Source organism: Erigeron canadensis, chromosome 1 (assembly GCF_010389155.1).
Source record: "Erigeron canadensis isolate Cc75 chromosome 1, C_canadensis_v1, whole genome shotgun sequence".
NCBI classification, from domain to species: Eukaryota; Viridiplantae; Streptophyta; class Magnoliopsida; order Asterales; family Asteraceae; genus Erigeron; species Erigeron canadensis.
The window spans coordinates 48,130,019-48,200,049 of NC_057761.1; the positions used below are offsets into that span (position 1 = coordinate 48,130,019).

The 70,031-nt window shown below is 33.4% G+C and overlaps 10 protein-coding genes and 1 long non-coding RNA gene across 15 annotated transcripts; 5 read left to right on the forward strand and 6 right to left on the reverse strand.

Annotated features, from left to right (window-relative positions):
• The first annotated feature begins 926 nt into the window (after positions 1–926).
• On the forward strand, positions 927–1,778 carry LOC122593876. Its single transcript, XM_043766333.1, has one exon. The coding sequence runs from the start codon at positions 927–929 to the stop codon at positions 1,776–1,778; it is 852 nt and encodes a 283-aa protein (XP_043622268.1).
• A 4,555-nt stretch (positions 1,779–6,333) lies between these two features.
• On the forward strand, positions 6,334–9,195 carry LOC122585612 (serine/threonine-protein kinase Aurora-2). Its single transcript, XM_043757735.1, has 9 exons — positions 6,334–6,487; positions 7,445–7,558; positions 7,666–7,812; positions 7,890–7,985; positions 8,078–8,173; positions 8,279–8,375; positions 8,464–8,581; positions 8,672–8,744; positions 8,901–9,195. The coding sequence occupies exons 1-9, from the start codon at positions 6,437–6,439 to the stop codon at positions 9,000–9,002; spliced, it is 894 nt and encodes a 297-aa protein (XP_043613670.1). The 5' UTR covers positions 6,334–6,436; the 3' UTR covers positions 9,003–9,195.
• Positions 9,196–10,679: 1,484 nt separating this feature from the next.
• On the forward strand, positions 10,680–17,815 carry LOC122604042 (pentatricopeptide repeat-containing protein At5g12100, mitochondrial). Of its 5 annotated transcripts, none has more exons than XM_043776954.1 (5): positions 10,680–13,779; positions 14,541–14,654; positions 14,758–14,872; positions 15,453–15,573; positions 15,656–17,815. In XM_043776954.1, the coding sequence occupies exon 1, from the start codon at positions 10,738–10,740 to the stop codon at positions 13,006–13,008; it is 2,271 nt and encodes a 756-aa protein (XP_043632889.1). In that variant the 5' UTR covers positions 10,680–10,737; the 3' UTR covers positions 13,009–13,779; positions 14,541–14,654; positions 14,758–14,872; positions 15,453–15,573; positions 15,656–17,815. The 5 variants fall into 5 exon arrangements, with proteins under 5 accessions (XP_043632889.1, XP_043632897.1, XP_043632881.1 ...); XM_043776962.1 differs by having other exon boundaries at positions 14,552–14,654; XM_043776946.1 differs by having other exon boundaries at positions 10,680–13,014; positions 14,541–14,660.
• LOC122593887 (ATP-dependent 6-phosphofructokinase 6-like) lies at positions 16,600–22,315 on the reverse strand. The gene is made up of 13 exons (XM_043766343.1): positions 22,191–22,315; positions 21,890–21,936; positions 21,751–21,790; positions 21,603–21,665; positions 21,382–21,519; positions 21,093–21,251; positions 20,539–20,592; positions 20,380–20,448; positions 19,880–20,009; positions 19,151–19,416; positions 18,988–19,036; positions 17,500–17,654; positions 16,600–16,779 (listed from the first exon to the last, which is right to left on the reverse strand). The coding sequence occupies exons 1-13, from the start codon at positions 22,290–22,292 to the stop codon at positions 16,600–16,602; spliced, it is 1,452 nt and encodes a 483-aa protein (XP_043622278.1). The 5' UTR covers positions 22,293–22,315.
• A 3,047-nt stretch (positions 22,316–25,362) lies between these two features.
• LOC122606540 (small GTPase LIP1-like) lies at positions 25,363–30,522 on the forward strand. Its single transcript, XM_043779391.1, has 7 exons — positions 25,363–25,804; positions 27,309–27,400; positions 27,490–27,631; positions 28,591–28,895; positions 29,694–29,747; positions 29,825–29,952; positions 30,135–30,522. The coding sequence occupies exons 1-7, from the start codon at positions 25,711–25,713 to the stop codon at positions 30,325–30,327; spliced, it is 1,008 nt and encodes a 335-aa protein (XP_043635326.1). The 5' UTR covers positions 25,363–25,710; the 3' UTR covers positions 30,328–30,522.
• A 1,993-nt stretch (positions 30,523–32,515) lies between these two features.
• LOC122578991 (early nodulin-93-like) lies at positions 32,516–35,266 on the forward strand. Its single transcript, XM_043751070.1, has 5 exons — positions 32,516–32,564; positions 32,698–32,872; positions 33,197–33,258; positions 33,937–34,012; positions 34,921–35,266. The coding sequence occupies exons 2-5, from the start codon at positions 32,731–32,733 to the stop codon at positions 35,010–35,012; spliced, it is 372 nt and encodes a 123-aa protein (XP_043607005.1). The 5' UTR covers positions 32,516–32,564; positions 32,698–32,730; the 3' UTR covers positions 35,013–35,266.
• A 655-nt stretch (positions 35,267–35,921) lies between these two features.
• Positions 35,922–43,021, reverse strand: LOC122607367 (endoribonuclease YBEY, chloroplastic). Its single transcript, XM_043780332.1, has 12 exons — positions 42,504–43,021; positions 41,139–41,390; positions 40,812–40,907; positions 39,644–39,821; positions 38,682–38,750; positions 38,494–38,594; positions 37,886–37,978; positions 37,745–37,816; positions 37,466–37,585; positions 37,333–37,380; positions 37,052–37,240; positions 35,922–36,431 (listed from the first exon to the last, which is right to left on the reverse strand). Exons 1-12 carry the CDS (start codon positions 42,915–42,917, stop codon positions 36,264–36,266), a joined length of 1,800 nt encoding a protein of 599 aa, XP_043636267.1. The 5' UTR covers positions 42,918–43,021; the 3' UTR covers positions 35,922–36,263.
• Positions 43,022–44,905: 1,884 nt separating this feature from the next.
• On the reverse strand, positions 44,906–48,744 carry LOC122608220 (ribosome production factor 2 homolog). Its single transcript, XM_043781309.1, has 7 exons — positions 48,629–48,744; positions 46,940–47,013; positions 46,633–46,836; positions 46,004–46,249; positions 45,673–45,915; positions 45,476–45,541; positions 44,906–45,300 (listed from the first exon to the last, which is right to left on the reverse strand). The coding sequence occupies exons 2-7, from the start codon at positions 47,006–47,008 to the stop codon at positions 45,157–45,159; spliced, it is 972 nt and encodes a 323-aa protein (XP_043637244.1). The 5' UTR covers positions 47,009–47,013; positions 48,629–48,744; the 3' UTR covers positions 44,906–45,156.
• Positions 48,745–50,581: 1,837 nt separating this feature from the next.
• LOC122587481 lies at positions 50,582–52,535 on the reverse strand. Its single transcript, XR_006322151.1, has 3 exons — positions 52,136–52,535; positions 50,817–50,908; positions 50,582–50,716 (listed from the first exon to the last, which is right to left on the reverse strand). It is a non-coding gene; the product is annotated as an uncharacterized LOC122587481 (long non-coding RNA).
• An 886-nt stretch (positions 52,536–53,421) lies between these two features.
• Positions 53,422–57,450, reverse strand: LOC122590739 (receptor-like protein kinase 5). The gene is made up of 2 exons (XM_043762918.1): positions 54,628–57,450; positions 53,422–53,961 (listed from the first exon to the last, which is right to left on the reverse strand). The coding sequence occupies exons 1-2, from the start codon at positions 57,293–57,295 to the stop codon at positions 53,510–53,512; spliced, it is 3,120 nt and encodes a 1,039-aa protein (XP_043618853.1). The 5' UTR covers positions 57,296–57,450; the 3' UTR covers positions 53,422–53,509.
• Positions 57,451–64,184: 6,734 nt separating this feature from the next.
• LOC122585292 (auxin-responsive protein IAA18-like) lies at positions 64,185–66,930 on the reverse strand. Its single transcript, XM_043757413.1, has 4 exons — positions 66,573–66,930; positions 64,938–65,224; positions 64,556–64,685; positions 64,185–64,436 (listed from the first exon to the last, which is right to left on the reverse strand). The coding sequence occupies exons 1-4, from the start codon at positions 66,737–66,739 to the stop codon at positions 64,358–64,360; spliced, it is 663 nt and encodes a 220-aa protein (XP_043613348.1). The 5' UTR covers positions 66,740–66,930; the 3' UTR covers positions 64,185–64,357.
• Between the last annotated feature and the right edge of the window lie 3,101 nt (positions 66,931–70,031).

The following is a 70,031-nucleotide window of genomic DNA, read 5'->3' on the forward strand; positions in this document are numbered from 1 at the left end:
ATATTAATTCCGTTGCATTGAACAGGTAATATGCTTTTGTATGATTATGGTTTGAAGTATGAAGTTCTAACTTTGACTTTGACTCTGACTCATGTGGTGCGGGTGATAGGCTTATAGCCTTATGACAAATTGTAATTATGTATAGAATCATCTTTTAAAAAACAAAATTAAAGTTCCTATAGTATTACTTATGGACAAATTAGATATGAATAAAAGAGAAATTGATAGGCTTATAGCCTTGCAGTAAGGATTTTGGGAACCAACAAAAGTTTAATTTCTCATCCAACATACCGGCCCCACAAAATCCACCCAAATCACCCCCCCTAACCCCCCCCCCCCCCCCCCCCCCCCCCCTACAATCCCCATGAACCAGTTTAACACCCCACCATCAAAAAACAACAAAAGCAAAAATTACATCCCTCGTTTCTCAAGAAAAAGGCAGCCACAGGTGTCTCCTACTCTTGAATGCTCCCCATGTTCACACCTTGATCTCAACTCTACCAATTCCCGAAAACTCCAACCGACCAAATCATTCCTATACTGCCCCACCAATCTCAATCTCAAATCCCAACCTCTCCTTTCGAAATATTCCCGACCCCATTCCGTTTCAATCCCTAAATTTCTTGATGATCCCTCAAGTGAAAACCATACAGAGAATCACAATTCGTCACTTAAACCTCATCAACCAGAATCAAAACCACCTGTTGCTTCCCCAAACCAATCCCAAAACCTTCCATCACCTAAAACCAATGATCAAGTAGCCTCATCTTCCCAACCTCCCCCTCAAAACCCATCCTCAACCGACCAAAACCACCCCCACCCCTCCATCATTAAAGAAGTACAGAATACTAACGCATCGGAGAGGCCGTCCATGACCTTGTTGTCCAAGACTTTGTTGTTCAAAACCGTGAAGACCCACTTGCCCAATGAATTTCTTATCGCTTAATATCCGTAGCATCTCAGACAAAGCAAAAGCCAGATGGGTGAATAAACTAAAACAAGACCACCATCTAAACTTTCTTTGTCTCCTAGAAACGCACAAACAAGAAGCATCTAGTCTAAACCCACACTCTTTTTGGGGAAATTACAATTTTTCCCATGATTTCATACCCTCTTCTGGTTCGGAAGAAAGGTCTGGAGGTATTCTCAGCATTTGGGACCCTTCTTTTTTCACCCTTACCAACACCTTAAAATCCAACCACTTCCTGTTAACTTCTGGTCTAATAAATGGAATCTCAGAACAATGCAACATCCTGAATCTTTATGCACCACAAGAACTTCAAGCTAAGCAGAACCTTTGGGATGAGATCACAACTCTCATAGCCAACACCCAAGGCCTATGGATTATCCTAGGGGATTTTAACTCGGTTCGATGCCCTGATGAACGAATGCATTCCATGTTTAATGATTCGTGTGCACTCTCTTTTAACTCGTTCATCCACCAAAACGGGCTGATGGAATATACCATGAATGGCAACCTTTTCACTTACGTGGCAGATAATGGCAAGAAAAAGAGCAAAATCGACCGAGTATTGGTGTCATCAAGCTTTATGAATAATTGGCCACGAGCTTCTCTAACAGCCCTCCCTAGATCCCTCTCTGATCATAGGCCACTGATCCTGAACACTTCTCATCTCGATTTTGGCCCCTCACCATTCAGGATCTTCACCTCGTGGTTTAACAGACCTGGTTTCAATGATGTGGTCTGTGACAGTCTCAACTCAGGATTCTACAATGGTCGTCCTGACAAATCCTCACAGCAAAGTTCAGAAAGCTGAAACAAGATTTGAAGCAATGGATCCGTAACACCACAGCCCATGAGAACCAGGAAGCCACAAATCTTAGTGAACAACTTGAAGCCCTAGACTCTATCATTGATTATAGAGACTTTGATGACAATGAGATGACTTTATGGGCCGAGACAAAAGCCAAATTACAAGCCCTTGAACACACGAAGACCCTGGATCTCCAACAAAAATCACGAGCTAAGTGGATAAAAGATGGTGATGAAAACACAGCCTTCTTTCACGGATTCATAAACTGTCGAATATCGAGAAACAGATTAAACGGGCTCCAAATAAATGGCAACTGGCATATTGACCCACCATCCATAAGAGAGGCAGCCCACGATTTTTTTGAAAAAAAGTTCCAAGCGCCGATGAAACAAAGGCCCCAATTAATCTGCCATGGTTTAAAAACCCTTTCTCAATCAGATGCAAACTCCCTTATCGCTCCATTCACCCTCCAAGAAGTTACCCAGGCTGTGTGGGACTGTGATGGAGACAAAGCTCCTGGACCAGATGGAATCAATTTCTCATTCATAAAGAAATTCTAGAACGAACTAAAATTCGATTTCCTGAATGTACTGCTCGATTTCTATCATTCTGGTACTATCAGCCATGGCTCCAGCTCATCTCATATTGTTTTTATCCCTAAGAAAGCATCGGCAGTAACCTTAAATGATTATCGTCCAATCACTCTGATAGGATGCATATAAGGTGATCTCAAAAACCCTTGCAAACCGTCTCAAGAAGACAATTTCACAGGTTATTTCCCCAACTCCAACTGCTTTTCTCTCCGACAGAATTATCTTGGACGGCCCACTGATCCTTAATGAGATCATCACTTGGCTAAAAAGGAACAAACGTGAAGCTTTTTGCTTTAAAATCGATTTTGAAAAGGCTTTCGATACGGTGAACTGGGAATTTTTGCTTTCAATTATGAAACAAATGAATTTTCCTGAAAGATGGGTCTTATGGATTAAAGGCCTACTTCGATCCACCAGATCCGCCATCTTAGTGAATGGATGTCCGACCGATGAATTTAACTGTGAACGGGAGATGCCGCAGGGCGATCCCTTCTCTCCCTTCCTGTTTATAATAGCCATGGAAGCATTCACTAACATCATACACCGAGCTTTAAATCTCGGACTCATCATGGGAATCAAATTACCAAATGCTGGCCCAACCATATCTCACCTATTATATGCTGATGATGCCACCCTAATTGGGCTTTGGTCTACCACGTACCTCCAGAATATCAAAAGAATCATGAGATGTTTCTACTTGGCCTCTAGGCTCAAAATCAATCTACAAAAATCATGTTTTCTTGGAATCAATTTATCCCCAGACAAAGTAACCGCCTCTGCCAGCATCCTCAACTGCCAAATTGGTAGCTTCCCAGTAACCTACCTCAACCTACCGGTCGGAAGCAATATGAACCTCATCAAGAATTGGCTGCCTGTCATACAAACCTTTGAAAACCGCCTTTCCCAATGGAAAGCCTCTTCACTCTCTTTTGGTGGTAGGGTAACCTTGATCCGATCTGTGCTCGATAGCGTTCCAACCTACTTCTTCTCATTGTTTAAGGCTCCGGTAAGTGTCATCTCTAAACTTGATTCTATTCGTAAATCCTTCTTTTGGGGGGGCTCGGGCGGAAATAAAAAAATTTCTTGGGTTTCATGGGACTTGATTACTGATTCAGTCGAAACGGGGGGGCTTGGGTGGGTAATTTATATATAAAGAATCTTTCGCTTCTTTCAAAATGGTGGTGGAGACTACGTAGTGAACCTCACAGCCTATGGGGGCGTGTTATTACCTCGATCCATTACTCAAAACGGAACTGTTTGAATTGGCGGGAGTTTGGAAGGTCATAGCCAACCTCAACTCCCACCTTGGTTCCTTTGATGTTGCTTTGGAAAGCTTGTTTGCAGGACAACTAGGTAATGGTGCCTCAATTAGATTCTGGATAGATATTTGGAATGGTAACACTCCCTTCTGCAAAGATTACCCCGACCTATTTCGACTTGAGAAGTATAAAGACTCCACCATCAGTGAACGCTTTACAGCTCAGGGAAGATTCTCCTCTTGGGATTGGTGTTGGACAAGAACACCATCGACTCCAAACGAACTCCGGCAACTAGAAAACCTGCTTTCTCGGATTACAAGAACAAATCTCTCCTCCTCAAACGACAAATGGACCTGGAAACCGGACATCTCGGGTTGCTTCACCACGAAATCTATGAGAAACCTCTTGCAAAATAGTAAATTTGGCCCAAAGCGTTGGGTCTTTCCATGGAACCGTTTGGCGCCGTTTAAAGCAAACCTTCTTGGATGGAGATTAGAACGGAATAGACTTCCAACTACCGATCTTCTCCTGAAAAGAAATGTCACAGTCACAACTACTTGCCGTCTCTGTAACCAAACTGATGAATCCGCTGCGCACCTCTTCCTACACTGCAACTTTGTAAAGACTTTGTGGAATCATATCAACTCATGGTGCAAACTTCCACTGCTCAGCCCTTCAAGTATTAAGGATCTGTTCGAAATACATAAGAACCTTAAACTAGGTTCCACCAAGAGCAGCCTCCTCAACCTCGTGATCCTAACTTACTGCTGGATCATATGGAAATCGCGCAACGAATGTATCTTCTCCAACAGAACCCCCTCAATACGTTTTGCTGTGAATGAACTCAAATCAGTTAGCTTTATGTGGCTCTCAAACAGAACAAATAAACTCCGTATCGATTGGATGAACTGGTGTAGCTTTAACATTAATACTTAATCTTCTAACCATGTAATAGTTCCTATGTTTTTTCATTCCCTGTAATATTCTAGCTACTCGCTAGTTGTTGAATAAAATATCTTTTTCGAATGTTCAAAAAAAAAGATTGCTTTTACATAATAAAAAATGATTTTATTTTCATCAGAATAAAATAAAAATAACCGTTTGCTTATTTGTTTAAAAAAAAAAATTAATTATTAAGATGATTTTTAGAAAAATGAGTTAGAAGGATTAATCGTTTTCTTCAATCTAATTTATATCACACTCGGCGTTAAATAGGTTGAAGTAAATTATATCTCAACCTCGAGATAGAATATTGAGACCTATGCTTCATGATAGACGGTATTGAAGATTAATTTCGCTGAAAAAGTTAATAATGAAAATTAAAGCTGATTTACGAATACAGTGTAATTTCTTTTTTCTTGTAAGGTATGGGTCAAAACTCCAGACATTTGTTGGAATTGAGAGTAAACACTTAGTGCCCCATTACGCAACCCCCCTCTATGAGAAATACATGAGATGAGAAACCTAAGAATTGTGTCAGCCGAGACTCGAACTCATAACCATTGGAAAACTCACCCTCAGGGCTCACGAATAGTGGAATTTTAGAAACCCCGTGGCAATTGAGTTATTTGCTAGTTGTTAAATAGAGTAAAATTCTAGCAGAGTAGAAAAAATTATAAAACCTTAAATACTTTACTTATAGAGCGAATTTCATATTTATTCTCATTAAACCATGTAAATATCAAATATACCCATCTCACATTAAAAATATCAAATTTACCCAACATTAATATTAAAATATCAAATATCCTCAAACCATTAATTTAATAACATTTATACATAAAAAAAAAATCAATTATAATTATTTTTTAATCATATAATGACTACAATATCTTACTTGAAACAACGATAATGCATCTACAACATTCTTTTACATATATCAAAGAATTTTAAAATGTGTAACTATTGAAATGCCAAATACGAGTATTTAACAAAAAGACTTCTCCATGTGATTAATAAAACACTTTTTGTTCTTGTTAGCCTGATCATGAAATCTACACGGCTGCATCCAAACTTTTATAAACTAAATATGCATTATAAAATACTAAATTAACTATCTTGTACGTTCTTAACAGATTATGTTTTTGACAAAACACAGTAGGTCACACTGACTATGTAATGGGTAATTTCAAACCTTATGAATCATCTAAAGTCTAAACATTGAGAAAAATAAACAAAATAAAAGAAATAATTAACAAAACAATAATGGAGAGCGTTATCATAATAATTTTGATTCATGAAAGCATGTTATGTGAATGAAATAAAGCAGAATTTTAACAATTTTAAAAGGATATTATTGTCATTCTATGATTAAAAAATAATTATTATTGATTTTTTTATGTATAAATATTATTAAATTAGTGATTTGGGTATATTTGATATTTGTATGGTTTAATAAGGGTAAATATGAAATTCACTCTTACTTATATATAGCATATTATTTTAAAAACTATATATTTGTTTATCTTGATATAAAAAATATTTTCATTGAACAATACTTTAATTATCAATTGTTTTTTCAATTTGATAAACATTTGCTTATTTAATATAAGGATTAATCATTTCTCATTAATTAAAAAAAAAAAAAAAAGTCATTTCTTAATGAAGTCAGATTGCAAAAGTCGTCGATATGATAAATAGCAAATCCGACCGTTGCTCCTTTTCCTAAATTTAAATTCATAAAAAAAAAATCAAATCATCCACCCATCATCATTCCCGTTGCCCCCCTCCCCCTCTTTCTCTCTCTCTCTCCCTCTCTCTAAAAATCAGATATATTTTTTTTCAATTTCTCTTTCTCTCACTAGAATTAATGACAATTTCAATGGAGACACAACAGCAGCCACAACAACAACAACGAATGGTATCATCAACGCTTTCATTTCTCTAATATTTAATTAAAGTTATAATTACATTTATACAAACTTTATTAGTTTAATATTTTTCTATCTGTATTTATGTTAGGGTTTCTTTTCCGTTAATATCTATTTTGATTATATATATATATATATGTAATATTAGGGGTTTATGCCAATGATAGAACTTGTGATCTGGAAAGGCACTAATGTCTTTTTGTTATTTTCAAAAATTTTATTAGTTCATGTTAGGGTTAGTTCTATGCCTGATTGTTCGTTTAAGATGCGAGGATGTCGTGAACATTATAGATACGGTGCCGTTGGTTGAGAAACCATCTGATCTGGCCGCTAAGATTTAGCTATTACGTTTTGCATCGGGGAAGTTTTTCAAGTCGGAATTGCACAAAAAAAGTTTTTTGGAAAGGAGCAACAGTGAAAGATAGGAATCACTTGTACTATTATTAAGAGTATGTACTTTTTTAGGTGTAGGAATCACTTAACATAGTATATAGTTGTCGATATATTGTACATCTCGAATCGTTAATATAACAAGGATTGCACATTGAGATATGAAAAACATGGCTGACTGACATAAGGTTCCAACTCGAATATAAGTGTTTCAAAGTGGATATATTAGTGATAGGTTTTACTCATCTCAGAATACGCAATGAATAGTAGAGTTTGATTTTGTGTAAGGTTGATAGCTATAACGAGCTAATGGAAGTCAGAATGATAGTTGTTGCACTTTTTCTGGTGCCTTATGAGTCATCTTGTGCGAAATTGGTAGCTTATATGTGTTTGGACTTTGCATCGTTTCAGCTTTGAAAGTAATTTGTTTGCAGCATTTCTGTTTTTGGAAATTGTGAAATGGTTGGAATGTTGCTTTTATAGATACAATGAATCAACTATGATATTTGTTGTAAATGATTGTAACAGGATGAATTCCGTTGTTCTGCTTCTTGTAGGTTTCTACAGATGCTGCAGCAGAGAAAAAGAGGTGGACGCTTAGTGACTTTGACATTGGGAAGCCACTAGGACGGGGGAAATTCGGTCATGTATATATTGCAAGAGAAAAGAGGGTGAGAAATTTAAATCCCCTTACTTGCCTATCTTTATAAGCTAAACTATCATCTTGAGACTTTATTAGGATTCAGGGGTTTCTTATCATCGTTTTGTGCTTCTGCAGAGCAATCATGTTGTGGCATTGAAGGTGCTTTTTAAAAGCCAACTCAAACAGTCTCAAGTGGAGCATCAGCTTCGTCGTGAAGTTGAAATCCAAAGCCATCTTCGACACCCTAACATACTAAGACTTTATGGCTACTTTTATGATCAGGTACATTATAGCCATCACTTTATTTCATTTAAATGGGATTTTAGACAATTCTGAAAAACTGATATTTATTTTAACAGAAAAGGGTCTACTTGATTCTCGAGTATGCTGCAAAGGGTGAACTTTACAAGGAGCTGCAGAAAAGCAAATACTTCAGTGAACGTCGATCTGCTACTGTATGTCTTCTTTGCTAACAAACGAAAATCAATGCACTAGTAAATGATTGAGGTCATGTTATTTATTATCACACATTTTTCCACTCAAACAGTATGTAGCATCATTAGCGAGGGCTCTTATATATTGTCATGGGAAACATGTTATTCATAGAGACATCAAACCAGAGAACCTCTTGGTTGGTGCACAGGTAAATAGGAAAACCTTCCATAACTTTGTTTTCACGTGGTTTTAATCTGATTAGAGAGAAAGGCATATTGTGCTAATTTTATAACATATGTGTCATCTGTTTCAGGGTGAACTGAAGATTGCAGACTTTGGCTGGTCAGTGCACACGTTCAATCGCAGGCGAACCATGTGCGGTACCTTGGATTATCTTCCCCCAGAAATGGGTAAGACTACTTGACACATATCAGTTATTTGATGATGGTGTTTTCTTTAGTTACAAAATTCATATGTATAATGCTAATAATCATGCAGTGGAGAGTGTGGAGCATGATGCAAGTGTTGATATATGGAGTCTCGGAATCTTGTGTTACGAATTTCTCTATGGTGTCCCTCCATTTGAAGCTAAGGAGCACTCTGATACTTATAAAAGGTGATGATGCTATTTACAAGATTACTCTTCGAATGTTCTTTTTAATGCATGTTCGTATATCTGAGAGTAGTCATTAACTCATTTTTACAGAATTGTGCAAGTTGATTTAAAGTTCCCTTCAAAGCCTGTAGTCTCTGCATCTGCAAAGGACCTCATTAGTCAGGTTTCATTTCTTGATGTTGCTTATTTTGTACAAGTCCTGGCACCTCCGTTTTTATAAACTCGCAATTAACAAAATAATAAGGGAAAACATGCTTCCAACTCCATATATGTATGTAGCCTAGACTTGTTAGCTTATTATCATATATTTACAATGCAGATGCTTGTCAAGGATACAACAAAACGGCTTCCGCTACACAAGCTACTTGAACACCCGTGGATTGTCCAGAATGCAGACCCTTCTGGTGTATACCGAGGTTGATGAGTTTAGTATGATTTCTTTACTGAGTTGTAAAAATAACGATTTGTAAGCCATATAAAAGGCGGATATGTCTTTTCTGTTCATGTATAGTTGTACTCTGTTGTGTTCTTTGATTCATGTGACCCGAATAACTTGTTGCAACTCCAGATGATGATCTTGTTATGATCAAAATGACTACATACCTTATTAAGAATGTGTCAATGTGATAATCCAACTTAACTATATTGCAAGATATCCAGTTTTAATTTGTTATTTTACTTTTTTGTATGCAACTAAATCTTGTATTTAAATTATCTATTTGTATAATGTATATCTATATAGAAATGATTTGTTTAATTGTTAGAAGGTGTTACATCTTTATCTTTAAGATCATGGGGCTTAAGCAGTAACATGTTACATCACATATACATCAAGTAAAATTATGATATATCTCTCTTGTTTGTTCACCACGCATCACTCTTGCCGATAACCACGATAATCGATAGAGGGCATGTAAATATTATTAGAAAATGTCAAAATATAGGGACTAAGAATGAGCTGTAACCTTCGGTGGTAAATCCATGTGGTTATATGATTTGCTTTTGTCAAAAATCGAACCTATAATTATTTAAGTTAATGATTATTAGCTATAGATGTAACTTCTTTTTTTTTGAAGATCAGCTTTCATATAAAACCAACTCCACAAGAAGTGGTCAAACAAATACAACTTTACAGAAAAACAATTAGAAAGAAAAGGACAACCAGTTATCCCAAACTAAACATCCATACTTCGATCTGTTCTTAATACACAAGAACGAAGAAGACTTTATTTCAGCCATCAGCAATTCCATGTTCAACCGATCATTATCAAAAATAGTACGGTTTCTAGCTTTCCATATACACCACATAGCAATCATAATGATGCCATTAACAACCTTCTTTTTCTGTCTATCAAGTGGTAAACTTTGGTGTAGTAATAGCAAGTCCATAACAAATTAACAAAAAATCGGTGAGATGTTACACCAGCTACTAATCTTTGACCATATCCGGTGGATTCGGGGGCAAGCTGTGAACAAGTGTTCCGAGGACTCCTCGAATTCGTCACATAAAACACAACCCGTATTGTCTACCAGAATGTTTCTTTTTCTCAATCCATCTCGAGTCGTTATACGATCCAAAAGTGCTTTCCAAGCAAAAACATTAACTTTTTTAGGAACCCAATTGTTCCATTTCATGACAAAAAGAAGTGGCCCTAAAGCTTTAGATGTAACTAACTATGACAAAATATTTATGTTATGTAAAGGTATCGTAAAATGTCTATGTAATGTAATGAGTTTTCAAATCCTGGTTTGTACTCGTGTATATGTGTCAACCATATAATTTGCCACGTGTTAGTTTTTGATTGGTTACATCCACTAATCTAGATTTGAAAATTCATTACATTTTACACAATCTTTATACAGTTAGTTACATAGGTAATAATCGTTTTCCTTTAATTTATTGTGTCTTTTTCATTGCATTATATTTGAGGATTTGAGGTGTCTCGTCTCTCTTCCTTAATATGAATGAACTGAATATTCAATCTGCATAATATATTCAGCCCAATATACAGTCTTCGACAAATTTTAAATCTACTGAGGCCTATCAAAAATTTGAACGACATAAAAAATCAAAAGTTTAAAACCCTACGCAAATTAAACCTCCTTAGCCATAAACAAAATCAGTTTGAATACAAAGCTTGGGTTTTCTTTCAGAAATGACGAACACAAAGCTTCTTCTTTTTCCAAAATTTATAACCAAAGTTTCTTCAATATCCAATAAATTCTTCTCTTCAAATTCCAATGATCCAAATTTACAACTCACAAAACTCAAGTTACTACTTCAACAAGGCCAAATTCAACCTGCTCAAAATCTAATCAAAACCCTAATCAATTCCAACAACCCCATTGACTGGAAACCATTCATTGGTCAAAAAGATTCAATCTTTAATAATCTTGAATCATTTAATTTACTTCTTGAATGTTTAGTTTCTTGTCGCAGATACAATAATGTATTATCTTTATTTGATTATGTTAATCATTTGGGAATTAGGGTTGATAAGTTTACATTTGGAAAAGCTGTACAATCAGCAGTTCAGATTGGGGAAATGAAAAGGGCTTTGGAATTGATGGATTTTATGAAAAGGGATGGTGGAGTGGGGGTTAGTAAGTTTGTTTATAATGTTTTGATTGATTGGTTTTGTAAAGAAAGGCGTTTGGTTGATGCACGCAAACTGTTTGATGAAATGTCTGAGAGAGGTGTTGTTGCTAGTCATGTTACATTTAATACTTTGATTGATGGGTATTGTAAAGTTGGGGATTTGGATGAGGCGTTTCGGGTGAGGGAGTTGATGAAGGAGAGGAAGGTGGATGCGAATGTTGTTACGTTTAATGTTTTGCTTAAAGGGTTGTGTACAGGGAAGAGGATGGATGAGGCTAAGATGGTTTGGGACGATATGAAAGTGAATGGGTTTGTACCAGATGGGTATAGTTATAGTTCTATGTTTAACGGGTTTAGTAGGTCCGGGGATTTGGATGCTATGATGGCTTTGTTTGAAGAGATGGATAAGGATGGCGTGCGTATAAATGAGTACACTTGTGGGATTTTGTTGAATGGGTTGTGTAGTGGAGGGAAAAGTGATAAAGCTGAGGAGATTTTGGCGAAGCTGTTGGAGAAAGGAATGGTGCCTAATGAGGTGATATGGAATACGATTGTTGATGGTCATTGTAAGGAGGGTCACATAGAAAAGGCGCTTTCAGTGATTGAGAGAATGAAATCACATGGGTTGAATCCGAGTTGCAGCACTTTGAATCCGGTGATTAAGCGGTATTGTCAGTCTGGGAATCTTGTTGAGGCAGAAAAGTATATAAAAAGAATGTCGGATATGAGAGTTTCACCAAATGTGGTGACGTATAACATACTACTTGACGGTCTTGGGCGGAAACTTCAGTTTGATAAATGTTTCCAGATTCTTGAGGAAATGGAAAGTAATGGCTTAAAGCCAGGTATCATAAGTTATGGTTCTCTGATTAACCAATTGTGCAAGGACAGAAGGCTTGTTGAAGCTCAAGTGGTTTTCACAGATATGATAGGTAGAGGTATTATGCCAAATGCAAATGTGTATAATATGCTCATTAATGGGTACTGCAATGGAGGGAAAATGGAAGATGCTGTCAAGATTCTTGATGGAATGCTAACTAATGAAATAGCTCCAACATTGGTTACGTACAATACACTGATAAACGGCCTCTGCAAAAAAGGAAGGGTTGAGGAAGCAGAAGAACTTGCCTCAAAAATCACGATTGGAGGTCTTAAACAAGATGCAATAACATATAATTGCTTAATCTCTGGCTATTCATTAAAGCAAGACAGTCGCAAGTGTTTAGAGTTATATGAGAAAATGAAAGAATTAGGAATCAAGCCCACCATCAATACATTTCATCCACTAATTTCTGGATGTTTGAATGAGGGTATAACAATGATAGAGAAACTCATCAATGACATGTCACAGATGAAGTTAAGTTTTGACCGTGTAATATATAATGAACTGATTCGTTTTTATGCAGAACATGGTTTTGTAGAGAAAACATATGCATTCTATCATGAGATGGTTGATAATGGAATTCTTCCTGATAGAATGGCATACAATAGCTTGATCATTGGATATTTAAAACAGGGAAAGGTTTCTGAATCAAAGGATCTTGTTGATAAAATGAAGGCAACAGGATTGGTTCCTAAAGCGGATACTTACGAAACTATGATAAAGGGTCTTTGTGATATCAAGATATATAGTGAAGCGTATATTTGGTACAGGGAAATGGTTGGGAAGGGTTTTTTGCCTAGTGTGAATGCTGCTAGTGAGCTTCTCACGGGTCTTAGAAAGGAAGGAAGGCTACCAGAGGTCCAAATTATGTACTCTGAAATGAGTGCCAAAGGATTAGATTATTTGGGTGCAAATGAGGATCTTTGTGTTGCTTCAAAGTTGTAGATAGAGGTAAGGTGTAATTAGTTTTCTTCAAGAATAACTTTCTTGTGAAGTTGTTTCTACATATACTTGATATCTTTACCCATTTAGGTGTAATTATAGCAATTTTTTGTGTCCGTGAGGAGCTTTGTATGTATTGTTGTCCCATATTATTGGTTCATTTGTTACGGTCAAGCAAGAAGGCTGATGTTAAACATTGAATTTGGAAGTTTGACTATGTAAGTTTGATCATCTGGTGATGTAGGATTGTAGGTGTTGTGGGTTTTAATGTTTTATACAGCACCAACACTACAGTAGTTTCAACATTTGTCTCCAGAAACTGTTTTTGTATCCGAAAAGATATAAATATGGTAGATAAGTTTAAATGTTATGTGATCATTAACTTATCAAAAGATAGTAGGACATGTTTTGAACAGTTGTAGGAATAAATTGGTGAAAGGCCCTTCTATTGGATAGTTATGTTCTATGCTATTACTAAATTGTGGGTTGCAATCTTAGCTTGGATGTCTGTGGATGTGGCCAAGCATAAAATATGGACATTAAGGTCTATATCTATGATCATTAATATTTTCAGAGGCTTGCACTTGGAGATATCGCATGCACTGCTAGACAGACATTCCTCATGTACTACATATATAAGATTTTAACTCAAATCGAGTTGTTTGAATGTGGATGTTGTCAATTCTCATAGATTACCCATTAGGTTTTGAGCTGCTGTATTACTGGTCTAAGTACATGCAATAATTCATAGAGTTTGTGCCTTTGCGGTTCAAGGTAAGGTTTCTCCTGGCCTTACAATAACAATGGGCAAGTGTTTTAACCGTCTTCAGTTAGAAAGATTTTTCCCTGAATGATGATCATTGAACTACAGGCACTTAAAGTTGTTTGCAGCATTCCTTCTTTTTTCTGCTTTTAGCTATTTAGGTTTGTTAATCTAATGAGGAGTAATGTATGTGGATGAACATATTGAAAGCAAATCTTTAGTTCTGCTATTTGACTTGAATAGTAATATCCTGATATAATGAAAGCAAGGCACCAATTGCTTTTTCATCTTTGCATTGTAGACATATTAACATAGAGAAACCAGGTCTTTAAATAGACATTGCCCTTACTATCAATTTACAAAGTGAGTCAATAAGACCACTTTATTTTGTCTTTTTATTGTATTAAAATTTGGTTTCTAGCCCCTATCTTCAATATTTTTATTTACATTTTTGAATTTAGTAAAAATCTTATTTTGCTTCTAATTTTTTTTAATTTATTTCAAGATTAGGCTTTGTATATTTTCTTACTTTTATTTTCTTATCATTAATTTGCCTGATTTTACTTTTTCTTCTTCTTCTTCTTATTTTTTTACTTTTGACTTTAACTCTTAACTTTTGTCTAACCCATTACAAATTATAATTAGTATACTTCTATTCTTATATATTTATATATAACTAATATTTTTTTAACAGAATATATAACTAAATCTTTTACATGGGCAAACAATGATCTTTATCATGCATAATACATATATTGATTTTTTTGATTAGTTTGTCTATAGGCTTCCACAGAGGCCGCATCAGAGGAAAAAGAGGTGGGCGTTTAGAGTCGTTGACATTTGGAAGTGAATATTTTGATGATATCAATATAGCAAAAGAAAAGAGGTCTGGGTAATGAATTTTTTACGTGCCATTTGTTTGCATATTTTGCATTTATTTATGCCACAATAAGCTAAACTAGTTTTACTATGACAAATCATCTTTTTAGTTGAATCATGTGGAGTTGAAGGTGCTATCCAAGAGCCAGCCTGAACAGTCTTTAGTGGAGCATGGCTTCACCATGAAGTTGGAATGTTGAATTACGAAGACACTTCCAAGATCAGGTACGTGATACTTATACCTTGATGTCATTTGGAAGGGGATATTGAGTGTTCCTATACCTAGATGATAACTTTAGCAGAATAGGGTTTACTTGGCCCTGTAGTTGCTGCAAAGAGACTGTACAAGACTACAATGAGCTAGGGAAATACCAAAACTTCATTGAATGAGGTTCTGCATTGTAATTTTTTTGTATTTTAACCCCACTAACCTAAGAAAAAGAATACTTTTGGCTCTGGGTGGGTTGGGTAATGAGTCAGAACAGACCAGGTTGGTTAGACCTAACCCCTTTTCTCATCCATTTTTGAGATATATTCAAACGTAATTAATGTATTAAGTATGATTGTGACAACATTATTATTACATTGTAAATCTAAATCTCTAAAAGAGTGATCCAGGAGGTTGTTTGCATTTATGATACATTCTGGTTGACTCTCAATCCGTTCACCTGTTCTCTTTTTGGCTAGATCTTTTATTTGACCCGTTTCTGATCAAAATAAGTCGAATCGATCCATACATTAGTGCTACCAATAAATTTGATAATGGTCTATATTTGAGTTTCAAAACTTTATATACGTTATGCAGTGGAGAGTGTGAAGCATGATGCAAGTGAGTATAATATTTGGACTCTTGGCATTTTGTGCTATGAATTTCTCACTGGTCTTTCTCTCTTAAAAGCTAAAGAGCACTCCGATGATTACAGAAGGTGATGCTATTTACAAGATTACCCTCAGCATATATCTTGTTTTTAATAATATCTGATGCACATTGTTGACACTGTTGTGCAGAATCCTGCAAGTAGATTTAAAGCCCTCTCCGAAACGTGTAGTTTGTGTGCCTGGAAAAGACCTCATTAGTCAGGTTTCACCATTTTCTTTCGTTTTCTTCTGATAATTTTAGAAATTTGTATTGTGATCACATATTTACATATACTTAAGCTACAAGCAGCAAAAATGGAAAGGGGAACAAATGCTTTAAGTTACACATATTGTATGCAGCTATTTAGTTTAATCATATGTGTCTATGATGCTTGTTGGTGATACTTTGAAGGGTATACCACTACACAAGCTACTTGAATGCCCATTAATTATCGACAACACCAACCCTTCAAGGGTATACAAAGGTTAATAACCCGACTCAAGTTTAATTCCATAGCACAAGGAAATCTTATTGAGCTATACAAATAATAATTTCATCTATAAAGTACATATAGAAGGCAAGCACTTGTCATTCCTATGCCTGTATTAGTGTTGTTCCATCATGTTTGATTAATTGGGTCCTTTTTGAATACCTTGCTTTAGACCGGCTAGAATGTGAATAATATAAATAGTTTCACTATATTTTTAAGTTTAGCTGTTTCTACTAACTAGATTCATATGTAGTTACTATAATTAGACATAAGAAACCGAATGAGTTTTTATATTGATTCCCTCGGCTCTAACAACATGCACAAGAACACAAATGCATATATAATTAGTATAATCAAATATACACTTCTAGGATAGAAGAAAGAAAAAGGGAAAAACACAATAGTACAATATGCAATAAGTCGTGAATGCCTAGAGTTTTTATTCAATAGAGCCACTTAGCCATCAACTGTTAAACCAGTCACTAGCTGCAGCCTAAGCATCTGAACAGACTGGTGCATTCAAAACTGCTTCCTACATTGACCGAACCGTTCAGATGGTCAATCAGATTCACAAGGCACTCGAGCATGTCAAAATCTTGTTTCTCAGTTTTTACCTGAACTCCTACTGCTTTGTCTTTCCAACAACTGTGACCCTGGTTCTTCCGCTCTCTGAAATTCAATCAATTCTGTTGGTCTTAAAAAGCTTGGCTGATTTGTGGACGCAAGTACCCTTGCCCACATTCTATCGGTGATCACAACTTTATTAGGATGATCCACTATACGCTGCATGTTAAGAAACACCATGAAATGTGTCGCTAAGAAATCAACAGCAGATAATAAACTGAAAGATATTGAGCAAATGGAGGGTTTTGTGCCAATAAAAGATGTTAAAGTGTTAGGTCTAACTCTCAAAGCTTGCTTTTTAATTGAATGTTTACTTTCCAAACTACCATCCTTGGGTATTTGTTAATAAGCAATCATATGTATGCTAACTTCAACGAAACCGAAAGATAAGGAGGAGCGTTTTGGATGGCAAGTACCTAGTAAGCAAGTACATGTTTATTTTAGTGGGAAATCGTAGTACATGCGTTAAAAGTTAATTGTGGAAAAGATATATTTGCCCCATATGTGATGAACACAACTTAAATCAACCCAATTCAAAGTAAATAGGTCAAGATTGCATCCTCTTTTGATAAGGAAATACGTTTTTGTAAAGAATGCAAAAATACAAGAAAAAACTTCAATATGTAAGAATGTAAACTTCAATCTTACCAGAGTAAGACCCTTTTACCCAAAAGAATGATAAACTTTTGTACGGTTGAACCGAAAGTATTTATATACAACGGATATCTGTTCTTTGTGTTTACATCTTCACAGTTTAGCCAAATTGCATCTTTTTACAAGATTCAGAGTTTCATTCTGATGCATCTTCACAGTTTAGCCAAATTGCATCTTTGTGTTTACATCTTCACAGTTTAGAGTGGTGGTATAGGGTTAACTTACATTGAATGGAATATATGTTTGTCGACCATGCACAAGCCCGGTAATGAAACCGGTGAACCCTGCCATGGCTCCATGAACACAGCTTTGAGCAAGTAGAGTACAGTAGATGTTGTCAGATGCATTACTTGGAACGGCACGGATCATGTAGGTAGGATCTGCATCGTTTGACCAATTGTGTTGGTTATAATGAATTCTATGTCAATTTTCATAGAAGAAAAATGTAGAGTACACGTGGCTATTTCGACTGCTGTACTTGTTAAATTTGGGTTATGGGTTATCTTTGACGGGTCAAATAATAAAAATGTTTGTGGATCAACCTATTCTGCCCTGTTTTGGTACTATACATAAATTGTTGGGACTAGTGACCTAGCCTGCTCGATCCACCTATTTGTCCATCTCTAGGAGAATGTTTAAAGAAAAATTTGGATTTGGACAGACAATGAAACAAAAGGTGATCCTAAGGAAGTTAACCAATGTATTTACTCAACATAACAAACTCCCAAAAAATATTGCACTATTGGACTCTTAGGGCTGTTTGGTTGATAAAATTCTAAGGAATTGGAATTTGAATTTCATATTTTACCATGTTTGGTTGGGGAAAGAAAGGGAATTGGAATCTAAAATTTTCCTTCAAATTTCATGAATTATTGAATTTGCAATTCCATCCACGTCTCCTAGGAATATTATGGAATTTAACTTTTGAAAAAAAAACCTCCTTTACAAAAACTCTTCTTAATTCTTATTATCTTTTTCATATGCATCTTTTCTTCTCTTCATTTCTTCTCCATATCATCTTCTCCACATTGCATAAGCTATATAAACAGTAATCTATCTTTTCCTTTATCTACAAAATCATTTTCATATAAGTTTTTTTCGTATCTGACTTAAAGGTTATTTAAACAAATTTCTCATTATTTTCTTATCATCACACCGTCAGATCCAAGGATCAAATATTCAGATTATTCGAGTGTGTATCTTCAGACACATGGTTTCATTTAATTAGTATTTTTCTATTCTTATGGTTTGATAAATTGGTAAATGTGACTGGAAAAACTCCCACATCTCAATAAAGAGCAGCAATATTCGTGTACTTTCTTTTTTTATTCATATTTTTTATCATTATTATTTTATTGTATCCATATTTTTAGTGCTGTAAATATTTGTTTTTGTGATATTATATCATTATCAATTACTAAATTATTAATATATATATATATACATATATATATATATATATATATATTTTGATATAAATTAAATTTGTTAATAATAACTGATAGATTATTATTAATATTTGATTTTAGTTGTTGGGGGTATCAATGTCTTTTTATTTAAATGAACATTCCAATTCCGTTGATAAATTTACGTACCAAACAATTCCAATTCTTTTAAATTCCATTTCCTTCTATGAATTTCAATTTCATCAAAAACATTCTGTGAACCAAACGCCCCCTTAATAATCTAATATACGAGTAATAGTGAAGTTACCAATGTATTTAAGTGTAATTGACATGTTGCTCTTTCTTGCGAAGTGATCCTGCAATACAAGACATTACTTTCATTAAAGTTCACGAGAATAAATTGTGAACGTTTAAAGCTAATAAAAACCAGTGATAACTTTGTTGTTTTCAAGATTAAGCAACATTAATACCTTAATATTTTCGGAAAGCCACATTCCAACATCTTTAAGTCGTTTGTTTCCTGAAGCATCGTTTGCGGTTGAACAATTATTGCTTTCTGCAACAAGCTCTTGACCGGCTCCTTCAGCGACAACAATAACCATGTGTCCATGTTCCTTGACCCGTTTCTCTACGTATTCGAAAAGCCCACCTTCACCTTCTAGAAAGAAAGGTGATTCTGGTATCAAACATAAATCTACATCACGACTTGCAAGAGTTGCATACATTGCAATGAATCCTGAGACAACAATTTAAGACAGAAGATTCAGATAGGCAACCAGTGTGTTGCAGCTGGAGGTGGACAAAGGGCAGTTTGCATGAAATGAGTTATGAAACACTTTTGGTCCAAAATTTGTATGTCCAATACAGTTAGTCTGCCTAAGAAAATCCAGGTTACATTTTAGTTCTAACAGTTCAAAAGGTCAAAATCAAAAGGAAATATCTTAAAATGAGATAGGATCAAACACAGGCTGAGATACTTCCAAAATGAAATTTAATGTCTAGATCCGAATAAATAACTTCATTAAGAAGTTAGCTTATTGTTATTGAAATTATAAATCTCTTATAATCATATATGATACGCTAATTATTTATTAGAAAAACTAAAAACTGTAGACAAAAGATGTTTCCGGTACCCCTTGACTTGACCCACCCATTTTGCCACCTCTAAAATTACCAAATCAATTGGAGGTTAAGTTTACCGCTGTAGCGCCCCATTAGTTTGACTACCCCTATTCCATTTTCTGCACTCTCTGCTTCGACGTGTGCAGCATTAATAGCACGTTGGGCTTCTTCAACAGCAGTATCAAAACCAAATGACCTGTCAATGACCTGAAACAAGAAAGAAATGAGTTGAGGTAATGCATATAAAAATGCAACTGCATTCCAAAGTTCCAAACCAATAAACTAGAACAAACCCAAAATTGATTAATCAGATAAGGTGAACCCGAAACCGATAATACCTGGTAGAATTGAGTCTAGTAAAAACTTTCATTAAACTTTTTATCAATTGAACAATCCTTTATCTTGGGATTTTAGATTGTGCTATTAGCGGTGGAATATGGATGCTGCATAAGCATGGGTCTCACACTAGCTCAAATTGATTTGAGCTTGCTCTACTATTATTGATGCTGATATTATATTGCACTTAAAAAGGTACAACAACATTTGGTAAAAACGAATTATTCAGTACAAAACATACCGCAATATCATTGTCAATTGTCTTCGGAATCCCAGCAACAATAGCTTTTAATCCTCTTTTCTTAATTTCCTGCATATGTAGAATGAAACTCAATTAAGTATGCTTAGGCTTTAGATATACAGTATATTTAATACTTTAGTAACTTTTACTGCAACATACTTCAAAAATTATGGCTGCACCTTTTTGAGTTCCATCACCTCCAATAATATAAACCTGAAACAATCAAACGGAATCAATAAGTCATCATATACCATGAACTCTTAGTTACAAAGTATTATTCAGGTTCTACAAAGGAATGTAATTATCTAAAAAGGCATACACACTGAAGCATAGGTACAATCGACAGTTTGGACTCATGCTAAGAATGCGTCATTTTGTGTATCTAGTGGATCACATGGGTAAAAAGAAATAGCTTCAGGTGAAGAGGTCAGATGGGTTGAACAGGCCGAAAGTGTATTTTAGTAAGGTGATCTGTACACCACCTTATAGTTGTACACCACCAAACATGCTTCACATTATACACGTTTGGTGTTGTATGGTTAAAGAAAGGTGGTGTATCGATCATAAACTTTTTTATAAAGAAATAGACCCACTTTGGCTTTATTCAAAAAAATGGTTTATTAAACCAGTACCCAACCCGTCCATTTTGCTAACTAGTATAGACTGCAATGTAGCATCATTCTGCAATATGTCAAACTTTAGACTTCAGACACCTGATTAATACCACGGTCTTGAATGCTATCAACAATCTTTGACTTGTCATGCCCCCCTCTAGACGAACCAAGAATCGTACCCCCTCGTTTATGAATATCATTCACAACTTTGGGTGTCAATGTTCTGGTATTTTTTGAGTAGAAACCTCTGTATCCTCCCTACATAACCAAATATGACAAAGAATCATTTCATGGAAGTTAAACAATGAATTCATTCAAACTTAGATTCCTACAAAGTACTTCTAAAAAATTGAGGAATCTGAATTTAGATTTTGAAGCTGATACTTACATCAATTCCAAGAACCTTGGTGACACCATACATATGATAAAGGGCACATACTAATTCCCTAATCACAGTATTTAATCCAGGACATAAACCCCCACACGTTACGATACAAGCATGCACATCATCAGGTGAAAAATAAACCTGCAACATTAAAGGCTCTCTGAACAAAGATATCTTGCTCATAATAGAAAGATTGTAAGCAAGTTACAAGCATAGACTTATACGTTTTGGCGGGGGCCAGCCCGTCGAAAATGTACCCCTCTTGGATCGTTCTTCTGGAAAACAACCTACAAGAAGACGTAAACAAATTGGTCATGTTGGATTTACTTTCAACTGTGTTGATTAGCCTGACTTGATTAGCTGTTAACTTACCTTTTCTGGCACGGTATCATCAAGATCGACAAAATATTGCCTGAAATTCGTTTGGACATATTGTTGTTAAATATTTAATCATGTCAAGAACAAGAACGATACATCGCAGCTTGAACCATAAAGATGCAAATATACTCACTTTACGACGGAATATGCAGGATTGAATCGCATTGGATTGGGATATGTCTGTAAAAAGTAAATAAAATATTACTACTATAGTCTCAAATTTTTACTTTTACTTGTTAATTTTCAACCAATGAAACATAGTAAGATTTCATTAAATTCATGTTAAGCATAGTATATAATACCGAAAATCATGTGGATTCATATCAGTCGAAACTTGAAACAATGTATATGTATATTTGTTTACATTTCAAACACCAAAATGTATTTTTTTTTTAAAAACGGAAAAAAAAGGAAAAAATAATGAAAGCATTTACATTGAGATTAGGTATATAATCAGACAAATGAGGAACATCTTCAAGAACATAACCATATTCTCCTGTTTCAATCTTCATTTGACCATTCTTATGTTCTTCCATTATTTTTTCTGTTTTGATTAACAAAAATATTTGCAGTTTTTACAAGAATAAAAAGATTTGGTTTATTTCTATTTATTTAATGTTCTTTAATGGAAATCACATTTTAATCAATGGATATTTTTAGCTATAATTATGTAGGTCAGTTTCTATATTTGAAGAAAATATGAGGACCCGGGTTTATAGGAGAATGTTGTAACTTTTGAGACATATATTTCCTTAAGAAAGCCACAAAAGATTGAATGAAATTTGCCTTTAAAAAAATATATATATATATATACTTTGTGCTTGCCATTAAAAACAAGGCATTGTGTTGGTTTGCAGTTCTTTTTCTAGTAGTATTAATTTGGTCACGATTTTATACAATTTATATATAATGTCATTATAAAGATATGTGTTAACGATCTCAAATAATAGTAAGTTTATTTCTTTACGTTTTTGAGGTGACAATTGACATTTTTATTCTACCAAAAATGCAATGACGGTTGGCTTTCTTGTTCTCATTGTAATAACATTAATTTTCAAGCTAGTTAGCCACCGATTCGATAGTCGATTAGACAATTAACTACACAATTTGCTCACATGGACAAGTACAACAACGTGGGACGAGACAGTGCCGTGGTTTTTGAATAAAAAGTTACGGAGTATTTCATAAATACAACTTTCTTTTATTTTGTTTTTCAATTCTTCCGCCAATGTTTCATAAAATACACTAAAAAACTTTTTATACTAAAAAATATTGTAATTAAAAACTCTAACATTACATATCTTGTCAACAAACTAGTTTTTTTTAAATAGTAAATGTCATTCACTATATCCTCTACCCCACAATAACGGATAGGGCAATAATTACAAAGATCTAAGTTACATTAAAATACTAGCTAATCACTCCGAGTTCAACCCGAGTTAACTTACAAATTAACTGAATTATATCCGGGTAGTTTTAAAATATATTATCATGTTAAAATGTATAATAATAACGTTAAATAAATTAAAAGGTTATGATAAGTTATTATGTAGATAACGAAACTAAAGGGAAACAGAACATGTGCAGCTGTGGACACATGTTGAAACACATACGGATGATAAAAACAAAAAAGTAAAACCTATCCAAAAAGAACTATAGTTTTCTGCCTATTATAACGAAAAATTAAGGTGATTAAAAACTTACATAATAGTGTGAACATTTAATAAAAATTTATATTAATGAGATATATTTATAAAAAGAAGGATATTATAAAATTAATATGATTATGTTATAATTAATTAAAAAGATGCATGAGAGTACATAAATTTTAAAACTCTTATGTTATCACAATTCTTTTTTATTTATATAATATAATAATTTTAAAAAGATTATCAACCAAATATGACATCATAAATAGAATAAAAACATTTTAAAAAAATTTGTAGACATCACACATTATAATTGTTTCTAAAAATAGTTTAAAAAACAATCCTTTTTTATTATATATAAAGATAGGGATAAGTATTCTGAAATGTAATAAATTTTGGACGAATGTCTATAGTAGGAAATAACTAAAGTCATGTATATTGTAGGTAAACAACTCGAAATTATGTTTATTGTATGTAAGAAAGCATACGTGACAACCATTTATAACTGCCACTTGTCAGATTTTGATTGGTCGGATAAATTTTCTTACATACAATAAACATAATTTTGAGTTGTTTACATACAATACACACGTCTTTAGTTATTTCCTACTATAGACATTCGCCCAAAGTTTGTTACATTTCCAACTAATGGATAAGGCTTCCTTAAAGTTACCCAAATCCTCCCCCCCTCCTCCCCCAACTAATAGAGCTCGTTTTCATTTTATTAGTGTATTACAGAAAACCTAATGATTTGACCTCATGAAACACCTTATCGACTTGGTTCTTTTTTTTGGTTAAATGTCACCAAACTATCTACTTTACTCTCCAATAAGCTTTCATTACACCGACTGATTAGCTTCAAGATTAATTCAAGATTAATATTATTAGAATAAATGTTTAAGAAAATAAAGATTTAAATTGTATATTCTAACAACAATATAATATCAATAACCTAAAAAACGTAATTTATTCATTTATGATAGTATCTTTTTAGTTTTTTATTGTGAGTTATCCATAATCGTTCCATAAAAATGATTTTTAATCATATGTAACATAACATTATAGATGTCCAAGCAACAACCATATACTGATATACAATGTTACTATAAAAGAAATGAAGGTTATAAACTCACCTCACATACGTGTTTAAAATATAAGGTTACAAAAATACAAAATGCAATCTTTTTAAATTCCACCTTGTATTATTTGCCAAGATATGAAAGCTAATTCATTATCCAACCTAATACAACGATATTTAATTTTGTATAAACAAAATACGGAAGGTATATGGTGAAGTCTAAAATGAAAGGTCTTGGGTTTAAATCCTAGTGTAAGCACAATGACGAAGCTTGAAAATTTTCAGTGGGGGTCGGAATCTAAATTTTTTCTCTTAACACTATTTTTTTTAAATGGGGGTCGAAACCGAGTATATCAAAAATTTTCTATATGAAAACCATATACCTCCTACATCGCAAAAAAAATTTCGGGGGGTCGGGCGCCCCTCCCCGCCCCTATATAGTTGCGCCCCTGTGTAAGCAAAATGCTCTATAGAATGAGAACAAAGAATTTTCATTGAAATTAAAGTTAGGTATATGAAAAGTCACGTTGCTGAGCTCAATCTTCAGTTCAGAAAAAAGAAAAAAAAAAAAAAATATGAGATGTATGCAATAATATTTTACACAAATTATAAACTTTGGAGGCTCATTGTCCTAATATTTAGATGAGCTTGGATCAAAACTCAGAATGGAATGGACAACTCGACTTATTAATATTCGAAACTTGATTTTACATAATAATGAGACCCGACCCGACCAGTCCTAGGCTTAGAGTTAGAAAGACCCTAAGTTCGAGTCCGAGTCATCATCTGATTTTACCATTAATCCATCGTGGTCGGTTTCCGGGTTATAGACCTTGTTAAGAAAAACATAAACGAGCATTTAAAAATTATACAAGTAAGATTTCAGAATGTTGCGCCTTAAACTTGGTTCTCATAAAAGTTCACTTTTTGCTGACCTTGTAGTAATCAAAATCTAAATCTAAATCTAAGTAAGTAATAATTTTTCACATCATCAAAGATCTGAAATCCCCCATTTTTCATTACAGTATTGAATTCCAAAACCCTACAATTTATCAATCAAATCGACACTCCCTGGCCTACAATTTTAATCTCTATATATACAGATCGGCCGTAAGTTTGTCCGTACACACACACACACACACACACATATATATATAATTTTTGCTAGTAATAAATGTGCAAGTTAGTTCGTCGGTCAGTTAGTGAATTATAAAAACAAAGATTACAATGTTTTGGAGGGAACGTGAAAAAGAGATTGTAAAAGATCATATCGGAGGTCCTCCGGTCGGGCAGGTTCGAGTTCTTGTTGTTGGTGATTCAGGTATTATTTACAACTTTTTTTTTTTTTTTTTTTTTCAATTCGGATTTTGATGTGATTCATGGTGATTTGTGTTGCCTTTACTTTATTTCATTATTATTATTATTATTATTATTATTATTATTATTATTATTATTATGTCTGTTTATTTGTTTACTTTGGAAGAGTATACTAAGCGATATCGAGCCTATTCTATCCGTAGATGTTATATATATATATATATATACATACATATGAACTGCAGTAGGTGTTCTTTTGAGAGTATATATGTTAACAACATAGTGACAATCTGTTAGGTTTTAGATATGTTTCCTAAATTTGATTTTTGAAGCCCCAACTTATGTAAGGAAGTGGTAACGTAAATCAAGCTCACCTAACGGCTTGCTTAGACGGTGGACCCATCGATCGGTTGATCCCCCTTCACCTATGGATTTTTCTAGCGGGGAAAGAAGCTGTGTTACTTTCTAAATGCCTTTATTTCTGGAATCAGTTACACGCTGGAGGCTTGTTGTTAAGTTGGAATTGTACTATGTAGATTAACGAGGATTTAGTTTTAGGAGATGATGTGTTTGCAACTTGAATTGATGATTTGATTTGTCCTCAATAATAGAATTTTATATGACGATTTTATCCCTTTTTGTACTAAAAAGACAAACGCAATTGTAAGAGGTGTGAAATTGGAAATTTTTGCTTTGTATGGATCAACTTGTGTTCTGTATATATCATCTCCCACATACTGCAGTAGCCTAGTATCTTTTGTAGGTGTTTGAGGGATGGTCTTTTTTGTAGGCATTATGATCAATTCTTTGTGATGCTAGTATAATATACCTGGATTACCCCCGTTTACCATTTCTTGTGTTTGATTCGTGATAATGTTGATTTATTTCATTTGTGATAAGTTTTTGGTGCTTCAAGGATATCTTGATGTTTCATTGTAGATGACACGAGTATTAGTTAGAATCAATATGAAGTAACATTCTTTTTGAATGGCAAACTCACGCTTACCTACTCTACAACTTTGCCCTAAGTGATACTTGAACCATCAACCGATTTCTTAAGAAGCACAATAAATACATCTGGATGTCGCCACTCCAAACCAATGCCCATATGTGTTACATTACCAGTTCTTCCTTCTTCATTATATTTGATACTCTTGCTCATCCAAATGACATGTACAGTAGATTCTAATGCTTTACCAGTCCACCAAGGTATTGACAGTTAAATATGAACGTCAAATTAATCAGAAACATTAAATAATAGTGCATGCAATAAGATTAGAAAAATCCAAACCAGAAATGCCAAATACCAATGGAAATCAGAACTTTACTGTAAATTTTGTGTCATTATGAATACGACTCAATTTGTTCTTCTAAGTGATTGTGAGAGATGACATGATGACTATAGATTGCCTATAAGGTTTTTGTTTGAGTTTGATCTGCTTCAGTTTCTTCCAAAGCTATTAGTTTGTTTCTATGTCTTTAAAAAATGTATTATTGTTCATCTATAGGTGTGGGGAAAACATCTCTTGTTAATCTGATTGTGAAAGGTACAACAATAAAACATCCTTCTCAAACAATCGGATGTACAGTAGATGTGAAGGTGTGCTGCAAATCATTCTGTCTTTGCATATATCTCACCCCAAAAGAATTTTGATTTTTCTTAAGTATTTTCTTGTTATTTTTATGCAGCATTTAACTTATGGAACTCCTAGTAGTTCATCTGATAGTGTTAAAGGGGACAAGGAGAGAGAATTCTTCATTGAACTCTGGGATGTCTCTGGACATGAACGTTATACGGATTGTCGCTCCATATTTTATTCTCAAATAAATGGTATGTATTGGAACTATTTTTTGTTGTTGAAAACTTCAAACTTAAACCCTTGCTTGAATGTTAAAAAATTATATAAGATGAAAACTTGAATTTAAGATGTTGATAGCTTCATTTTGGTTTACTTTGTGCTATTCGGCTGGTAATCCAGTATTTACGGATCACGTTTGTGTGACTCTTGTTTATGTAGACTCAGTTTTGCAAGAGATATGAAGGAGATTCTAGGGCATGGCTCTGCTCAAGTATTTAGTTGGTGTTTTGATGTTTTTTCTGAATAGAACATTGTAATGATAGGAATCAGAATTAAACAGTTAAATAGTTATTTGTTTGATGTTAGGGATAGTTTATCTTTTTACATTAGAAAAAAAATTATAGTCAGTTTCGCTAAACGCTAGGAAACCTGTTATTATGAGCTGCAATAATATTTCTTGCAACACAGATAAACATCCATAGTATGCTTTCAAGAATGGAGTTGGTAACATGGTCTGGTCAACGGGGTTGGCTAACAGGTCAAAATGGATGATTTGTTTTTAAATGGTTTGTGTTGAGTTGCAAGCACATTGTTTTTCCATTTGATGTAATGTTTATCTATAATTAATGTATTAAATATGATAACAATGGCTATAATGGTGATTTAGGAAGCTGTATGCATAAGTCATACACTTTGGATGACTCTCAACCCATGTGACCCGTTCTGTTATTTGTTAATTCTTTCAGATTTGCGACTCATAGTCATTTTACCGTTGGAGATATCAAGTTGATCCATTGATAAATAAATGGGTCAATTTTGCCACTTCAGTGGAAGATGATATTCTTGTTATAGATAATGTATCCTTGATCATAAATTGTTCATTTGTTTTCATGTGATCAAAGATCTGTATATATGTCAATCAATAGCACATAATACAACGGGCTTAATGAGCACCCTCTCACTTTAAGTTGCTATTTTGCCATTTGTGCAGGCGTTATTTTCGTACATGACCTCTCCCAAAAAAGGACAAAAACAAGTTTGAAAAAATGGGCTGCAGAAATTGCAGCAACTGGAACGTTCTCAGCTCCACTAGCAAATGGCGGTCCTGGTGGCCTTCCTGTACCATATTTAGTCATTGGTAACAAAGCAGATGTAGCTGCTAAAGAGGGGACAAGAGGTAGCAGTGGTAACCTTGTTGACATGGCTCGCCAGTGGGTTGAAAAGCAGGGTTTGCTTTCTTCAAGCGAGGAACTTCCTCTGGTTGATAGTTTTCCTGGAAGTGGTGGACTTGTAGCGGTAAGATTTGCATCATGCATCAGTTAAGGATTTTTTATGAAGATTTCAGCCATATTTCTAATTCTTTGATCATTGTGATCTGAAACCGAATAAAGAGCATATCTGAAATTGATTCTGCAATAACTAAAAGCTGGCTGGTATTATTATTAACAGTTTGAAAATAGAGGACTAGAGGTGACAAAATGGATGGGTTGGGTAACATGCCAATGCTGGTCAGCTGTTTGAGCTTTGAACGTACCACTTTGGTGGCCCCGAAACAATTCCTGTTCAATTTTTTATTTTATTGTATAGATGCTAAGTGGGTCAATTAGGATTACAAAAGTTAGGTGTATTTCCAATAGTGCTCTAGTTTTACTTTTGCTTTTCTTTTGTACATTTCAGCGTATTTCGCCCATTTGACCCATGTGACCCTTTCCTGGTAAATGGTTTATTATGACTAATTATATCTGTTTGACTGGTTTGTGATGAAACATAGTCGCAATCGACTCGTTTGTAACTAAAAAAGTTGAAAATGCTAATTTGAGTTGTAGACAAATCGTCTGATTGACTTTTCCTTGTGGGAAAAAAACAGGATTTGTGATTATTTTTTTTTAGTTTTGTTTTTACAACGTCAAGATTCATACACCCCCAATAGTCCTATGTTAATAGTGACGTGAAGTTTTGAACCTACAAACCTCTTACATGTTGGACCACCCAGAGACTGCTAGACCGATGGCCTTTTGGTGATTTGTTCAATAAGTTGTAGCAATTATTTTATATATTAATGTCTACATTCCGTTAATCTTAAAAAATGTCCAGGCTGCAAAAGAAGCAAGATATGACAAGGAGTCTGTTGTGAAGTTTTTTCGTATGGTATGTATCTATTATCTTTTGCATATGATTCAGCCAACTTAGACAACGATCTAAACTATGTGTGGCTATTTCTTCAGTTGGTAAGAAGAAGATATTTTTCAGACGAGTTACCTATAGCTAGCCCATGGTCTACTTCAGTACAAAGGCCTTTGCAGAGACCCGAGGACAGTATTATCGATGAAGATCAATTATACTCAAGTACACGGTATGATCTCGTAAGAATAGTTAGTTCCGTTTATTTTGTCAAGCAAACTACATCTTGTAGGTAGAATCATCAGTTCCTTTTCCTGACCCTAAGATGGTTCACATCTTTATGCACGCTTCTATTGGGTAAATGGGATCTAAATTGCTACTTTTACTTATCGCAAAATCATTTAATACCTGCAGGACAATTGGTGACCCCTACAAGTACAATGTTCTACCACCACTTCCGGCTCAACGGAATCTCACCCCACCTCCAACGCTTTATCCTCAGCAGCCGGTGTTGACACCTGATAACTACAACCTCCCAAGATTCAATTTAAGTGGAGCTCAAGAATTAAATAGTATTAGATCAAAACGTAATGATATAAATGTATGATTTTGTTTGCCACTACTATAGAAAAGGCATATGTTTTTTTTTTCTTAACTGTGTTGCTGCTTCTTGATTGTAAACCAGTATATCCATTCTTTGATACGCATACTCAGATAAATTGTTGATGGCAACTTGGTTTGATTTGTTGTATCACGTGACTCATATCTTTGAATTACTGTTTTAAGTTGTTTTACTCTGAAATGGTGCAATATCCTAGACTTGAAACATGGTTGCGCTGTTGAGCCATCATATTGGAACCCATGGAGTGTCACATATAATGATTGCAGCAATCTCATAACTCTGCGGAAACAGAACAGTATACATTTTTAATACACATTTGCTTCTATAAGTAGCATTTTTCTTATAATTATAGAATAACTGTTTGGGTTGGATCAACTAGTTGGAGTTTTTGCCTTTGGTAAAAGAGATTAAGATTTCAATCTTCATGCCCGGCAGCCGGAAACAACCTTTTTTTAATTATTTAAGTAGATAAGGGTGTAAGACTGTCTACATCTCAACTTTACGGTCAATAATCAAAATGGTATTATATATCTTCTAAAAACCAATATGCTATTTATTACTATATATGCTTATGGTACAAGTTAGAACTACTTTTTCAGTTGTACCTTTTTTGTTACATGTTTTACAACTTTCTTATATAAAATTTTCTTTTACTATCAGTCTCTTTTCTCTTTGCTAATAAATTATATATCTTCTAAAAACCAATATGCTATTTACCACTATATATGTTTATGGTACAAGTTAGAACTACTTTTTCAGTTGTACCTTTTTTGTTGCATGTTTTACAACTTTCTTATATAAAATTTTCTTTTACTATCTGTCTCTTTTCTCTTTGCTAATAAATTATATATCTTCTAAAAACCAATATGTTATTTACCACTATATATGCTTATGGTACAAGTTAAAACTATTTTTTCAGTTGTACCTTTTTTGTTGGGCATGTTTTACAACTCTCTTATATAGAATTTTCTTTTACTATTTGTCAAGAAAGTTTGATTTTACTTTGTTTTTGCACATAACTTTGATCGACACGAATATTTCATTTACTTTACTTTTTACCACATATCTTTTAGAGTTTTAATTTTTGTCAACGAAGTTTCATTTTGCTAATCTTTTACCATATAGCTTTAAGTATTTCAAGTTTGGTTTTAAAGATTCATTTTTTTTTACTTTTTACCATATAACTTTGAGTTTTCGCGACATAATTTTCAATTTTGTAACTTTTGTCAGGAAAGTTTCATTTTCCTTGCTTTTGACCACATATTTAGATTTTTTTACATTTTGTCAACAAAGTTTCATATTCTTAACTTTTTACCCTATAAATTTAAAATTTTCAACTTAAGCCACCAAAGTTTTATTTTCTTTACTTTTTATCACACAACTTCTCACTTTCTAACTTTTGTCACACAAGTTTCATTTTATATAACTTTTGACACATGTGTAGATGTTACGTAATGTCTCCCGAAAAAAAAAACTAGTTGGATACTATTACTTATCTTTTTCCAGTATATGTGTAAAATAATAGTGATATTGAAGCTGGCAGGCTGCTTAGCTTTTTCTCGAAAACAATATAAAATCATTTATTTTAATCTCTCCGTCCCAATTTAAATGTCCAAGTTTGACTGTCAAAGTCTTTCTTACGTAACTTTGACCATTTATATTATTGTTTGTGTTTTATAATACTTGGCGAAAGTTATATCATTATAAAATATATTGAAAACTTAATCGATTCATATATATTACATCAAATATTACATAACATAAATAAAATTCTAAACGGTCAAAGTTAATTATAAAAGACCGAAAATGTCAAACTATGACATTTAAATTGGGACGGGGGAATATTTTTATTTTTTTTAAAAAAAAAGGATAATATAGTCATAGTTGAAAGACAAACTCAAATTGGGTACAAACATACATAGTTACATTCGAAACGGAGTTTTTCTTTTGTTTTTTAATAAAATTATTATTATGCAGTACTGATCATTAATAATAAGGGGATAACTTAAATGATGTTAATATTATTTTGGTTGGATGATGTTGCTCTCACAAAATGAGGACTTTTTGACATGTGTAAAAATTGATTTAAGTAAGTTTGTGAGAGCAACATCATCCAACTAACAAAGATAAAGATGATGTATCATAAATTATTTTCCCTAATAATAATTAGTTCCATTCCATCCACTTCAAATTTACATTTAATTGATTGATACCTGGGGTGTGTAAGTATACTTTTATTGTATTATACTTGTAATCAATTTGCTTTTATTTATATATTTATATTTATATATCCAATTGAATTGAAATATTGAATGAATGAATTATTAAAGAAATTATTGTATCTGTTTGATAAAGGAAAAAAAAAAGAGTGAAAAGAAGAAGAAGAAAATGGGAATACCAATGGAAATGAGAGACGCATGGGTAAATAATAGAAATAGAAAGAATCAAAGTTATAAGAATAAAGAGATGATAATAATTCCTTCTCCTGAAGAAGATCTTAAGTTTCTCAGATCACAGATGTGTACTCAAGGTTCCTTTCTTTCTTTCCTCACTCCTTTATTTATTTGTTTGTTATTATTTTATTTTATTTGGGGAAGATGGGATGTTTAGATTACATTTTTTTATAAGAATATATAAAAATTAAGAGCTTATTGAACATCCAAACAAAAATTAAAGCTAATTAATGTTTGTTAATGGCATTTTATTCGAACCAGAATACAAAAGTTGTTGATATATACTTAAGCTCTTATTTTTATTTTTTTTAAAGCTAGATTGGTAGTTTATTATATTTCTGTTATAGATTAAGATTGTTTTTATTATTTATTATTGTTATAAGAATGAATGGCGTCTGCAGAAGGAGTTCGTGCGGGAGTTAGGTCAGCTTCCATCGCATGTGTCGCCAGTGCTATTCCTACGGTTGGTAGCTTATACTGTTTATATTTAAGTTTTTGCTTCTTGTTTCGGTGTAGTGTATCTAAAAAAGTAGTAGGCTGGTGATGGGATACTCATAGAAATAATGTATTAAATCTTCTCCATTATCCTTTAAGAAAATAAAAACACACAGACGAGGGAAGTCTAGATTTTGCTACGATGGATGATGGGTGAGAAAACAAAATTATCTGTTTGTTCATTAAATCAAGGAGGTTCTAAATATATTTCACTATGAAATGAGGCAACAATCTTGGTCATAGGGTATCAATTTGGGTAACTAAAAGATCGTTGTAGTCGGTTTGAGTTAACAGTATCATTTCTGATAGCAGATCATTTAGTCAAGTTGCAACGCTCTTTTATGCTTTTATTATATATCTAAATATGAATGCTAACGAGCAGTCAGTTTGTTAGGTGTGCGACATTGTACCGTTTATTTCCTTCTATACAACATTTTAGTCGTTTACATATACTGTTTATACCCCAAGTCCATGGCTTTTTTTATGTAACCTCCTAATTTATTTATTTACATGATGACTACGATAAGAAAACATTTTGAACATAAGTTGTTTCTGGACAAGGTTAGAACCACCGGTATGTTACTCATGTTAATATTTTATCGGAACTAAAACTATAAAATATATGTCATTCTTTTCATGATTTCAGTTGATTGCTGTTCGAACAATTCCATGGGCAAAGGCAAACCTGAATTATACTGCTCAGGCACTCATCATATCTGCTGGTACATTCCAAACTTAATTTCTTCCTTTATTCTTTGTATAATTCTGTGTTCATTTCAGGCATCTATAGAATGTAGATTCAAAATTGAATTCTCACTGTAATTTGACAATTTGTAGCTCTATGAAACAAAGGAAACTTAGTATTCTCGCATTAGTTAGACTTCTCTAATAACATTTGCATATCTATATAATTATCTACCAATAAGAACACTCTAGATCTTTTTGAAGGCTACCTCTGTTCCTTAGTTGCACACAGAAAGTTACAGAACTCTTCATTAGTTTCTGCAGAAAACATAGCTATAAGGAATTTTTTGGGTCAAATGTATCATGTTCGCTTCTGAAAACCTATACATATACCATACTTCTCAAATCGTTTTATTTACATACTTAGAAAACTATTGTAGTAATGATGTATCTGTAATCATAAAGTAATACATTAGTTGTTTATAAAAATATTTTGTATTCTTATGATTATGATTTCTCCTTTATCCAGGGGTGTTTGTCTTCACGTTCTGAAAGTGATTTTAACTGATTGTGTTTTCTAGTTGTAGATAATCAATTTCTAGTGTTCTGGTATTAAATTGATTATGAGATATCCGGTTTAAATAATCAATTTTAAAAAGTGGTTGCAAGAAAATTGATATACTTAAATGACCAGAAATTGGCAAACACTCTAGAATTGATTGACTGGTTCTCACAACTTCAAACAGCAAAAACACATCCAAATACTATACAACGCAGCCACTTTGTTACAACTGATTATCGTATTCTGCTTATTTCATATGTTATGATTGTTTTTGGAATGCATATCTTAGCACCTCCTTAAAACCATAAGGTATGATCCTTTTGACAGTTTTCTTTGATGTATGAAGGTTCTCATAAAGGTGATGTATGATTTTTTTTGAAACAGCATCAATTGCAGCATACTTTGTCACTGCTGACAAGACCATCTTGGAGTGTGCAAGGCGAAACACACGCGAGCTCTATAATAAGCCTTCTTAAAGAGATGACAACTGTTACACAACTCCTTGGTCCATTGAGTTTAAGCTTTCTGGGTTGCGTGCACCTTCTGCCATACCGTTTTGTCTAGCAGTGAGATGCCTAAAGTTCAATATGTGTTCCTATTTAATAGTTCACTTGATATGTCGTTAGAAGGTCAACTTTTTACGCTTTTATGGTTCAAGTTTAAAGCAAGTCTATAATAAGGATTCTCTGGCAGTCTAGCTTGTTTTGAATGAACTTACATTTCCTTCTCCTTTCTTGCTCCATTTTAGCTTAAGAAATGCTATATATCAGATTTTGTTTTTTTTTTTTTTGATAGAGTTTTAAGCTATAATAACGTATTTGCCTCAATATAAACTATAATAAAAACATTGTCATGTCCTTATTTCTATAATGTAAGGAGTTTGTTTAAAAAACACTGGTTTGTTGAGTGCCTAATTTTGGACTGGTCGGCACAAATCATTGCTCTATACTAGATTATCATCATAATCTTAATAGACAGAACAAATTAACTTTTATCTTCAAATAAATGTAAATACAAATGTTAAACCTTAAAACTTATAAAACATAAGTTCACAAAAATATTTAGGATTGCTTTGACAATGCAAATTAAAGATCACAGGTTTTGGGTAATGCAACTCGTATTAAATGTACATACAATCAAGCATTGTCAACAATGAAATATCCCATGTATTCGTGCTGACAATTCCATTTGCTCAATTTTTTCATTCGAAAATCAATCACAACATTGGTAGATCTATGATGTTATTAAACCTTGTATGTAAAAGCTTAAGATGAGTTAATCAAAAAGACTTTCAGAAAACTGGAACCTGTTCAAATGAAAAGGATCGACTAAACTAGTATTATTTCAACGTTGTACAGCAAGTAGAGTAATCATCAAAAGGGAACTGAAAATATAATCAAGAGCTGTTATTAAAAGTTTGAATACAGAAGAAACAATTCGAAGCTATCCTTGCAGTACAATGAGGAAAGTTTAACTGCAAAACTGCAAAGTATTAATCAATTTATTACAAGATCTCATTGACTAACAAGTTGCCATCATTGTTTCTTTTCAGTAGTTTTACTAAACCTCTCTTTTTCCTTTTCCTAGTATCTAGCGAACTAACCGAATAATGAATAGAAATCCCAATGGAAAAATAAATTATGGAAAGAATACCAGTTTATCTGTATGTTCAGATACATCCTCCATGTGATGTCAAGTTCTTGAGTCTTTAAGCTCAAATGTGTACTTTAAAATGCATACCTATATATAGCATCAGCAACTCCATCTTCATCATTGCTGGCACCAATCACATCAGCTACGGCTTTTGTTTTTTCTGATCCATTACTTAAAGCTATGCCTAAAGAAGCCAGTTCAATCATCTCAATATCATTTTCACCATCACCAATAGCCATAACCTGGCCATCATAAGGGGGAAAAACGAGTTAAGTCCACGAATCAAGTGGTAAGAGGTGGGAAAATATATATGAGAGCCCACATTAGTTACAATGTCACAACATTACTTTCAGGAACAAATCTCATTCTCCTAATAAAGTACATATACACCATCTCTGTTTTCAAAAAAGATTAAGGCAAAGAAATATGTTGCTAGTGAGGAAAGGCAAAATGACCTAATGCTTGGAGGAATTCAAGCGACTCCAACTTCCCTGATAAGTGGATCTAGGTTATCTCGTAACTAAATTTTAAGATAATCTGATATTTTCATCACACCTAATCCATGACTATCTTGCCCTTAAAAAATCCATTACAAAACAATAACACCAGTTGTGAGGTTCCTTTAAGATCCCCTTCACCGTGATACTTTCTTAGTTACTAGAACCAATCATACCTAGCATCTCATAGCATCTTAACGGCTCAACTAATAAATGACATCGTTGCTGTTATATCCAGGTCAGTATCTATATTTTCAGAAAGGTACATTGGGGTGCAAGACAATATGTTTCAAGAAATATCATACTAGTTAGGATAGAAGTCTAATATAAAGTAACATGATCAATAGACATTTCATGAAACACACCTCATTTGCAGTAACACCAAAATGGTCAAGTAGCATTCTGACTCCACTGCCCTTTGAAGAACCAGCAGGCACAATTTCAAGCATATCTGGTTGTGCTTGGACAACAGAGGCCCGGCCTGTAGTTGCTTCTGACCAGTATGGTCTGAGAGTACCAGCCACTCCTTCAGCAGTGTGTAGAAATAGCACCTTCTGTAATTTCCATTATAATAGACAAGATGGCACACGTGAATATATCATAAACAAACCATCAGTTAATTTTCTCAAAAAAATTAATTAAATACCTGTACATCACTACTTAACAGGTGGTCCACTGAAGGCATAATCTCTGCCTGTCAAAGTTTTGTTAAACAAGTGTTAGGCCCAGACATCCCCTTAAACTTGTTTGACACAAAAGTACAATAATAACTCGGGTACCTTCGGCTCATTATATACGGTGTGGAGAGAGTCTACAAGAGGATGACTATATAAGGTCAAGCAACGATTCTCACTGAACGCAATAAGTGGAATATTGTGCTCCAGAGAGTAATTAAATGCCTATGACAGTTGCAGCATATTAGGGATCCAAATTAAAACAGTCAAGTAATCAACTACAAACAGTTATCTGCACACAGTAAACTAATATGGTCCAAACTTTAGTACGATGCTATGATAGAGAGAACAGCAAAAAAACTTGAGAATAATAACAGAAAATACCTCTCTGCAAACATCTGGATTCAAATTTCTTCTGTGAATTTCACGACCTTGTTTGCCATAAACAAGCAAACCCTATGAGATACATGTAAGGAGTTAGAGTAAGAAGGAAATATTCAAACAGAGTTGCCAAAAAAATCAAACCTGTATGAAAACACCAGGTGAATACTCTGAGGCAATCCCATCTCTACCAGCTAAGTCCACCGTCTTTAATAGAGTTATCACAGCTGAACGAGTCTATTTCAATTATTACGTCGAAAATAGTGAGAAGAAGAGCAAGAACCACAGCTAGATATGCAAAATGATCAGGTAGGGATCAATGAGTAATGATGAATCAAAATGGAGCCAAGAAATTTCTTCAATTTCTTCCAGAAGCAATCATCTACTTCTCACATTCCGTGAATAGCCGGGACAGTGTGAAATGAGCTGTCTTTTGTACAAATTGAAACATACAAATGCTTTTTTGCATTATTTAAAACAGCTATTTAAATAAATGTGATTGGTAGATATATTTATGAGTCCTTGGGCATTAAAAAAGAGTGAACTTCTGCCAATTCGACTAACTTGAATTGTTACACTGTTCAACTTTTCTTTTCCTCCATCTAACCCATTTATACTATTAAGGAATAACCCATAGCCAAAATCAGCCCATTCATAAGTAAATGGTCACAATTGCAATCCTTAAGGATCACAAAGGCAAACAAACTTAAACAGTCACATGCAGAAGTTAGCAAAACGCTATCCATCCTTACTTTTCCAGTGGCGATCACCACTTTTACACCCCTTGATGAAGCCTCTCTTAGTGCGTTTGCATTTGTATCAGATATCTGGCTTTTGCTATTCAGTAGTGTACCTGATGTCGATAAAAATTTGTGAAAATTAATAACTATGCTTGAAGCTTGCATAATAAATTTAAGAAAACATTTAATGTCAAACTTACCATCCATATCACAGAAGATATAGCTGAACTTTGGCTTGTAGAACCGTAGACTTCCTGCTTTCTTCCTTCCTTTTGACAATTAAAACTTAGGAGGTGTTTGGTTTTAAATTTAGAATCACTACGGGTTGGATTTTAGTGGGAATGGGAATGGGTTTTGACACCCACCACCCTTAGTGAGTTTGAAATATGGTTAGCTTGATGGGTTTAATTTCCGATTCGTAATTCCAAAGCAATAATCCAAACACTTTCAATGGGAAAGAAAGTGATACATTCATTCCCATTCGCATGAACCAACCACACCCGTAAGTTCAAAATTTACTTCGAACAACAACATTAGGGGTAATGCATAAAACGCTTGAAGTTTGTATCAACTTTCTAGTCAAGGAACCAACTTTTTTTAGGCCATAAAAACCATGGAACTTTCTAGAAATTACAATTCAAAGTATTTTTAAAACCTAGGCAGCAGGTAACCAGTTTCTCAGTAGTAAGTTAGCACAAGGAAGAGAAAAAAAAAAAAAAAGGTTACCAGTTACCACTATAAATGGTCAAGACATGTCATCTGGGTGTCGACATTGACATAAAATATGTGCATTACCTTAAACTAATGTCTTTTACAAGTAGGAGGGTATAAAGGATGATAACAAAGATGTTTACCTGGAATTTTAATCTGATTAAAGTTTTCTTACCTTTTTATGCAATTATTGCACAAATTGGATATGGTCAAACTAGATAAATCTATGGATTGTTTACAATGGGCTTTGGAATTGCCTGCTTATCTGCTTTTTGATTCTGCAGAGTAGCAGTTTTCCCGGGGTTTGGTATAATTAGGCTGCTCAGCTCAACTAATATTTGTTAGTGAAAGATTCAGTTTTACATGAGCAGCTTGGAGTTGCAGATAAGCAGTTTTAATAAGCAACCCCAAACACTTCCCATGTAACCAAGAATGTGAAAGTGTAAAATACCATCAGAAGTCTTTGGTAGAGAGCTTTCAGCATCTTCGGCACTTAAAGCACTTTGGATCAATCCTTTGCCTTTCCACCCAAGACTTTCCAGGAGACGTATTTCCTCCTTTTCCATTTCTGCTTCAGCTTCGTCACTAAGCTCGTGATCAAATCCCAAAAGATGCAACAGCCCATGAACCTATTCGTAATAAATCAATGAAGATTTAGATTATTTTTTTTTACCAAAAAAAGGCACAATAGATTTTCATCTTGTCGTCAATCAAAAAGTAGAAATCCTCTGCAATAATTTCACTTTCATCCCCCATATTCCTCCCATTCATATATTACACATCTTTTTCAACATATTGGGTTGATTTTATAACTCATCATTATCTCATCCCTCCGTATAACCTTTCTCTTTGCTATTATCTCACTTTCTCTCTAACCTTGCTCTATCTAGATTAGTTGTCTTACCACTTTATTAATATATGAAGCTAATGAAGAATAGGGGTATAAACAAGTCATGCCACTCGAGTTCGAGCATAGTAGTTTTCAACTCAAGTCGAACTCGAACACAAACTTATCACTCGATTAATTTCACAAGTCAAAAGCTTAATAAATTAATACTCGGCTCAACTCATTTAAAAAAGTTCGTTTAGTTATTCGTGTCGAGCGAGCTATTCGAGTTAAGAGTCACACGAGCCAAATGAGCTTAGTTAAAGTGGGTTTTATGAGTTTTTAACTGTAAAATTAGTTTTTTCATGATCATAAAAGAGATTATTAAACTTCAAGTAAGTAGACGCCTTAGTTCTTACAATCAGATCAACTTAAATACCTTGCCAGACTTGTACCTGTGAACTCATACCCACATGCACATCTACGTGTGTACACACATATAAACCACAACAATACCGAATCTTGCAGGGGAAGGGTGTGGTTGAGGTGACAAGTAGACATTCATTTCCCTACCCAAGAGTAGAGAGACTATACTTGTAGATATGTATACACATATATACATGAACACGTCAATAACTCGATAAATACGGATACAAATATCTTAAAACAAAGATAGAAAGGAGATTTTAACATCCTGGAACACGTGACAAAAAATGATACAAAAGACGCACAATGGTCTATCATATATACAGATCAAAATTAGAGCAAAGGATAAAGTCTGAGTTGGACGAACCATAAGGATGCGTATTTCATCAAGAAGAGTGTGCCCTCTTTCCTCTGCTTGTCTTGCAGCCGTTTCAACGGAGACTATAATGTCACCTAACATTAGCTGCAAGATCCAAAAAACTGTTAAATGTGTTTAGTAGTTCATCCTAAGACTTATTTTCATCAAAAACTCAATATTGCTATAAAAAGAAATGTGGTATCTTGTTTTTTATTCCACAACATCCATATTGAAATGCTGAAGTTGATAGTTTGACATCATTATAAACTTCCCTCTATACCAAAAAAGTTCGTTCCACTTATATGTTATAATTGTGAATACACAAATAGTTCTCACCATTGGAAGCTTGAGTTCAGGCACATGCTGAGACATAGAGAGCACATCAGTAGCATGGTCCTCATTTCTCCAATCTTTATTAAGCTCACGGATGAATTCGTCATTGCATAAAAGTATTGATAACTCAACACTCTCATATTGACCAATGTCGTCAACAAGAGGATCTCTTGTTTTATAACCCGAATCATTTAAATGATCGAAGGCTAATTTCATAGCCATTGGAACATTTAGACGAAGCATTTCTGCAATATCCTGCCAATATTATAATGAAGAGTGTGTTTTAATCAAGATACAACTTTCTTCGTGGTTTAAAAATATGTATATATATATATATATATCAAAATGTGTAAAATATGAGTGTGTCAATCTAATATCTGGATAATCTAAAGTTTCTAAGTGTAAATCAAACACATTGTCATTCCAAGCTAAAAATCTGATACATATATACATATAACACTCCGGTGAGAACAGTCTTAAAATAAGAACGGTGAGAACACTTAAAAAACATCATTTTGATGCATTAAAAGTCCATAAAACTAACATAGTGCAGAACTAATTATCATCATTTAAGTGTTTAACAAAACATTGATCCGTCAAAATCGAAAAAATCACGTTTTTTTGTGGATGCATCATTTTGAAGAATATGCATCCAAGATGGATGCACACAAAAAAAACATGATTTTCTTGATTTTGACAGGCCAATGTGTTGCTATACACTTAAATAATGATAATTAGTTATGCATTATGTTAGTTTTATGGACTTTTAATGCATCAAAATGATGTTTTTTAAGTGTTCTCACCGTTCTTATTTTAAGACTGTTCTTATTTGATTGTCCCCCTATATATATATAGCATATATATATATAGGGGAAAGATAATTTGAGACCAACTAAAAAAATTCCAAAAAAGGACCATTGATTTTCGTAAGTTACACACCACCATCATGATCTACTACGATATACAAGACATTTTTGTAAAAACACTAAGACTTTCCAGCGACGGACCCACAGAAAAATCATGTGTAAGTTAACTTACACATGTGTTAATGTAACTTACACATGTGTAAGTTAACTTACACATGATTTTTCTGTGGGTCCGTCGCTGGAAAGTCTTAGTGTTTTTACAAAAAAGTCTTGTACATCGTAGTAGATCATGATGGTGTACAAAAATCAATGGTCTAGTTGGTCCTAAAATAAGAGGTGGGCTCAAAATATCTCACCCCCACTTTCGTCTCTGTTCGACCAGTCGGTCTCACAGTCAGGCAGGCTTATACCATTACGCTCACGAGCAGAATCTTAGCTTGAGCCTATATATATATATTGTAAATAAGCAGATAGAAGGAAAAAATTAAGAGTGAGTAAAAACCAGAATTTCCGGATCATCAGGCATCTGTTGTTCAATACAAATCTTAACATCAAGTTGTAACTCCTTTCCTTTCGCCTTTTTCCGAACCGAAGACGACCGACTTCCCCGAACCTTCCTAAACCCTCGCTGCGACGCAAACAAGCTCGGTCTGACGAACCTTCTAGAACGCATCCAATCTCCATCTCCATTGGAGCCGAACAAGCCGCCACCATTAAATAACGATATACAAGAACGAGTTGTTGAAAATGAAAGTGAATTGGAAGAGAGTGATGGTAAGGGTAAGAGTTTGGATGATGATGATGATGATGGAGGTGAAAAAATTAATGTGTGGGCGGTGGCGGCCGCCATATATGAGGAGGAGGAGGAGAAATGGAGGTTGCGGAGGAGGATAGGGAGGCGATGGTGATGCCTCATTTGGTCCGGTAATGGCGACTGCTATATCACACCACTGATGTTATCGATGAAGTCCGCAAAACTACGCCATTACCCCATTTCTTAATTTCAGCCGGATTTATCTAAAATGAAAATAATGGGATAAAAAAAAATGTTGTTTGCAACCAAGAATGAATATAAAAAAACGAGATGGTTACGTGGCGACGGCGGTGGCAACAAGAAGTGCGGGCGATGTTGGTGGTAACGATTTAATTATTAATCTAAAAGTAATTGATGTAAATGGTAGTGTAGTTAGTTTATGATTAATGAATGTATCTTTTGTAAATAATTTTATTAAAAGTATTTTACGAATATTAAATGGAAATATTTATATTAATGAATAAAAAAGAGAGATTGTTTAGATAAATATGGTTGAAAAATATTTTAGAGATATTTTGGTATATCTAGTAAATGTGTTGAAATTTAAGCGTATTTTAGGTATTTTAAATGTAAGAAGTTAAAAAGATGACAGTATTAGTTTGTTTTATAATGAATTATATATATATATATATATATATATATATATATATAAAGTTTTAAATAATAATAATATTAATCATATAACATCATCTAAATAAAATAAAATAGTATTTTTTTTTTCATTCTCACACCTTCTTGTAAATTATAAAGAATGAAAATGATTTCAACTTTTCCATTCTCATTCTTATTCGTCATTGTAAACAAACAAAAAAGTCTTTCTCATTTCTATTTTCCATTTTGATTCCATCCTACTAAACACTATCCACAAATATCAAGTTAGTAATTGAATGAGTCAATAATAAAACTAAAGAAGTTTAACTAAATATATATAAAGAAAAGTATTAATTGATATGAGTGGATTATTAGAATGCATAATAAGCATCGTGACATTTTTTACTTTATTTTTTTCCATCTTTCTTTGTGTCATAAAGTCATAGTAATTTATTTTTGTTTCTAATTAGACACAAAAAGCTAACTTGGATTTATTTATTTTTTTAATAAAAAAATAATTTTAATATGTTTTGTTAGTTTAGTTGCCTCTATTTCATAAGAGAATAATTAATTCTTCTAAATAATATTTTTTTAAACATAAGATGATAACAAGTGTTAAAATAAATGATAATTTTAATCTTAACCTGATTTAATCCAATGGCTAAAGTTAATTTAACTTTACCTATAAAATTGAATCAACTTTAGAGGTACCTAATCCGGATTTAAGAGGATATAACACCGGTTCCCAAATGGTAAAAAATGCTGTTAAAACCACAATCATCATAATATCAATTTGAAATTTTCTAGAATTGCAAGGATTTGGCATTATTTGCATGGAAATCATGACGGTTTGAAATTCAGGATGTAGTATAGAGGTTAGATTTATTCAAGAAACTGTTTCAGTAAGCCAGATTATTGGATGCAAATGGGATTCATCCAGGAGTCGATTAAAAGAAAAATTCGAAGAGGTAAGCCCCTAGCTGCTCAACTATGTGGGTTTTGTCCCGACAATTGGATTTTTGATGAATTTAGATCAAGAACACGTGGTAAAGAAGTCATTGCAACGGTATTGAGCCAGAATGTTATTTCTAGCTACATTCAACACAGTCAAGGAATTCCATGACTCGATTTCTGATGGAAGCTCACTGAAAAGCAAATTTCCATCAGACAGCTCTGAAAGATTAGTGAAACCACTTGGAATTGCACCTGAAAACAAGTAGTTACTAGCTTTCAACACATACAGTTTTGGACGAAATAGTCCCTGGAACCTGACCCCAAAACTTCTTGGTACTAATTTCCAATCTAGACAAAATCCAAGCTACCTTTGTTGGAAGTTCACCCGAAAGATTTTCTAAAGTAGAGAGAGATTGAACAATGGCCAAATTACCAAAGGGAACTCACCAGCAAAACTATTATCATGAAGTTGAATACTAATCAAATGTCACAATTCTGCAGTAATCTAGGGACTTTTTCTGTTAAAATGTTAGAAAAAGCAATCATAACCAACAAACTACCTCCATTACACAAACTATCCGCAAAATTTCCAGTTTGTTTTCAGACACTTCAAATGCTTCTAGCTTCAAATGAAGCCTGTTTTCTAAAATGCAATTCACCACAACACCTCAGAGCCGGAATTTAAAAGATACTAATAGAAATATTTCTGATAACTGATTCGAAAACACATTCAACACCTCCAACTCCTGCAACTTTCCAAAATCCTGAAGAATCAAGCCGAATAACCTGTCCACTATCAAACAGCAGCAGCATCCTGCTCCTGCTCCTTTTGCTTCTGCTTCTTTGCTTTGCCTTCACCATTGGCCTTAGCTTCAGCCTTAGCCTCACGACGTTCCCTTTTAAGTCCCTTTGGCTTGAAAGGTAAAGATGCATTTCCGAACTGCAATACACAATTACCATTTACACATTACCAACCGTTTACAATAAAGATGAAATAGGAAAGTGAAATTTTCTGAACTACTAATAGATAGGTTATTTGAGTGGTACTATTTATCAACCATGTCAAATAAGAAAATTAGCTCATACTGGGAATGAGTAGCACTGGTTTCACTCACCTCTTGAATTGGAGGAAAAATCTTCCCGAGTTTCCCTTCAATTGGATTTCTGGTGACATTTTTCTCCTGGAATCATAACAATATAAAAACATAAGCATAGCGAACCAATGGCTAAATTTAGATAAGAACATTTGTTTACAAAACAAGCATTGCAAATTTGACGGGTCATTGTTGAATATATTTAAAACTCATCTAACCTTCTTCTTAGTTAACTCGGTAGCGATTTTCATAGCTTCTTTCTGTAGCCTTTCATCAGGAAGACGATGTCTTCTAACTACCATATCCATTGAAGGACCTACCTCCACCAACTCCATTTTCGGGACTATTGTGCCAGACTTTTTGAGCCTTAAAGCACATTGGGTGAACAATACTTTGTTAGCAGACACAGCTGTACATACATACACACGATCTAACCCAGCAAGATTTAGATTCTCTACCACCTGCAACAATAGGATAACTAATGCATCACAATACTATTTTACATATTAAAAGAACATAATGACTAGAAAGAGGAGCAACTCTACATACCTGTCCTCTGAACAAATCAAGCAATACCTCCTTCAGGTGTTTTAGCTCTTCAACATTCTCAAATCCTTCCCCAATAAACGCAAAAAATGGTTTTGATCCAATTAAGGGAGCTATTTTCTTATCATACGAATATGATGCCATGCTTTTGAAATTTTCAACCCCAACCTCCACAAGATCATAGACATGGTGATCATATGTCCGTCCTATGACAAGATTGTTGGGCCGCTTCTTTGAATGTGAACCAAACTGCAAGGTGGAAATAATGTTTAAACTGGGTTGACAGGATAGAAGTGGTACTGTTCACACTAGTAATAGATTTTGAAATGAATAATAATGCATGTTTTTAGCAGAGTGGACAAACTTATCCAAATTGCAAAGAAATGTAATTTTAAGAGCATCAGAACCTCCTAAATGATAGTATACCTATATAAAGGTTATTTCTTATTGATAAATAATATAACTAACACTATCATCTTTGACACGCTTATTATTAGAAAAGGATCTTATTATTTGTACAAAAGGTGTTTTGTTCAACCCCAACTGCCCAACCAACACAACCGACGTACCAATGTTCCTATCAACCAATAGGCCAGCCCACCAATTATTTCCATATCTAGCAATTAGCTTACCACAAATAAACTGCAATCAGTTTTGAGCGAGAAAAACTCCAGTGAAGTTTCACCTCCAGCCTCAAAAGGTCTAACTTTATCATTTCTCTTACTGTATTTCACAGCATTATCTTTCTTCAGATGATATATTTCTGTCAATACAGCATTCATGACATTGCTAGTTTTTGTGCCATGCAATATTAGGGTCTTCTTCCCAAATTCCACCTGCAAAAAATATACAAGTATTAGAACTCATTGGCAGTTATATTATACCAACAAGCTATCTGATTATTATTTTAATAGAAGAGAAACAATTTTGGAGAATCACCAGTTTTGGTTCTCGTTTCTCAAGCGCCCTCTTAGCCCGCATTGATTTAGGGGTTTTTATATGCAACATTGTAGCTGCAAACAAGGTGAAACATGCAAGATTTCATAAGTATATCCCAGCATTAGCCTACTACATGTTCTTACCAGCTAATTTCAACAGGCTGATAAAATTCGCCCCTTACAAAAAGACATTACATTAAAATGCTCACGCTATACCATTAATCAAATAATTCAAGATCTGCTACAATCAGAATATCTGAATATGTTACAGAAACACCTTTGAATTGTTTAATGTTACAAATATCTGAAACAATCAGATATGGCTATGCGCGCGTTCACAACTTCTCTGAAATGATTCATGGTACGACATAAGTAACATATTGAAAATATAAAACTCACAATCACATACTAATAATTGAGTCAGTTGAGATGTTGCAACTATTTATGGCAAAACTATAGCAAATACTGAAACAGAAAACAAAATATAACAAATGTGCAAAGTAAATTGGAGTAAAGAGGAGGTTTAAATCCTCAAACACAAATACAACTAACAGAAAATATAATGTTTAGTATATTAAAGACAGTGCCAAAAAGTCTTCCACTTTATAAGAACATATAAAACTGCAAGACAAAGAAGATGATAGTAAGATCCGCCTCTCCTTTATGTAAAATATGACTCATTTCATTTAATTACCACTTTCGCTAGACTTTTTTTTTTTTTGAAACCTATTTTTTTTATCTTTTGTAGTTAGGCAAACAGAAATACATTATACTCCAGTTCAATAATCAGGTTACTGCAACCTTAATGATTTCTAAATAAAGGGTAAACGAGAAGGACTTCCATGTTTACAAGTTACCGGGGAGAAATAGTACTTGAATCAATCAGATGTATAATCAAGGCTGAAATAGTACTTGAATCAATCAGATGTATTTGCCTAATCAAGGTATCCTCATGACCGTTTCCAAATCCCTTTCCCTGACCACCCCCAATATGTTTACCTAAGGAGGTTCAAATCTAAGATGCCTGGACCTTGGTCGTAGTTCATTTATATATGCTAGCAGATTAGCAAATATTATTGAACTATATAGAACTCAGGCCATCAACAACTCAAAGAAATCATATAGAAACAAATAGATACAGATTTATTTAAATACCTACATATAACATATATAGATATAGATAATAATATATATAATATATATATATACTACAGTAACAAGTAATAACTTGCCAATGGGTTGGTGGCCCATTGGTAAGGTCTTTGACCTTGGGGAAATCCACCTCGGTTCGAATCTCACTTTCTACATTTGTAGGAGTAGATTATTAGGAGGGGTTCGAGAGTCCTGGGTTTCATCTCAGGCATGTGTGATTCGAGCACCGCACACTGCCCAATTGAATGTCACTGTGGTGTCTCGAATGCTAACGGCTAACTACTAGCTACAAACTCGGTGTTCAAAAAAAAACAACTAATAACTTAATGGTATAGCTTAGAAAAAATACACTACATGTAAACATATTACAGCTATTAATAATTATAATATACTGTGAAAAATAGCTTTGTAAAATTAAAATATACCTAAAACCCTAAACCCCTGACACAAACACCACTAATTAAAGCATGCAAATTTCAAAGAGTACATTCAAAAAGATATTCAAGACTTGAAGCAGATAGATAGTAAGAGAAAGTACCGAATTTATAGGTTGGCGGCGGCGAGGCAAAAGTGGCGGTGAGGTAAAGGGGCGGCCGGAGAAGAGATATCAAACGTTTTTTAAAGAAAGAGTGATGGAATGAAAAATGAAAATAGCAAAAGGTTGAATAAGCACCCTAATTTAAGTGATTGTTGTTTTGTGGCTTTGCCTCCCATAAGTTTCTACTATTGCACTTTTATCCCCTCATACTCTCCTACAATATTTATCCGTGAACAACCCAAAAAAAAAAAAAAAATGAAAAAAACATAAAAAACTAAACCAAAAAAACCAAACCGCCGTGTATTGAAATAACCTAACCAAACTGTACCGTATTTTAATATAGAACTCGATTTTTTAACTATTATAACCCTAGTAGGTGTAAATCTACAAGTGAAAACCCGACTAATAATCAAAATCGAACCAAAATAGCTACAAAAGAAAAGCCAAGTTATTTAAAACCTCAACCAATTAGTTTTAGTTTCGTAAACTCAGTTGTTTTTGTTTGGTTTCAGATATGACCAAAAAACGACCAAACTAAAAAAAAAACTCTAATGGCCACAGAGGATCACTAGCTCTAATTCTAGGCTCACAAAATGAGTATGAGACCCATGATTAAAAAAAAACACCGCATAAACGGAACCATATTTTCCCCTGATTTATATTTCTCTTTATATTTGATACGTACATCACATAAGTTGTCCTAGCTAACCGATCTCATTTCATATTATTTCGTAGAAGGCCTCACTAGATCACCATTCCGTATTAACATACGAGTTGTCGTTATAATTTTGTTTCCAATATTGTTGAAAGTCGATATTGTTAATATGAATTTTAATTTTTATTATTGTAATTAACTGAATTTAAATTATGTTCTTGATACGTAATTAATATGTAATAAATTAAATATAAAAGTGTATATATATATATATATGTAATGTAGTGAAAATAAAATGGCTGATTGTTACTAACTAAAAAAATGTTAAAAACACACACATATATTATGTAAACACATATAATATATATACACTCACACAAATATTACTAAAACAAAAATTGTTATGAAAAATATATGTTAATGGTCAAGAATGTTAGAGGAAAAATTGTATGCTACACCACTTATCATACTAAGTTACAGAAACCATCAACTGAAAATGAGTTTAGTAAAACCTATATATCCATTGCAATGTTACATTTTAAACGATATCCAAATCCCAGCAAAAGCGGGTATAGGGGAAATAAAGCGCCTTACTCCTACCCAAAAGTAGATAAATTGTTACCCTTGTAAAATATTTTCAACGACAAAGTGAAACCAAAACTAAAAAGAAGAACCGAGATCGCTCGATTTTAAATCTAGAAATAAAATTTTCGGTCAATTTTAAAAGTACATTATTATGTACTATGTATGCCTTTGGAAAATTTTCAATTGCATGTCACTAAGCAACCTTTAACGTTATCACCAATTCACCATCACGTAACATCATTATCCTCATTATCATGCGTTTGTCATTAAGTAAGTTGAATTTTAGTTTAATTATAGTTGATGCCAATATTTATGATTTTTCTTTTTTTACTTAAAACACTTAATTTTAAAACCTTTACGTCCTAGTAAGACCATTATATAAGTTATTATACTTGGCTAAGTTTTTTTTGAAATTTGAAAGATAATAAAGAAACTCAAGTAACATATGATAAAGACTATGGGGCTGTTTGAGAAGGGGATTTTAGGGTGTTTTTTTTAGGGCTAGGAGATTGGGCTTTAAAAAAAAACTCTTATACTAAAACACAACGTATATGTAAACATTATTTGAAAGTTGCTTAATTTGATGTCACGAAATTCACGTATTCAGTGATATTAATTTTTTATAATGTAAATAAATTATATAATTTTATTAAAACTTCTACTTTTTACGAAAAAAAATAGAATAGAAGAGTTATGTTACATATTTATTAGAAAAGGGTAAATACTTTCTGCATAACTAAGACCACCATATAATAACTCTAGCCATGAGCACCCCGGTCGATGTACTTCTTAAGAACTGGAAACTTTCGCGGCTGACTAAACGTAGTCTTTTCAACCTGCTGTTCAACCTGAGTTTACACATTCACAGAGTAGTTTTTTATTACTGGATGTATGCACACACATATTGATTCTCAACAAAGAATATAAGACATATTCAGCAATACTCACCTGTGATTCAACATGAGATGAAGCAGGAACAATCCGACGTAGGTTTTCATCAGGAAGAAGCCGACATAGTTGTTCAGCAGTAAATTCTATGACTGAACAATAACAAGTAAATATGTTACATGCTTGTGAAGTACATAATACAGGAATTTTTATGACCCTCCCATCCCATCCCCTCGTCCCTTAAAAAGTCTATGTACCCAATGTGATTAATAATATCATAAATATATTCATACAAGCAAATTACTTATCTAAACATTATTCAAACTCAAAAAAGCATTAGCAATTATCCAAAAAAAAAAACTAATGACGATTACAACCTCTATTTCTAGTCTCTCGAAAGAGTCTAAACCTATGGGGTCGACTTGCATATGTTTATCAAAACTTTGCTGAAAATAGTTTGATAACTCAAATAGAGGGTTATACTCGCTTGAAGGTAAACAAAACTAATACCAAGAACTGGTTATATTCAGACGGCCCATGACAAAAATCCAGTTGTTTAAAAGAATACCTTACCCTTATTGACCCGTTATCCAAAACGTCTTGCTTAGAACTACAACATATTTGTATCGGTCCATTCTGACCCGTTAACTAAAACCAAATGATTCAAGTAAAGTTTTGTAGATACTGAGCCATGATGGCAGAAATTCACATTCAGCCCATATTGACCCGTTATTCAAAACCAAATGCTTAGAACTACATATATACTATTTGTTGTGGTCCATTAGTCCTTCTGACACGTTTACTAAAACCAAATGTTTGAAGTGGTTGAGATGACACATGTTTAGCAAAATGAAAGACACTTGCAGAATAAAGTCAGCAACTGCAACCCCAAAACACAGCCATACACACACTCATATCCCATTCCACACACATTCTAATAGAACAAACACGACAATATTCAACTAGAGCAGAAACCCAACGAAACTACACGCACTAAACTTTAATGCAAAATGTTATCCAACGGACTAACATTCATCTAAACTGTACATACGTATCTTGGTAATTAAACAATCTTTTTAGAAAATTGCAAACAATACAAACACCTAGACTTGTAAATAACATCTAGCACATCATATCATAGCTATACGCATGGTCAGTTGGTCACGCTATATAATAAGTAGCTTAAAAACATATATAACTAAATAAGAAAAAAAATACACGGGCGATTTTAAAAATAAGTTTATAGCTAGAAATAACCTAGTGTCACACACATTTTATACAATGCATTTTTGCAGAATGGATGAAATTCTTCCGGTAATATAATAATGCAGAGTCTATATATATGTATAATATATATGCATGCGTGTTTAATTACATACCTTTAGGATTTGGCTTCCTCCATCCAGGACCGACGTGACAACAATTAGTAGAGTTATGACAAGCGTACCCAGGATCTAACTCCTCTGCCAATTCAACGTTAAAACGTGGTAGAGGCTTTAATTTGAAGTAATTCTTTCATTGATGGCATACTTGAAGGCAATGTGCTAGTGCATATTAGTCCTAACTTGAACACTAGACTAATTTCTTCCATGTAGCAAGTAGCTTGTATGATCTCTGGGTCCAATGCTTCAACCATGGAGTTCCCTTCACCATAATGTTTCCATTCCCATTCTGCAAGATTCGTGTCAACATCTCCTTCTTGTGGTTCTTTTCCGGTTACTAGTTCTAGCAGCACCACACCGAAACTGTATACGTCTACCCTTTCGTTTACCCTTGTTGTGTAAGCATACTCTGCAATTAATCAGTACCAAATGCAAATTTTTATTCTCTATTCTACAAAAGAAACATTGTTGACCTTAAAAGTCAAAGGGACTGTAAATTTAGGATACTAGTATTTCATAACATATCATAAAATCTGTTTGGTTGTTGATGGAGTGGGGAACTGGGGATGTCTTCTGGTCGGAAATTAGTATGCGTGGTGGTGGGCTGCTGCTGTCGTGGTGTGAATTTATGTAAACCGTATAAATCAATCAACAGAAATACTAGATCAAATATGAAGTATTATTATTATTAAAAACGATTATTATTACATTATATGTTCTGGAGAATTTAGATACACACCATCATATATATCGATATATATATATGTACATAAAGAGGAGAATGGTTTTAGAGAATATCAAAAAATCGGAAAAATAAACAAAATGGTTTCTCTTAACCCTAAAACTAAGAAAATAGTTGTATCTATAGGAGTCTAATTTCCTCTTCAGCCCTTCATACTTCCAGTTTGCAGTATAACTTTTCATTTAATTTTTTGATTCACATGAAGCTTTCATCTTATTAGTCTAGAAAATGTTTGTGGATAAAAACAGATTGCTCCACAAGCTTTCATGTTAGAAGCAGCAAGGTACACTTCCAGCATTCATTCTGATTTTCATGATGTACATTCGTATTATGTTTCCCTTGCATATTTGAATCATTTGTTGTTCATTTCAACAGCTTCCAAATTGGTCTTTTTGGTTTTCAGGGTCTATAGAGCTTGACTAGATATAAGATGGTACATATATACAGAACTTCATGTTATAACTTTGTCAAATAAACACTATCTGCAAGTACCAAACATTTCATGATCTACTTTGATAGGAAGAATCGAGACTCGAGTGAGTTTACTTTGTCAAAACTAGACAACTTTATTTATATATATGTATATGTATATATAAACCATACATAACACCCTTATAACAACATAAAACTTACAGTCTACCATCAAATATATCAATACTATCACTCACTACCTTACTCCCGCCACGACGATAGTTAGAAAGATAACTTTCTCTCCTTAAAAGCGGCGCGACATCAAACTCTTCTCCTCCCACTTTCCGATCTTCACTTAATGGAGTACATCTTGTAAGAATTTGAAGTACTTCTTTCATTGATGGCCTACTTGAAGGCAATGTGCTAGTGCATATTAGTCCTAACTTGAACACTAGACTAATTTCTTCCATGTAGCAAGTAGCTTGTATGAGCTCTGGGTCCAATGCTTCAACCATGGAGTTCCCTTCACCATAATGTTTCCATGCCCATTCTGCAAGATTCGTGTCAACATCTCCTTCTTGTGGTTCTTTTCCGGTTACTAGTTCTAGCAGCACCACACCGAAACTGTATACATCTACCCTTTCGTTTACCCTTGTTGTGTAAGCATACTCTGCAATTAATCAGTACCAAATGCAAATTTTTATTCTCTATTTTACAAAAGAAACATTGTTGACCTTAAAAGTCAAAGGGACTGTAAATTTAGGATACTAGTATTTCATAACATATCATAAAATCTGTTTGGTGTTGATGCATTTGGCAAACCCAATACAATTTCAGACTCACTAGATTTTTGTTTGGCCACAAATGTCAACCAAATGAGCCAGCATATGTGATCAATTTCACAGTTTGACTTTTAAAGTCAGAAAAACCAATATCTAACTATAGATATATCATATATGTCAACCAAATGATTTTAAATTTTTTTTATGAGAACCCATTTCTATTTAATATTACTCAAAATATAATTATACGCTACAACAAATCAATTTATGGATTTATTTGATAATTGCAAATTACTTACACGTTTGACCTCAAGAGTCAAAGAGTATATACTTGCTGCAGCTTAAATTTTATGATCAAAGTGTCAAACACATCAAGTACACCTTCAAATTTATCTTAATGGTCAAGAATATTAAGAAAAATTTGTATCCTGCACTACTTATCATACTAAATTCAGCAAATAGAAACCATTGACTAAAAATGAGTTTTACAGAACCTATATATTCATTTCAAAGTTATCTATTAAGTTTGACCACTGAAGTCAAAGTGTTCTTACCAGGTGGAATGTAACCAAATGAGCCAGCAATAGCAGACAAGGTGTTGGGTTGACCGGGCTTTGGCTTTGCCAAGATTTTTGCTAGGCCAAAATCAGCAATGCGTGCTTTAAACTCAGAATCCAACAATATATTACTAGACTTCACATCTCTGTGAATGATGGGTGGTGAACAATCATGATGCATATAACAAAGCCCCTGAGCCGCACCAATGGCAATCTGCAGCCTTGTAGGCCAGTCCAAGACCATGTGATGATCCAAACCACGATGCGTTTTCTTCTTCTTCCCATGTAACCACTTGTCAAGACTTTGGTTCTCCATATACTCGTACACAAGAAGCTTAGAATCCTCACTTGATATACAACATAATAGTTTCACTATGTTAGAGTGACGAATGGAGCCCAATATTTGAACCTCTGATAAGAATTGCTTTTCAAGAGTATGGTCTAGTTTTTTAGTACTCCAAATCCTCTTTACTGCAACATACTCCCCACTACGCCCTATTTCAATTTGGTAAACTTTTCCTGATCCACCGCTTCCAATCAAATTGTTTTCAGTCAGACAACACAAAATATTTGCTTCTGTGAACTCTAACTTATGAAAGGAGGTCAATTTCCATGTGGTCAAGTCATGGTTTTGTTTCTTCTTACGGTAGCCTCTAAACACGAATAAGGTACCTAGAACAGCAACTAGTATGACAAATGCCGTTAAAACAACAATCATGACAATAATTTTGGTTGAAACTTTCTGGGAGTGCGAGGATTCGGCATTATTTTCATGACATTGATGAAGGTTTGAAATTGGGGATGTAGCACAGAGGTTAGGATTATTCAAGAAACTGTTTGCGTAAGCCAGATTATCGAATGCAAATGGGATTCTTCCAGTAAGCTTATTGGAAGAAAGATTCAAAGAGGTAAGTCTCAACTTGCTCAACTGTGAGGGAATTTGACCCGACAATTGGTTTTCTGATAAATCTAGATCAAGAAGACGTGGTAAAGAAGTGATCGCCACAGGAATCGAGCCAGAAAGTTTGTTTCTAGCTAGATCCAACGTAGTCAACGAATTCCATGACTCGATCTCTGATGGAAGCTCACCCGAAAGCAAATTTCCATCAAGATAAAGATCAGACAACTCTGAAAGATTAGTGATACCACTTGGAATGTCTCCTGAAAACAAATTGTTACTAGCTTTGAACACATTCAGTTTCGTCCAAGACGAAATAGTGTCTGGAATCGGACCCGAAAAGTTGTTGCTACTAATCTCCAATCTAGACAAACTCCAAGCTACCTTACTTGGAAGCTCACCAGAAAGAGAATTTCTACTAAGCCTCAAAGTAGATAGATTAAACAGTGACCAAATTCCTAAAGGGAATTCACCAGTAAATCTATTACCATGAAGTTGAATACTATCTAATGTATCACAATTCTGGAGTGATCTAGGGATTTCCCCTGTCAAATTGTTTGAAAAAGCAATCAAAACGAACAAAGTACCTCCATCACACAAACTATCCGGTAACCTTCCAGTTAGTTTGTTTTCAGACACTTCAAATGCTTCTAGCTTCGAATGAAGCCCGATCTCTGAAGGCAATTCACCACTCAGGTTGTTTCTAAACACTCTGAAAACCTTGAGAGCCGGAATTCGAGAGATACTAATAGGAATGTTTCCTGATAACTGATTTGAAAACAAATTCATCACCTCCAGCTTGTTCAACTTTCCAAAATCTTCAGGAATCGGGCCGGATAACCTGTTCATCGAGATATCTATATCGATTAGATTCACACACTCGATTCTAGAAGGTATCTCACCTTCCAGATTGTTCCTATACAAGTACAACTTACTCAAATTCTTCAACAAAAACAATCCGGAAGGGATTCCGCCTTCCAAATTATTAAAATTGACATCTAACAACTCTAGACTCGCTAGATTCGCTAACGAATCTGGTAACTTCCCGACCAGATTCGTTTGCGGCATCCATAACTCCTTCAACCTGATCAACTCACTACCAAACTCTACAGGCATTTCGGGTGATGCAAACCTATTATAAGCCAAACCTAAATACATCAAATTCGATAAATTCCCAATCATATCTAACGGAATTGTACCGTTAAACAAATTCGAATACAAATGAAGCATCGTTAACTCCGACAAGTTCCCGATCGCCGGAGGTATATCTCCGGTGAAGTTGTTACCTCCAAGGTTAAGATACTTTAAACTCTCCGCTAATCTATCGATGTCATCAGGCAAGGTTCCGATAAACGCGTTCTGTGAAATATCGAGCTGGATTAGCTTCTTACAGGTATACAGGGCCTTAGGAAACTCACCTGTGAGGAAATTATCTGTTAATGTTATGTTTTCAAGGTTTTGTAATTCACAAATCGAGTCCGGTATGGTTCCCGTTAAGCCTTTGCTTTTGAGGTGTAGACCGATAACCGAGCCGTTACTATTACAGCTAACTTCTTGAGTCCAGGTGCATGGAGATAATTGAGTATTATTGTTGGTCCAGTTTGTTAGAGATTGGGGGTTTCCCCAGTGATCACGGAGGTAAAGTAATGTGTTTAATTCGGAAGATCGTTGCGAATTCGTGACAGAGGATGATGTGATGATGATGAATATGATAATTGAGAGTTTGTGTACTGGTAGTGGTAGTAGTAGAGGAGTAAATTTTGTCATCTTTTTTTTTTTGTTACTCCGGTGAGGAAAAGGGGTGGTGTTTTTTGTTAGCCGGGAAGGAATATGATTAGTTGGTGTAACGATTTGTGGTTAGTGTTTGAAAACGAGAAGCCGCCATTTCTGAAAAATACTAGTGAGTGGGTTTTTTTGGGTTCAACTTTGGGTTATGATATACTAATACTCGTAATTATTTTAACTATTTTTTATATATTATATTATGCTTGTGCCATTGCAAATATTGTTCTAGATAGATTAATAAAACATGGACTATTGGATTTAAAATGATGTCAGTGTTAAATGATCGGGAAAGACCGGTTTTGTATATTATAAAAAATCATTTAAATCATGTTAACATATCTTTTTAAATCTATATATAATTTTATGACACACGTAATATATTAGTTTTCTCTTCATCATCACATATTCTCAATTTTAATTTTGTTATGCCTAACAATCTTTTTGTTAAAAGAATTACTAAGAGATTACTTTTAAGAAATATGTTATCAGTCAAAAACTAAATAAGCCATCATCTTCATAAAGGAGCCATTAATTGAAGGATAAAGATCCTCTAAAGTTGAAATTAACTTTAGAGATAAAGTTAGACAATTGGACAATCCTTATCTATTGGATTGAAATTTATTTTCAAGATTCAAATATCAAATTTGAATGTTCAACGTTAATTTTAATCTAAGAATTAAGATCCTTTTAACTTCACCTATAAAATTGTTTCAACTTAAAAAGATCTTAATCATCAGTTGTGAATGTATATATATTTACGAGCATAGTACCCGCGCTTTGCAGCGGCGAGAAGGCGAAAGCAACATAAAAGGGAGGCGGTGGAGGAAGAGGGCGGCGTGTAGGGTGATAGAATGTTGATGAAAGCATGTAATGATTAGAATGAATGGGGAAAAGAGGGTATTTAAAAGTTTTATGTTTAAGTAAGGATGTAAGGGGTATTATGGGAATACTGAAAAAAGTGCTTAATTTTCTAAAATAGATGTCCAATATATTTTATAAGGGAATATAGAAAAGTCTGCAGTGTCCCCCAAAAAGTCATGTCCTAAACGGTCATCCATTTTTTGGCTCATGCATAAACTGCCCATTATTCTTGATGAGTGCTTTGTTTATTTTTGAGTTGGGTTCATAAATTTAAGTACTGTAGTACTCTTTTGTTTCTAATAATATAGAACAGAAAGTAAAATGAGTGGGGTATGTGTGGAAAGGAAAGCGCGAGTCAACCTGTTGAGTTGTGGTCTTACACGGGTGATTAAAAGTCAAAGGATGAGTACTTAGTAGGGGTCCTCTTAGACAGTGACCTGGATTAATTCCCAGTGACACAAAATAGCCGGTAAATTAATTTTTTTCCCACAATCCGTAAAATTTAAATCTTTTGAAAAAACATAAATGACTAATGAAAGCTATGCTTATGTTTGTTTATTCTAAACGAATGGAAATGTCTATTTATGTTCATCTATATAAATACACAAATAAACACGAATAAACTTATAGACTTATAGTTATACAGTTTATGAAGTGTTCTTTAATGTCTATTTATTTTGCTTTTTACCGTAAGAAAAAAAACCAAAAAAAATTAAAATTCATTTCGTTACAACCACTATATTACTAAATGCACAACTACGCAAGGCCACAAGGCTTAATTGTATTACACGAGAGAAACTCAAACAAATTAAGTAAAAACCTGTCAAAAAGTAACCTAGCCACCACATGGAATTATGAGGCATTGTAGTATATGTGATATCGAAGTCGTATAATAACAACATACTATATTCATTTCCATGTTATTTTTGAAAAAAGATTGTGCGTGCCAGCCATTGTTGATTATGATTTATGAATTACTACATGACATTGTAAAATAGTTATATATTAATATCGCTAAACCATATGATTAAATATACAAGTTTTAATTTCATTAAACACCAAAACCCAATTAGATCGACTTTGGTGCTAAAGTATACATGTATAATTAATACAGCTCATTCACAATAATAAAGTATTTAAAAGTTACAAGATTTCAAATCGAAGTACAAGTTGTTGGAACTTTTAATTTGTTTTATTGAGAGCATAATATAAATTATATACTTTATTTTAGATGTAATATATAATAACATATAATATTCACTTCTTATTTATATACAAGATAAAAATTTTCACATGCAACACATGCAGAATAAAAAAGCTATCACTTATCAGGCTATAGCTAAGCCTTAACAATTTTTCAAATAATTATTTTAATAAACTCCTGTGTATTAAAACGTACGCATATATTATTAAAAGTTAGCTAAATTCTGATGTTACATTGTTACTTGCAAATTGCAATATTGCAGCGATGGATCCAAAATTTCAAGTCATGAGGGTCCATATGACTTTGACTTGATAAGTTAGTGGAAGGGAAAAAATAAAAAAGCTAAAACGGTTCGGATCAACCATTTTTGATGCGGTCTGTCCGCTTCAACCGCTCTTTCACCTCCCAAAGAGCAAAGTTGGCTTTAGGATCATTTTTGACAAGTGAATTTTGTTGATTCAGAATTATATAAATACTCACACACACTTAAGGAGTTTATCTCACTAATATTTTGATTACTTACTAAACGGAAATGCAAAGGAAATATATAGATAAAAATAGCCTAAAAACTAGGACCACTAATAGCACTACTCCAACGTTCCCATGACTAAAACAATCCTATAAAATAGGAAACATGGACTGACCTATTCCAAATACTTAAAACCAAACCAAAAATACTAAACTGATTAATAAACCTATGACATTTATTTTAACACCCTCTCTAAATGTCATAGTCGATACTTTCCATGATCTTGACATGTTTCAACAACATTGTTCCTATGTGTCCATTAGCTTGGTTACTGCTCCTTGGACATTACATCCAATTCATGGTACCTCGTCTTTGACCAGACTTCAAGTAGCCCCGAACACTCTTTAAGAGGCCCTTATACTTATACAAAAACTCAATCAATCGATAGAAGGGATACCGTGTCAACTGCCTTCAACCGACTTCAATCAAGGATTAACCAAGAACTGGTCAGATCCGTAACCTTTGAATGAGTTTTCTTCCTTCGGTCAACCTAACAAACTATCCCGACACACGGTGATAGCTCCCCGACACACGGAGATCATCATGAATATTATAAAACTTTATGTGTACAACACCTATAAATATTGTACCTTTTCATATAAGTCTAAGGACCACATAGTTTGTTCTCTCTTCCATTTGCAGACAAAATAACACAACTTTCAATCTTTCACTTTTATCACACTCTACTCCCGGATGCGGAGAGAGATGGAATCCTTACCCAGGGGTACTTCTCTCTAATCTCTAATGAAGAGAGATTAGATATAATCGAGAAAGTTACGTGTTGACAACTATGTATATATACATATACGTGAATATGACTAAGAATTCACTTTCATCTGCAAACTTCCATGTGAATATGACACCAAGTAACATATCAATTTCTCTTCTTCACTTTCATCTTCAATTTCATGTGAAGATATACTGCTCTCATTGGAAACCTGAACACCACACAAACACAATGAGAGTTAGAGAGAAATGAGGGAGACGATGCTTTTTCGGCCAGACTTCCTGCGAGTATCCCAGCCATACTTCCCTCCTTGTTTCTGGTTACTAAAAACCTCTTCCACACAGGTACCACGGTTCTTTTCTCAACGCTGCCACAGCCGCAACTTCGAACATCTCCATCTTTTTGTAGGAGGCTCAAATCAGAAAACCCAACAGTGAAAACCTTAATCTACGTGTCTCAAACCCCCAATTCAAAAGACACAATGATCCACCGATAAACGAACCCAAGATGTTCGTTTTCCTACAGTTGCACACACGTGCAAAACGTTTTCTGCAGCCCACTTCAACAGCCCATAACTCCTTACAAAAACTTTTGTTCGGAAATCCCAACGGTCAGATCCTAGCAACAAGTGTCATGAAGCTTCTGCTCAAATCTCACGACGATCCGAAGGCGAACGAGAAAGATACACATACACAAGAATCGCTGCCCAAAAGCAGCCCTTTTCCTCTCCTTTTGTGGCTACCAACAGCCACAAGTCACACCAACCCATCACTCTTTCATATCAACTGGCACTCTCTTTGCTACAGAGAGTCACCTTCGGGTCATCATCTGCTACTCTTTTCAACCTGTGATCGACTCATCACAACCCTTTTGAACCAAGATCGGGTTCTATTACATCTCTGCTGCTGCTGCGTTTTGCCCTGCAACCAAGGGCTACACCCTTTTCTAAACACGACTCTCAAAACGATCCAATATCTTAACCCGCTCTGATACCAATTGTTGATTCAAAATTATATAAATACTCACACACACTTAAGGAGTTTATCTCACTAATATTTTGATTACTTACTAAACGGAAATGCAAAGGAAATATATAGATAAAAATAGCCTAAAAACTAGGACCACTAATAGCACTACTCCAACGTTCCCATGACTAAAACAATCCTATAAAATAGGAAACATGGACTGACCTATTCCAAATACTTAAAACCAAACCAAAAATACTAAACTGATTAATAAACCTATGACATTTATTTTAACAAATTTTACCTCATACGCGTATGATGTGTGCTAATCGCACAACGAAAGGGTCCCGCACTAAGCGGATTTTAAATAGCCTTTCTCACCATATACCACTCCTTTATTGAAAAATATCCTCAAGGAGAACCTACCAATGCTCGAATTCGAGACCTTGAAGTAAACTCCTCCGGGACCCCGCATATCAAGTTTAGTTAAACACAAGTCGAAGATGTAAACATAAATTCGATCATATTCTGATATTCTCTATAATTATAATAACTTTAACACATTAACCTCTTCCATGTCATATATCTCTGTTGAAGTATTAGTGTATGAGACCCAAAAAGTTTTCACACACACTTTATTTGGGTTGCTTTTGTTATTTTAAAGTAGTTTTTATAAGGGTTTCATATTAATTTTTCTTACAAAATCTATATAACTTTTTTTTCCTACAAGGGTGATCCATTGACCACTAGGAGTTACATATGCATCCGCCATTTGAGTACATGCTGCATATATCGAATGTTTTGTTTTGTCGTTGTAGCGATTAAATTTTTTTTTCCCTAGTCAGGACCCCAGGAGGCCCAGGACTTTGGATTTGGAGATGGGGTCTGGCAGAGTTGGGTTAGACTTTTGTAAGATTGACTTTTTGGAAGGTGGGCTTTTATATATGGGCTTCATCATCTTCGTTTATTAAGGTGAAAAGTATTACAAGCTTACAGCCGTAAACGAACCGGAAAAATATAAACGAAGTCTTGTTGAAAACAATTTTGAACGGATAAATATATATAAAAATTTGTTTATGTTTGTTCATATTAAGAAATTTAAATCGTTCATATTCGCTAATCAAACAAATAGCAAACATCTTTATCTTTATCTATAAAGATAATATATCGTAAACCTTGTGTCCAGTGTTAGACACGGGTCTAAAATCTAGTATATACTAAAAGGCAACTGATTTAACCCCAATTGACCAATCACATTGCTCAATTTCTCAAAATTAATTAAATCAACACATGTCTAAATTAATTTAAACTTTTTATTTTCCATCACCAATTTACACTTTTAACCCAATAAAAAAATAATTAATACTTTATTGTATAATGTCTATTTAATAACAAAATATACCTAAAATTTAGAGAGTTATAACATTTGGATTAATAGGAATAAATATTTATATAAATATCTTACTTTATATTATTAATTAATTGTAATATTGTTGTTGTATAATAATTGTAACTAAATTTTAGACCCGTGTTCAACACTGAACACGAGATTTATGATATTACCAATATTAGATCTTCATACATTTAATTCATAAAAGTTTTTAATTTTAAAGATATATAGTTTTAAGTGTTATACTTTGCAAGTTGTGGTATAATAATCGCAGATTCGTGTCATTATTAATTAGCCGGTACTTATAATGTGATATAGTGATGAAAGATAATAAAGAATTAAAATATAAACATACCTGTGATCATGTACTTGACATTCAAATAATTTATACTTAATCTAAATGATTACATAAGCTAGAGTTACTTTGATAAAATTGAACGTTTTGATTGTTTAATAAGTCATTAGTTCAATTGTCTTATAATATATATTATAACTATGATTAAGATTAATATAATATAGTATTGAAATTAAGATAAGATTAAGTTTAAGATTAGAGTTTTTGGTTAAAAAGTGTAAATTTATGATGAAAAATGAAAAGTATAAATTAAAGCTAACTTTAAAAAATTTAGCATTCAATATTTGCATTTGAATATCTCAACTTTTTTTTTTATTATATTTTTACATTTAACATATAAATATTTTTTTTGAAATTTTTTTTTTCTTTTGCAGACATCAATGAAAACTCGGTTAATTGTGTAATCAAATTGAGATATTGCTTTTCTGAAAGAGTTTATCCAGCCTTAATATGATTTAGCATTCATTATTTGCATTTGAATATCTCAACTTTTTTTTTTAAATTATATTTTTACATTTAACGTATAAATATTTTTTTTGTTCCATTACTAATTCTTATATTGATAATTGTAAAACCTGTGTATTTAACACAGGTATAAAATCTAGTATATACTAAAAGACAACTAATCTAATAACTTATTACCCAATCATAACTCTCGATTTAATCAATTTGATTTTTGTTGATATTATCATTTAATTTTATTAAAACTTTATTTAATTAATTTAAAATAAATTATACAATTAAAAAAAATATAGGTTTAAAAGTAGTACTTTTTTTAAAGTTTTTGCCTGCTTGGTCGTTGTACAAAGCTTATATTAACGATGAAGACTAAATTCAATATCACAAAAGCACAAATCAAACACTTCCAAGCCCTATTTTATTTCATTAATTTTTCAACAACTTTTACAATATATATAACGTACCCATTCTTTGAAAAACCTTCAATTCTGATCTAATTAACAAAAGCGAGATGCTTAAAAACTTGATCGATCGCCATTTGCCATGACTTGTGATCAATTATTCCGATGACGAATAACAGACAACTCTGAAGTTTTCAGCACACGAAGCCTTTTTGCTGAAGATATAAACATGCTACATAAAAAACACACAATTAATGATCAAATCAGTAATCCAAATTTTATGTTGATCGAAAGTCATTATTTCAGAATTAACACAAATAAAACCAATTCACAATGATACGAGATGCTTACTCCCAAGGGACGTCTCCAACAAGAATTCTATCTCCTTCATTATCCTCGTAAACTAGAGTGTACTCTCCGCTCCCATCCAATAGTCCCATCGTCTCGTTTGTTGTGCCAGAAGAAGTAGTGTCTCCTTGAGCTAGTTTAAGAAATAAAAGAAGCAAGAGCAATAAGAGGAAGTGAATAATACTAGTGAAATGTAACGTCATGACTTTTAAGGGGCATTGTCAACACTGAAAAATATCTGAAAGATCAAAATGGACCCCTTAACGGTTTAACCAACAAAAATTTCATGTATATGTGTGTGCCTATTTATTTACTATTGTTATCTTGATTATAAATCTTTCTAATAACATGCCATTAATTAATTCTTTTACTAATGTTATCTTACCTGTCAAAAGTCCTTTAAAAAGTTCATCTACAGCTAATGAGAGCATCTGATAATCATCATATGCTTTCAAATCAACCTTTCTTCCAATGGCAACTCCATCCATATTAATTTTCACATACAAACTTCTGTCATCGTCGGAAATGGTTTTCTTGCGACAACTTCCATATGTTGGAACCTTTTCTGGCAAAGACGACTCCGCCTTGTTGGAGTTGCTAGATGTTGTCCTGATGTTTTTCCTTGATGTTCTCACTGGTGGCCACCCCACCACCACTGCAGGTTGTGCACCCCTACACAATTCAATTCGTTCATTTATTATAGATTAACAACCAAAGTTTCGCGATACTAAAATGATACAAAAAAAATTAAAGTTTTTTTTATTAGAAACAGTTAAAATGATAATAATTCCAAATTGAATGCTCAAACCGGTTTAGTTTTTTCTAGCAACAAATATAATGTTACTTGTTAATTAGTAGTTACTAATTAGTTATTACTAAATTAGTAATTAAACGTTAATGCTTGGTTTGATCACGGGACATTCATAGAGACAAAGCTCTTGACTTCCCTTAAAATCACTAGACCAAGAGTTCACCTGTATCTATCCATATCCATACTATTTATATAAACAAACAATCTCTCTATCTTTGAATTACCTAATATACCTTCTACATTTAAACTACCTCCACACACCTTATCCCTAAAATTCTGAAATTACCCTTAATAAAAAAACATCACAATTACCTAAAACCCCTATTGTTATAAAATCCCCATTAACTCTAAAATTATTGTCGAAAGTATTGCTACGGATAAGAAAAAGCATCTTAATTGTCATAGAATATATTACAAAATGTTTAAACAATAATTACCATTTTTATAACTCACGAAATTACGAACCAATTATGTCCTTTGTATATTCGTATTAAATTTTAATCTTTGACTATTTTTTTTAATTGCCTTGATCTTTTCCCCTACAATTGTAAGTGGTTATTTTCATGGTTAGTGTTTGCACTTAATTATTTTTTGCACCTAATACGCGACTTATTTTTAGAATGATATAATGATTTTTTAAACATTTCTCATTTTCCGTCTTGCACTCCTTTGTGGCCGGAGGTCCCTATGGAAGCAGTCTCTCTACCTTTGTGTAGAGGTAAGACTTTCTATAGCTTACCTCCCCCATACTCTGCGCAGGGATTGGATCCTGTTGTTGTTGTATTTTTAGAATGATATATACGGTTAAATCCTGCATTGACACATCTCATGAAAGTAAACTAAAAGCTATAAACCGTTACGGTGTCTAAAGCGTTATAGAACGTTGTCTCTGCAACGCGCGGGCACCACTCTAGTTAGACAACAAATTAATTTAGTTCGAATTTACTCCGTATTATTTAAAATCTGACACGTGATACAATTTGACACGTGGCTGCATAAGTTTGAGAAAATTGAACATTTAATACTTGTTATCACTATATGCACGTTTTCATTTAACACTCTGACTGATCAAAATGACTAATCATATAGAGCATACATATAAACATGCTTTTAATTTGTTGTGTCACATAATTATTTAGATCATACATAATATATATTTATTGATGTTATAATCATATATGTGAATTATAAAGTAAACGCATAAAATACCTTTTATGTGAGCCTTTGAGTGTCTTTGGTGGAAAATTGGTGCCATTAGTTGTGCTAATGGAATAAAAGTCCTGATCATCCCCTGGAGGACATAGCCTTAGTTCTAGCCTTGTTTCCTCATAAGCTTCTATTGTCATCACCTTGTTCTTTTCAGGGTATCCATCCATTTGTGCTTTCCAAATAAAGCGTCCCGAAATAATATCGAAGTCGACTTCTGAGAAACGAAAGCGATACCTTAGATTAACTAAAGATATATACGAGCTTAATAGGATAGACCTCTAATACACACGTAAAAAGATGTTGAAGATAATTTATAAGGTAATACTAATTGCAAGGAAAAAGAATAGCATCACATGAGATATTTATTTGCTTTTGTGGAAAAGCAAGAAGATGCATATCATGCTTTTAAAGGAAGCATAAAGGAGACTTCCGTTTGATAGTGTTTGGAGAGATAATCTTAATTTTAATATATATACTATGGGGTGTTTGTTATTGAGATTGCAAAACAGATTTTGCATTTTCAAAATAAGTTATGCGTTTTTAAAACTGCGTTTTGAAAAAGCAGGTAGGTACATGCTTTTTTAAAACTACGTTTTCATAGCAGATAATCACTTTTTTACACAAACACTTTTTCAGATTATCTGCGTTTTACGAACGTAATAATCAGATAATCAATTAAAAAAGTATTCCCAAACACCCTCTATAAGACAGTTGAACTAATGACTAATTAACCAATCACATTGTTCGATTTCATCAAATTGACTTTTGATGATGTCATCATTTAGATAAACTACAAATTAAAAATCCTAATAATCATTATCCAAATATATTATTATATTAATATTTATATTAGTTTGTAGAAAAAGTCCTATTAATTTACACTTTTTTGTTTTCCATCAATAATTTACACTTTTTAGCCCTGAATACTTAATTTATATTTATTTTTAGCCATCAACTTGAGAGAGTTTTTTAAAATTTACAATCATTTAATTAAATTAAAAAAATTGAACATATGAAATATTTTCTACAAAAATTTGTTTGAAAACCTAATGACTTATTAACAAATATTAGAAGAGTCCTAATTGTTATCAAAAAATATAAAAACAATCATAATTGTTATCATATTATCATAAAACAAGTGATTGAAAATAAACATATGCGTATTATGAACGCGCATCATGATTAAATACATATATTTATATTTTAATTCTTAATTATTTTTCCTAATAATATCACATTATGAGTACATCTGTTTGAAAATATATTATAATGGAGAAATTATTATATATAGCATGTGCCTTGTGGAATGACTACGGCAAACAATTCCATCAATATGTCTAGGCTAATAATGACAGTGAGGAACCTATGATTATTGTACTATAACTTGCAAAATATAACACTTAAAACCGTGTTTTTTTAAATTTGTAAGCTTTTACGACTTAAATGTATAAAGATCTAATATTGTTAATATCGTAAATCCCGTGTCCAGTGTTGGACACGAGTCTAAAATCTAGTATGCTACTATAAATCGCCTAGCTATTTATTAAGATAATCAGACAGAAACTTTGATAAATAATTGGACCAGTTGATTTAAAAAAAAAAAAATCAAAAACAATTTTCTAATATCTGTTAATTAAAAAAACCGAAATTAAAGATTTTTTTCACTGACACAAATTTGTGTATAAGCAGAAACTTGGTTTTTATAAAATAGTACAAAATTTAAATAGGTTTTAAAAAACAATATGGGGTGAAAGTAATGATATAAAAAAATCCAAAAAACCCGAAAAAGTATATAAAAAACTAATAACTAGTAGAATATGGTGTTTTTGGGCCCGGAGATTGACCCAAACTGCAGTGGGCAGTTTGTAAAAACGTGATCCTCTTTCCAACAGTCGCTTCGACAAGTCATACGTTGAAAACGGAACTCTGTAATTCAAGTTATGCTCATTTTGGCGAGACACCCTTTAGCAGCTCTATTTTAGGCCTCAAAATACATCATAGCCTTGAACATAGAGATATCGATGATGGACCGTTACAAGATTCAAAGGAAAACAATAGAACGCGTTACTCCGGAGAGTCTAACTTGCGTCTTGGATAAAGCGGAGTTAAATCCAGACAGCCAGTTGATCTAGTCTTAACAATTATGTTTTCATTATTCATTTTAAAATAACAAGTATATTAGATTAAAATTATTATTGATAAATTCAAGTTTAGTAGCGTTAAGTTCATCAGTTATTATTTTTTAAAAATATGTTAACTACAACTCTAGAGACCGTCGTGAGCATCCATATCATTAAAAGTTCATCTACCGAATTTTGTGATAAAGATATAATTATTTTATCTACGTACATTATGAGTAAACAAATTAAATCATTAATTGTATATTTACTATAAGCAATCAAACACTTTTTTGCTATGTATCAAATTCAATTTCACGGCTTTCAAATAATCCGTATATTATTTGAAGAGGACAGCTTCTGTTATTGATGGGAAGTTGGGAAACACGTCTGGGGATTGGGATCCATACTTTATATCAAAAAAACTGTAATATAGGTGTGCTAAAAAGTACAATTGTGGATCTAGAGATATCCAATTTCTTCTTCAATCACACGATTAACAAATAAAAGTAATTCTTAATATATTTTTTACAGATTTTTAGGTTTTAATACCGTCTTTGATGATGTATGGGGAAGATTGAGATAACCTCACCCCTACCAAAGATATAGTATACAGATTATTTGGAAGCTGTAAAATAAAATCGACGGTGTGGTTAATGTAGTTAAATATAATAGTGAGTTTGTGTGGTGGGTATAGTGGTGATTCCCATGAAGGCCATCTAAATGAGCAGTTCCGATCCTCGTACCAAGTATATATGCAACTACATGAATTGACGAGAATTAATAGCAAATTTGATCTTAATTTCATGACAAGAATGAATAGCGTTAATGTTGGCCACATAGAATCATAGATGTCCATCCTTCTTGCTTCTTCATCAAATCATTGGTCATCCTCCTATTCCATTATTTTTCACCATGGAGGTGACACTTATTTATGGTTGATTACTAAATTTTAGATCCGTGTCTAACATTAGACACAGAGTTTACGATAATATTAATATTAGAGCTTCATCATTATTTAATCCACAAAAGCTTATAATTTTGAAGATATACAGTTCTAAGTATTAGACTTTGCAAGTTGTAGAACAATAATCAAAGGTTCGTAACTGTCATTATTAATCATTATACAAGGCACATGCTACAATAATTTTTCTAATATAGAATTTTTTGAAACCAGTTGTACTCATAATGTGATATTATTATGAAAGATAATTAAGAATTAAAGTATAAAATACTTGTGATCGTGTACTTGACATTCAAGTATATATATTTGATCATGATGCGGACCCATAATACAAATAGATTTATTTTCAAACACATGTCCTAAAATAATTAGATAACA

Excerpts from the sequence above, each read along its gene's own strand:
- LOC122593876 (XM_043766333.1), top strand. The coding sequence starts at position 927 with ATGAATTTCTTATCGCTTAATATCCGTAGCATCTCAGACAAAGCAAAA.
- LOC122585612 (XM_043757735.1), top strand. The coding sequence starts at position 6,437 with ATGACAATTTCAATGGAGACACAACAGCAGCCACAACAACAACAACGA. Across the intron at positions 6,488-7,444 it reads CACAACAACAACAACGAATG|GTTTCTACAGATGCTGCAGC; the intron begins GTATCATCAACG and ends TGCTTCTTGTAG. Across the intron at positions 8,745-8,900 it reads CAAAGGACCTCATTAGTCAG|ATGCTTGTCAAGGATACAAC; the intron begins GTTTCATTTCTT and ends TTTACAATGCAG.
- LOC122604042 (XM_043776954.1), top strand. The coding sequence starts at position 10,738 with ATGACGAACACAAAGCTTCTTCTTTTTCCAAAATTTATAACCAAAGTT.
- LOC122593887 (XM_043766343.1), bottom strand. The coding sequence starts at position 22,292 with ATGGAAGAACATAAGAATGGTCAAATGAAGATTGAAACAGGAGAATAT. Across the intron at positions 20,449-20,538 it reads GTGCAGCCATAATTTTTGAA|GAAATTAAGAAAAGAGGATT; the intron begins GTATGTTGCAGT and ends CTACATATGCAG. Across the intron at positions 19,037-19,150 it reads GGCTTTCCGAAAATATTAAG|GATCACTTCGCAAGAAAGAG; the intron begins GTATTAATGTTG and ends CTTGTATTGCAG.
- LOC122606540 (XM_043779391.1), top strand. The coding sequence starts at position 25,711 with ATGTTTTGGAGGGAACGTGAAAAAGAGATTGTAAAAGATCATATCGGA. Across the intron at positions 27,632-28,590 it reads ATTTTATTCTCAAATAAATG|GCGTTATTTTCGTACATGAC; the intron begins GTATGTATTGGA and ends CCATTTGTGCAG. Across the intron at positions 29,953-30,134 it reads CAATTATACTCAAGTACACG|GACAATTGGTGACCCCTACA; the intron begins GTATGATCTCGT and ends TAATACCTGCAG.
- LOC122578991 (XM_043751070.1), top strand. The coding sequence starts at position 32,731 with ATGGGAATACCAATGGAAATGAGAGACGCATGGGTAAATAATAGAAAT. Across the intron at positions 32,873-33,196 it reads ATCACAGATGTGTACTCAAG|AAGGAGTTCGTGCGGGAGTT; the intron begins GTTCCTTTCTTT and ends TGGCGTCTGCAG. Across the intron at positions 33,259-33,936 it reads TCGCCAGTGCTATTCCTACG|TTGATTGCTGTTCGAACAAT; the intron begins GTTGGTAGCTTA and ends TCATGATTTCAG.
- LOC122607367 (XM_043780332.1), bottom strand. The coding sequence starts at position 42,917 with ATGAGGCATCACCATCGCCTCCCTATCCTCCTCCGCAACCTCCATTTC. Across the intron at positions 40,908-41,138 it reads CTGAACTCAAGCTTCCAATG|CTAATGTTAGGTGACATTAT; the intron begins GTGAGAACTATT and ends TGGATCTTGCAG. Across the intron at positions 37,979-38,493 it reads TGGTGATCGCCACTGGAAAA|ACTCGTTCAGCTGTGATAAC; the intron begins GTAAGGATGGAT and ends TAATTGAAATAG.
- LOC122608220 (XM_043781309.1), bottom strand. The coding sequence starts at position 47,008 with ATGTTGCATATAAAAACCCCTAAATCAATGCGGGCTAAGAGGGCGCTT. Across the intron at positions 46,250-46,632 it reads CTGATTGCAGTTTATTTGTG|TTTGGTTCACATTCAAAGAA; the intron begins GTAAGCTAATTG and ends TCCACCTTGCAG. Across the intron at positions 45,301-45,475 it reads TTTTTCCTCCAATTCAAGAG|TTCGGAAATGCATCTTTACC; the intron begins GTGAGTGAAACC and ends TGTGTATTGCAG.
- LOC122590739 (XM_043762918.1), bottom strand. The coding sequence starts at position 57,295 with ATGACAAAATTTACTCCTCTACTACTACCACTACCAGTACACAAACTC. Across the intron at positions 53,962-54,627 it reads ATTTGGTTACATTCCACCTG|AGTATGCTTACACAACAAGG; the intron begins GTAAGAACACTT and ends GATTAATTGCAG.
- LOC122585292 (XM_043757413.1), bottom strand. The coding sequence starts at position 66,739 with ATGGATGGATACCCTGAAAAGAACAAGGTGATGACAATAGAAGCTTAT. Across the intron at positions 64,686-64,937 it reads TTTTAAAGGACTTTTGACAG|CTCAAGGAGACACTACTTCT; the intron begins GTAAGATAACAT and ends TTCTTAAACTAG. Across the intron at positions 64,437-64,555 it reads GTTGGAGACGTCCCTTGGGA|CATGTTTATATCTTCAGCAA; the intron begins GTAAGCATCTCG and ends TTTTTTATGTAG.